This window comes from Lotus japonicus, chromosome 4 (genome assembly GCF_012489685.1).
Source record: "Lotus japonicus ecotype B-129 chromosome 4, LjGifu_v1.2".
Classification (NCBI taxonomy): Eukaryota; Viridiplantae; Streptophyta; class Magnoliopsida; order Fabales; family Fabaceae; genus Lotus; species Lotus japonicus.
In genome coordinates this window covers 27,184,810-27,256,898 of record NC_080044.1, presented here as the reverse complement: position 1 = coordinate 27,256,898, position 72,089 = coordinate 27,184,810, and the positions used below count along the sequence as shown (strand labels likewise).

Here is a 72,089-nt window from a genome sequence, read left to right as displayed (position 1 = left end):
CTTGCGGTCATGAAAGCCGTTTTTTCTTCGTTAGATGGATGCATTTTGATTTGATGATACACCGAGTATGCATCCATTAAACTCAGAAGTTCATTCCCGGAGGCTCCATCCACCAGTTTATCTATGCTAGGTAGAGGGTAGGAATCCTTCGGACATGCCTTTTTTAGGTCCGTGTAATCCACACACATTCGCCATTTCCCGTTTGCTTTTTTTACCATTACCACGTTCGCCAACCAAGTAGGGTATTTAATTTCGCGAATAAAATCCGCTGTGAGTAGCTTGTTCACCTCTTGCTGGGTCGCCTTCTCCTTTTCATCGCCCATGCGTCGCCGAGACTGGGTTACTGGCTTCGCCCCTGGATTCAGTGCTAATCTATGACAGATGAAGTTCGGGTCTATGCCAGGCATATCCTTGTGACTCCAGGCGAAAAGGTCCAGGTTCTCTCCCAACAACTTTGACAACCTCTGCTCCTGGCTTTCACTTAGCCTGGTCCCTATTTTGAGTATCTTCTCGCCAAACTTCAACTCTTTGGTTTCTTCTATCGGGGTGGGTCTATTGACTCGCCCCTCGCCCCTTGGATCCAAGCTGTCCTCCTAAGCCTCTACTTCGTTACAACGATGTCCTGTTGAGGTGTTTTTCTTACCATACCGATCCACAGCGTTACAGTAACACTCCCTCGCAACCCTTTGGTCCACCACAATCCGTCCTATTCGCCCGCTCGCCAACGGGTACTTCACTGCTAGATGAGCTGTTGATATCACAGCGCACAGTCGGTTCAAAGTGTTCCTTCCAATGATCACGTTGTATGAGCCTTCTGCCTCTAAGACAAGGTATTTTACTGTTAGTTTTTTGGCATCCTCGCCCTCACCGAATGTGCTATCAAGATCTATGACTCCTTTTACCCACACTCGTTCACCTGCGAATCCTACCATGGTCCCTTCATACGGGATAAGGTCTCCTTCTCCTATTCCGAGCTGCGTAAACGCTCCGCCATAGATGATATCTGCTGAGCTCCCCTGGTCTAGGAGCGTTTGTTGTACGTCGAAGTTGTTAACCCGAAGGGAGATCACGATCAGGTCATCCAGATGCGGTTTTAAACCGAAAAAATCAGCAGGTGAAAACGTGATGTCTGGATGCTGGAAACCGAAATGCGTTTCCGAGACCACATTTACCGTTCTAAGGTATCGCTTGCGCGCTGCACTAGTGATTCCTCCTCCGCTAAAGCCGCCGGCGATTGTGCCTACCTCGCTGATCGTAGACGGTTTGTTGCGCTGCGCCTTAATAGTCTTCCCGGTATCATGACCAGAAACTTGGTGATAAGCACACCACTCCTCCGTCATCCTATCCCTCGCCGAAGAAGACTCTAACTTCCTCACGGAACCTCGGTAGCTTTTCCTGTATAATCTGCCAGGTTTTGACGCCGCATCCACTATGGTAACTGCCTCATCTTGTTGTTTCAAACGGCCAACGACTTCGCCAATCAATTTTTGCCAACTTCCGTCAGCCTCCAATTCTGGAAACTGCGTGCTCACGCTTGCTGGCATTTGCTTGTCCTGCTCGTCTCGTTCCTGTGGGCTTACGTCTTGTTTTGGCTGATCGTGCACACGCTTTGACTGTCTCCCATCGAACCGATTCCAATCGTGGCTCCTATCAACTCAAGAAAATTCCACAAGAGATTTTGCACCTTCCTTGAAATCGTGATCCACGTTGTCCGGGAATTGAAATCTACCGATCCCCACAGACGGCGCCAATGTTCCGATCAAGAACATAGAATCAAGGCATGGTGCCTAGAGTGTGTGGTGTGTGATCGAAAATCTTAGAGAGATGAACTCCTAACTGTTTAGAGAGAAAAAATATAACTGAATTTCAATGTTGTTATTGCCAAATGAGCTGAGAGACCCTTACAATTGGTAACCGTCCCCTATTTATAGATTTGGGGTTGGGCCTTCGTGCCTTTAATCTGTCTAAATGGGCCGGTTGGGCCTTGGGGAGTGCGGCCCAAAAGACATGGGTCTATCCCGCGCTTAAGTGTGAACATCCTGGGTGAGGGACCCTGGGGGCTCGCCCACTCCAACATTATATTTTAACAGAAATACTGCTTCCACTCCATTTTTCTTACATTAAGTGAATGTTGAATAATGTGTAAATTGTGGTCTTGACGCTAATGCGAATTAGTGTTGGCTAAACCAACGTTATTAACACAAACATTAATTAATTCTTTTTGATGATATTTAAACTATACTTTAAATTGACCGTTTGAGTGGTCAAAACCAACACAATTACTAATTGGCTAGCTAAGATGACGCAAATCACGCAATTATTGCTAATGCTGAACCTAAACGTCATGCAACCTAGATATATTAGCTGACTTAGTAGCATTGGTTGTCGATGCCAAAGCGAGATTTAAATTTGTGTCAGATAAGCCACTAGTGATAAAGGAATATGATATTTGGACTCCAGCACATTGTAACTATCGTCGCTAAACGCTTTAGTGTTTTTTCCTATTCGCGTTTAGCAACGGTTTTAAAACTCTGTTAAATGATTTTGTTTGAATTTTCCATCGTGAATTTTCTTGCAAAATTTCCACCAGTTTTCCTCTGAATTTTCTTGTGAATAATAGGAAATTAAAATAAGTAAGATAATTAAAATGCGCAAGAAAATCTGCATGAAAAGTTGCATCTAAATCCGCAGGAAACCGTATGGTTTTTGTGTGTGTCACACAGGGGTCAGGGCATATGGCCATATAGCGGGACTGAATGATAAAAGAGCCCATCTTAGCTTTTGTTAGGAAAAAAAAAACGAAACAAAGAAACTCATCTGAGTAATCTTTTTTGAAGGGGAATCTGAGTAAATGAAAGAACTAGTAGAGTTCTTTTCTTGGTCAAGGAATACTCTTAGGGGACGTTTGTTTCAAGGTTTGAGATCACATTCCCGGGAATGTTATTCCCAGGAATATGATTACCGGGTATGTTATTTCTGGATAAATTTTATAAATGTGTTTGGTAAGTATTTTGTATTCCTGTGAACATTTTAAATTTTTCTTAATTTAAAAATTAAAAAAAACTTAAAAATAGAGGTAATAATGATAAATTGTGGGAGAAGTGGGAAGTTACATTAATCTTTCCCATGAGAATGTAAGATTCCCAACCTTTTTCATGAGAATCAATATGAAGGAAATCATGGGAATTGTGGAAGTTATTTTATTCCCGGGAATGATTGATACCCAGGAATCATAGTTTCTAATCTTGTAACAAACACAGGAATGTTCATTCCCAACCTTCATATTCCCGGGAATCTCTTTCCAAATCTTGAAACAAACGCCTCCTTAGATTAGATGGAATAAAAAAAAAGGCCCAGCAGGCCTCATAGAAGAGATCAAGTCCACAAAACAGTAGGCTTTTTTATATTATCCTATTTTGTATCAGTCCAACCTGCCCAATTCACCCGCAGGTGGGGATACAAACAAAGTAACAAACATAAAAACAGCTAATCCATTTCCAATTTAGCCTCTAACAGTGTCGTAAGAGTAATTGAGAGGCTTCTCCTGTTGCCATCAATGAATTTTCAATTTAGCCTTTTGTTTAGGTTATTATTTTGACAAAGTTTGTTCACAGAATTAACTTTTTATGAGAGCAAATTTTCGTTGGCACAAGAAACGTATGATTGCCAAATAAATTGAAGAGAGTTCTTCAGCATTGCGTTTGTTGTGTGTGAGTAACTAAGTTTATCATAAGAGAAAGAGAAGTGTACCGTATTTATCTTAGTGCCAATGAATATCACACACACACACTGAAGTTTGGAGCCGAAAGGAGAGTGAGTGAGACTTGCTCAAATGCCCCTCTTCCTAGATACTAAATTCTCTTTCATTTCAGTAAGGCTAAATTAAGCTTTTCGTCCCTAACATTTTCCATAAATATGGTTTTCGTCCCTCGCCGAGCAAGACGTGATATTGGTCCCTATCTTTTGCCAAAATGATTGTTTTTAGTCCCTCCGGTCGTTTAGGTCAATGTCGGAGCTCCGTTGCCAAAAGATAGGGACCAATACCACGTCTTGCTCCGACGAGGGACGAAAACCATATTTATGGAAAAGGTTAGGGACGAAAAGCTTAATTTAGCCTTTCAGTAAACATGAATCTGGATTCTTTCCCGCATCTCCCTCGGTCCATCCACCTAAAACCTTTACATATTTTAATTGATCATTGATGAGTGGTTTTTTAGTTTGACTAAATTAAGCCAATGATTTCCAAAATCACTGGTTGCAATTGAATTGGTAGGGATTTAAGAAGAATGGCGGGTGTGGTAGGGATTTGGGTTTGGTAGGTATTTGGGGAAATTTCTGGATGTGATTAACTTTCCTTTCCAGGCATTCCTTCATTATATTTATTTAGGTTTTTTCTTCTTTTTATATTAGTGCGATAACCCGTGCACTGCACGGAATTTCATGTTGGAATTTTTTAATGAATAAATTAGTTTTCATATATATATATATGTGTAATTTTTAAATTATAAATAAGTCAATCGTGTATAAGTCAACCGTGTAATAATATATGAAGAGAAAAATGAAATAAATAAATGAAAATATATTGTATGCATCAAACATTTCAAAAAACTTCATTAAACACTACATTTACAGTAATGGTATGTTGTTTGCTCGACTCACCAGTATACAAAGTTTAAGTCAATTTCTGGAACGTACTCTAGAGATAACTACATATATCTGGTCATGAGTGAGGACGGGTCTCGGAAGGAAGAGTCAAACATGAGATAGTGTTTGTCCTTGGCTTTTGTTTATGGTCATCGCAAAGCATACTACAATTGGAAACTGTCTTCTTCTGAATTATATTGAAATTTTGGAATCAAAAGGATCCAAGTCCATTCTTGAAATGTGCACTTTGTCATTAGCATTTGTTCATGTAATAACAGTTGCACCAATAAAACATTCACCAAGTTCATCCATAATTAATCTGGTTTCATTGCATAAACCTGCTTCTTGGTATATATTTCTCAAAAGCATGATTGGAATACCGACTTTCAATAATAGTTTGTTGTAAGGGATTCCTGAACTTTTAGTGTCGTTCAAAAATTTTGTAATAAACCACTCACCTCGGATTTCATAATTCTCATAAGATCGCAGAGTTGGAGTGTCACACCCCGATTTCGGTGGCGTCACTTTAGTAACCAAAATAAACTTAATGCGGAAAGACGTAAATAAATATTTTTTTTCGATAATAATAAAGACAAGACTGAAATAAATAAAACCCAAATGCGAAAGGCAACAGAACTAATGTACAATATATATAACATCCCCCGCTGTAAGTAGCGACCTCGTCATGAGTAACCTCCAGTGACGGAAAGTAGAAAAATGTAACGCCCGTAGGCAAAATGTACAATCCCAAAATGATAGGTCAAGTGTCAGCAACACAAGCCCTAAAAAATAAGAATAAGTCAGAGCTATGACACTAACACCCAACCTTAGTAGACTCTAAACACCCATCCCCCATACTTCCATCATCGACTCTCATCTGGTCATGCATGAAGTCCGGTTCCACGTCGAAGGCTCAGTAGTAGTCATTTCGCTCCGGGTCTTCCCCGAACGACGAAGAATCACGAAAGAATCCACCGACGACATCTGACAAAAAGGGCATACATAGCCCCCCAAACACAGGTAGCACGTGCAAGGGTCAACTTACGGAATACAGTATGGAGAATACAAGACATCAGGTAAAGTATAAGGGGTATATATATATATATATATGTTGTATATATACATATAAGTTCTGCATTGTCTACCCTAAGGTTTAAACATAGCATGTTATCAAATCTCTAGTACAATTCAATCATCAAAGCACATAACGATATTTATCAACATCTACTCATCAAAACACATAACGATGTTTATCAACATCAACTCCTATAAACACATAACGATGTTCATCAACATCAACTCATCCAAATCCCCAACGAATATAATTAGAGTGCATGATATGTCAATGCAACGTCAATCTCGACGATTCCGGAAGAAGTAGGCTGGGCACGATCGAGTCGGTCCTAACACTGGCATTGTGTCGACCATAACCCTCGGGTGTCACTTACAACCTTGACATAGCCAGATCAGTCCTAACCATGCGGGTCGACTTTTCCCTCTGCCATGCCCGACAATCAACAGGTCGATCCTAACCTCACGGTCGATCATATCCCCCGTCGATGTCCGAATTACCCGAAGGCATAAACTGTACCCGAAGGCATAAACTGTATCTCATGATGATCTCCAAATCACCCGACTTATCTCTATCCGATGGTCAACACTGCTCAACGAGCAAAGAGCATCAACATGCTCAGAAACTAACCGTTTCCCGGCTTATCTCTCAGATAGCCCAACAACACAACTGCTCCCAGAGCACAAGAGTATCAACATACTCAAAACCTCTCAATATCTCGACACTTGGATCCGACGACACTTCTCGTTTTCCAAAAACTAAGATTTGACTCCTAAGCTTTCCTTCGAGATTATTATCATTATTAAAAGGTTTACAGGTTGTTTAATGTCTTATGAGTTTTCCTTACCAAATAGTTTCCACTTTATCTTATCGCAAATCTTATAAGTTCTCGGGATCTCCTAATCCCAAATGACTCCAGAGAATGTCTCGATCCACTAAAACCATACAAGGCCCGAATCCTCGTTCGTCCTATCAAACTTCCTCAAAACTCAAAATAAAATCGGCATGACCTGCCCGCTATTCTCACTCCTCAGAATCCCAGATATGAGTGAAAGCATAGTTAAATCAGTACAGTCAACCAGCATGTCATATATCCACATATTATGCAATAACCACGTAGCACTTAGCATATAAAGCATGCACCACACATCCTAAATTACCCACTTAGCACTTAGCATGAAATTCAATCTCAAAAGCATTCAGTAGATGAATCATCTACATTGTCAGCCGAAGCCTCAGAAAACATTTTACCAGTCAAACACAAACAAGTGCATAAACAATAAATCAAGTCGAATTCATCGACACCTAAAGCATTAACTAGCAAGGTAAGTTGCCCTTACCTTTAGTTATTCCAGCGCTCTCCTCAAACGTTCCTTCACAATGAGCTCCTTGATATTCAGGAAATTCTTCAAAAGAACCTTTAGAGTAAAACCACAGAATTCCATCAAAATCTATCGGAAACTAAGCTATCAATACTCACTAAGGTTACACGAAGTAGTACATACTCTGAGCTACGATAACCTAGCGCGAAAGGACAAGTTTTCGAAAAAGGAATTTTCCTTCTCCTCCCTCATAGTGCTCGGCCACTATTGGTAATTGTGGGGTTCGATTTTTCTTCGATCAAACTTGGTTCCTATGCTATCATTAGCCGTAACTAAGGGTATTCTAAACTCGGAAAAATTATCGGATCAAAAACTGTCGCAGGGGTATTTTGGTCATGATTTTTAACTTAGAATTTCAAAACTGAAATCCCAAAAAGCAAATTTGACAGGGACGTCACCAACGACGTTTATGACAACTGATCCTACTAGCACTAAGCTAAGGCGATAGTTTTCAGCCCAAAGAACGAAGCTTTACTCCAAAAATGGGTATTTGAGGCATAAATTGATTCCGGCGGAATTTCGGCGACATAACGAAAAAACTAATCCGGCAGAAGTGATCTTGGGCACGTAAGGAAGATGTTTAGAATCAAAAATGAAATATTCAGGATAGTTTTGCAAAAACCTCAAAACTATCAGCTCAGAAAAGTCTACAGAAAAGCTATGGAAAAAGCGATCAGAGGTAAGGATTAGCAACTATACCTCGAAACCTTGAAGTAGCAACTGATTAATCAACGATCAAACAAGAAATGAACAAAATCTTCTCTTCTCCCTCCCTTGTGAAGCTCGCGGCCTTGATGAAGAAAATGGGTAAGATTTTTGTGTTTTTCTTCCTTTCTTGGCTATATATAGAGGTTGGCAAAACGCGGTAAAATGAAAGTTTCGCGAATCTGATTTTTCCGGCGTCATTCTCCGTGAATTCTAAGATATGTTTTGGCGAAAGAATTCCAAAACTAAAATGAGGTCTCCTTATATTTTTGGTAACTAATGCATAATCGGTATAAAACTATTTTACCCGATAAGTTGCTTTTTGCATCGAATGTCGGAATAGAAAACTTCCTTCTGAAGAAAGATTGAAATCATCAAGAGAAATGGGTGTACGCGTGTGGAATCTTCATTTGATGTTCCGAATAGAAAAAAGTCCTCATAGTCGGGTGATTCTAGGGTTTTGAAATACCAGGGTTTCGGTTTCGGCAAACTTCCGATGATTGGAATCAGACGTTCGTAGATCCTAGAGTTTCGCCTCGAAACGGTTGTTATATATGGAAAAAGAGAAGTTCTAACATTTCTCTGAAGATTTTTGGAATTAACTTCCATCGTGCCTATAAGTGAAAACTAGCTATATACTAGGGTTTCTGACCTAGGTTTAAGCGTATAACGATCATGCTATAACTTTTACTGACTTTGGTACAATCCTTTGACTTTTCCTGAACTTTCTCCTTCATAAATTTATTTCATTTGGTAAACTCTTGTTCAGGTTTCCCTTCACGATACATCAACCCTAATCGTGAATAGGATTCTATTTACTTGGCATAAGTTTAAAAACTTGGGTCTTACATGGAGCTAAGATATTCACGTTATAGTGCTGCTATCATGGTAAACATGTAAGTGTTTATCATTTCAATATCCTCCAGTGTAGGGTCCAATATTGCTCTATCTTAAAAGAATTGCGGGTCTTCCATTTTGTGCGGAAGGTCAGGATATGTATATTTAACCAATTTCATTAATGGGTCAGGACTAATTGGGATGAACAGATCTGGTAGAATTTGAACATCATACTCTCCCGCTCCGGAATCAGGATGATCGCCATTTCCAATTTTAAGAATCAATCTGCAAACTCTTTTATTTCTTTTGCTTCATCAGTCGTCTCAGCTGCGATAAGTCGCATGTTCTTAGACAATTTCATAACTTTGCAATGCTTTCACAATGATTAAGAGTTTACAATAGCTTCCACAACTTCGTGTCTGGTTCCTCTAGTTATTAGAAGTAGTATTTGTCTAAAATTACCTCCAAGTATTACTACTTTTCCTCCAAAATGTATATGTACGTTGTCTTTATTTTTCAACTTCATTAAATCTCAGAGTGTAACGTCTAGAGTTTCGAAACAAAAAATTTCAACATTGGAGTTCCATCCCATATAATAAGGCTTGTTTCAAGCAGAAGCTTTGCTCGTAGACTTCCCTGCTTTATATTACATGTTGAGGTCTCTGTAGCATCTAATAGAATGCAAAATTTAGAAGAGATATTCTGTCTTCAGGCAAGAGTAATGATGTTATGCCACTGGAAATAACATTAAGCACAATTAGTCCTCTGTGATAAAGTGACGCGAATAAAGTGTTTAGCCATATAACAAGTAGAAAAAATGGACCAATGACATACTTCTCACAGCTATGTTTATGAGAATGTACATTGAGATATAAAACAAACATTCTTGTCTTTCTTTTCTCCAATATTATTTACATAAATCAATTAATTTCATGCATAATTTATTTTGTTGATGGATAAGAAAAAATCCAAATAATTAATTTCTGGATTATTATTGCAATTTTTGGATTATTATATGATTATTATATGATTATTAATTTTTCACAAATTAATAAATCACTTTATGACAAAAAAAAAATCACTTTGAATATGTAACTCCCCTAAAAAAAGAATATGTAACTGAATGAAAGAGTAACTATGAAAAGGAGAAATTTGGGGAATGAGTGCACGGGGAATTTGGTCCTCAATTTCAGGTGAAAACGTATGGAATATTCCTAGTATGGCAGAAATTATTTTTTTAATTTCTTAATTTATTGAGTCATCATAGACCATTGAAAAGTGATTAATATAGACCAACCAAAATCAGACATTTGAAAAATCATTGTAGCAAACAATAGGTGAAAAACATGTGACATTTAAATAACAATATGACCCACCTTGGTGGATGAGCTTTATATATTATTAAGATTAAGATTCCTCTTTTAAAACGAAACAAACTTTTCAAATTTTGATACACCACAGCAAAAAGATTCCATAAAAAATTTTAAATAATATATCTTTCGTTTTCATTCATGTTCTAAAAAAAATTCCAATCATTGAAGTATTACTTAATGATGATTCTTTTTCGTTTTTTTAATTTGTAACGATTAATTAACTCAAAAAGTAACATTTATGGAAAATCTTTGAATGTCAACTTTGAATTTAACCGTTTCCACTTGAAAACAGGCTGATATTTTATTGATTTATTAATTTATTTATTTATTGACTCATTAAATTCGACCAATGAAAATTAAACAATGTGGATCAATTAGACGATGTCATTTGGAAATTCAATAGCAATAACCAATAGAATGAAAACATGTGGATATTAAGTAACAATGTGACCAACTTTGGTGGATGAGCTTGATATATGATTAAGATTGGAAAGATAAATTGCACCCTTCATGAGTTGAATACTGGACATTCCTACTCAACTCATATATCACAGCTCTTACCACTTGAGTTATCATTCGGACATTATTTATTTAGGTTTTTCTAATTAGATATTAGATTTACAAATAAAGCAATAAAACAAAAAAACAACAATTCTGATATATTTTTTTATTTTAATATTTTTTATGATTTTTTATTTATTAATTCAAAGCTTTTCTCTCTCTTAATTGTGCCCCACATTACTTTAAATTTGTCATGTAGGAAAAAACGTTAGAAAATTAATGAAAATTGAATGGATAAAAATGTTGACGGAGTGTAATGTTTGAGACTAAAAATACTATTTTTAAAGTTTAGAAACTCCAATTGCACATTCAGGTTAAGTGCGAGATCATAGATGCAATAAACCTTTTCTAATGAAATTTTAGCTCCACAAATAATAGAAAATGAAATTCAAACTTGAGTTCAAATTCGGCAAAATCTAACACATTTAGATCCCAAATTTTGTCTCTTAAATCAGTAGAATAGATATTTCAAATAAAAATGAAATGAAGTGTCATTCCATTAAACCTTGGGTGAAACTTGTATTTTACACATTGTTTTTTAAAATTATAATTAATCCCTGTTTAGTGCTCACACATTAGCTTGATGTTGGCCAAAAGTACTACCGCACTATTCATAAATCTGATCTCCTTTATAAAGTTTAGTTTGTTGATTAAGCCACACGTCATAGCTCTTCTTATTTGTCTTTATTTTACTTCTGTTTGGAAAGAAACCATTGGAAAACACCAAAGGGTACCAAATCTCCATCCTAAATCCATTCAACACTACATAGTTATATACAAGGGTTAATCATCTACTTGGTCCCTGTCTTTGTCTTGCCGTCTGAAGTAAGTTCCTCCCCGGAAAATTTGCAAATTTGAGTCCTCTAGTTTGCAATTTGTGTGGAGCAAGTCCTCGCCGGAACAAGGAGCTCCGGCGACTGGTAATTTGACTAGCTGACTGGGCTAATGTTGCTTATGTGGATTTAAAAAAAATAAAAAAATAAATAAAAACAGGTCAGAAATATTAATTTATTTAAAAAAATAAAAACAATTATTTTAATCTAAATTCAATTAAAAAAATCTAAATTCATCTTCATCAACATGAAACTTCTTCAACATCATGTTTTTCATCTAATTTTTTTACATTGATCTCATCATTTTCTTCATCATCTTCTTCAAAAAATTATAATCCTAACAATAAACAAAATAAAATCCCAAAAACACCAAATCTAATTTCCCAGGGTCTTCATCATCATAACCAAGAGTCCAGAAATAATCAAAATCCAGAAAACAAAACCTCATCCCCACCATAACCGCCCCAAACATGTACATAACAAGAAAAAGAAACCCAGGAGAACCCAGAAGTGGTGGTGGTGGCGGAGAAACCCAAAGATGGTGGTGGTTCTGTTCCTCTTCCTCACTGCACCATAAATCGTCTTTCTTTTCCTCTTATTTTCCCCACTGCTTGCAGCGTTTGGTAGTTGCAACACAGACAAAAATGGAGGTAGCAGAACATAAGTGGTAGTTGCAACTTGCAACACAGACAAGAAGGAGCACAACAAAAACTCCAACCCCACCTGCAACCAATAAGAACCAATCAATCAAAAAAAGAGCACTCATCTTCTCCTTCACCTTCTCCTTCTCCCAACCGAAACCCCCATCCCCAACTAAAACCCCAACCCCACCTGCAACCAAAACTCCATAAGCTACCACACCTTCGAAACTAAGATCCACTCTCACCCATATTCAACCAAAGCCCCCAAATACCACAAATCTTGAACCCTAACCTGCAAACCCAAGCTTTGTTGTGAATCGGCGCAAATTGACTTACCTTGGCTTTGTTGTGAATCGAGATCCCCTTGGTGTTGCGGTGAATCGAAGGCAGAGAAAGAGGTTGAGGGCTCTGTCACGGTGTGAGGAGGAAGAAATCTTTATTCACGTTGTTTATCAACAGCGTCATCTTCGTCGCCGGTGGCGGTTTGAGACGCCAGGACGCGAGCGATTCGCACTCCGTCGCGCCAAGCCATCGCACCCAGCCTCTCCCTCTCATTTTCTTCCTTCGTCCTCCGTCGCACTCAGATTCAGATCCAGATCGTTGTTGCAGTGTTTGTCCTTCTGCTAAGTTCCAGTGGTGGTGGCTGTTGGGGTTGGTGGTGGTAAATAAGAAGAGAGGATGGAGAAGAATAAGAAGAAGAAGAACACGATCTATGAATGAGGAAAGGAGAGGACATTGAAGAAGAAGAAGAAACTGTCAAATTGAACACGATCTATCAAATTTGGGTTGCATAATGTGAACCCTAATTTAATTGGAAATTTGGGTTAATTGGAATTAATTTGTGGAATTGATTTTGTTAACTAATTTAGGGATATTTTCATTAATTGGAAATTGTATTTTTTTTTAATTTTTTTCCTTGACACGTCAGCCTAATTTATCCAGTCAGCATGCCTACCTAGTGTAGCCGTGGACGTAGGTACACACATTGTGTTCCGAACCACGTTAGAAATTCTTGTGTGATATTTCTTTCTCTCTTCTCTCTTTTCTATTATTGCTCACAACAACTGGTATTAAGAGCTTCAGGTTCGTGGGAAAGATCCTCAGTTTAGAGGAAGAAGTGGGAGCAAGGGCGTTGGAAGAAGGGAAGGTGAAGATTGAGAGGTTTGATGGCAGAGACTTCAGGTTTTGGAAGATGCAGATGGAGGACTATCTGTACCAAAAGAAGTTGTATCAACCCTTGACAGAGAAGCCAGACGACATGAAGCAGGAAGACTAGAGCCTGTTAGATCGACAGGCCCTTGGTGTGATCAGATTGACGTTATCCAAAAATGTTGCGTTCAACATAGTGAATGAGAAGACTACTGCAGATTTGATGAAGGCATTATCAAATATGTACGAGAAGCCATCTGCTGCCAATAAAGTACATCTGATACGACGTCTATTCAATCTCAGAATGGGAGAAGGTAACTCTGTAACTGATCATATTAATAGCTTTAATACAATTATTTCACAGTTATCGTCTGTGAAGATTACCTTTGACGACGAATTGATGGTCTTGAGTCTGTTACAATCCTTACCGGATAGTTGGGCTGCAACTGTCACTGCGGTCAGTAACTCTGCAAGGGATAACAAGTTGAAGTTTGATGACATCAGAGACCTGATCTTAAGCAAGGATATTCGCAGGAAAGATTCAGGAGAGTCTTCAAACGCTTCCGCTTCAGCATTGAATACTGAAAGTAGAGGAAGAGGTAGCCAGAAGAGTCACAATCAAGCCCAAGGCCGAGGCAGATCAAAATCAAGAGGAAGAAGTCAGACAAGAGTCAGGAATGCCATCACTTGCTGGAATTGTGACAAGAAAGGTCACTTCACCAATCAATGCAAAGCCCGGAGAAGAAGAAGAATTACCAAAAGAGGCAAGATGATGATGAATCTGCTAATGCAGCAACTGAGGAAGTAGCAGACGCATTAATTTACAGCTTTGATAGTCCTATTGATTCATGGGGTTATAGATTCAGGTGCATCTTTTCATACTATTCCTTCAAAAGAATTATTATCTAACTATATCTCTGGAAAGTTTGGAAAGGTTTATCTTGCAGATGGAAAACCACTTGATATTGTGGGAAGAGGTGATATTGATATCAGATCCTCTAATGGAACTCACTGGACATTGCATAATGTTAGACATGTCCCTGGAATAAAGATAAATTTGATCTCCATTGGCCAGTTGGATAATGAGGGTTATCACACCACTTTTGGGGGTGGAGCTTGGAAGGTGACGAAAGGCAATCTGGTTCTAGCTCGTGGAAAGAAACGGGGCTCCCTTTATATGGTTGCAGAGGAGGACATGATAGCAGTAACTGAAGCTGTCAATAGCTCATCTATATGGCATCAAAGACTTGGACACATGAGTGAAAAAGGAATGAAGATCATGGCATCAAAGGGTAAGGTGTCAAATTTGAAGCATGTTGATCTTGGTGTTTGTGAGCATTGCATTTCGGGAAAACAGAGAAAGGTTAGCTTCTCAAAAGCAGGCAGGAAATCAAAATCAGAAAAGCTCGAACTGGTGCATACAGATGTGTGGGGTCCAGCCCCAGTGAAATCTCTTGGAGGCTCACGCTATTATGTCACCTTCATAGACGACTCAACAAGAAAGGTATGGGTTTATTTTCTCAAAAATAAATCTGATGTGTTTTCTGTGTTTAAAAGGTGGAAAATAGAAGTTGAAAATCAGATAGGCTTGAAGATTAAGAGTCTAAAATCTGATAATGGCGGGGAGTATGACAGCCAGGAGTTCAAAAAGTTTTGTTCAGAAAATGAGATCAGAATGATCAAGACAATACCAGGTACACCTGAGCAAAATGGTGTCGCGGAAAGAATGAACAGGACCTTGAACGAAAGGGCTAGATGTATGCGAATCCAGTCCGGGTTGCCTAAAATGTTTTGGGCAGATGCCATTAATACAACAGCTTACCTGATAAATCGGGGACCATCTGTTCCTTTGGATTATCAGTTGCCTGAAGAGATATGGTCTGGAAAGGAGGTAAGTCTTTCACATTTGAAAGTCTTCGGTTGTGTCTCTTATGTTCTCATAGACTCCGATAGGAGAGACAAATTGGACCCCAAGGCCATAAAATGTTTCTTTATTGGTTATGGGTCTGATATGTATGGCTACAGGTTTTGGGATGAACAAAACAGGAAAATCATTAGAAGCAGAAATGTCACTTTTAATGAAAGTGTGCTTTATAAAGACAGGTCTTCTGCAGAATCTATAAGTTCAAGTAAACAGTTGGAACTTTCTGAAAGAGTGGCATTGGAAGAAATTTCAGAAAGTGATGTAGCCAAAAGAAACCAGATTAATCTCGAGAACGAGGATGATGGGTTAGAAGTTGAGCTAGAACAAGAGCCAACAACAGTAATTGAAACTCCTATAACTCAAGTGAGGAGATCTACAAGAACGCCGAAAGCACCACAAAGGTATTCTCCTTCGTTGAATTATTTGTTGTTAACTGATGCTGGAGAGCCAGAATATTTTGGTGAAGCCATGCAGGGGAATGACTCTATGAAGTGGGAGTTAGCAATGAAAGACGAGATGACGCCCCTTCAGATGAATGGAACATGGTCTCTGACCAAGTTACCAGAAGGAAAGAATCTGATGGGTCTATAGACTGAAGGAAGAATCTGATGGCAGCAGAAGGTACAAGGCAAGGCCTGTAGTGAAAGGGTTTCAGCAGAAGCAAGGAATTGACTTCACATAGATTTTTTCTCCAGTTGTCAAAATGACCACTATAAGAGTTATCCTGAGTATTGTAGTTGCAGAGAATCTTCACTTGGAGTAGTTAGATGTTAAAACTGCATTCCTACATGGGGATTTGGAAGAAGAGATTTATATGACACAACCTGAAGGTTTTGAAGTTCCAGGCACGAAGAATCTTGTATGCAAGCTTCACAAAAGCTTGTACGGTCTGAAACAGGCATCGAGACAGTGGTACAAGAAGTTTAATGAGTTTATGAGCAACTCAGGTTTTAATAGATGTGACATGGATCATTGTTGCTATGTTAAGAAATTTGCTGATAGTTATATTATTCTTGCTTTGTATTTTGATGACATGTTGATAGCAGGATCAAATATGATTGAAATTAACAGGTTGAAGCAACAGATGTCATAAAACTTTGAGAAGAAGGATCTTGGTCCAGCCAAACAAATTCTTGGTATTAAGATTTCCAGAAATAGATCAGAAGGTATTCTGAAGTTGTCTCAAGAGAAATATGTTAAAAAATTACTTGACAGATTCAATGCTAGAGATGCCAATACCAGAAGCACCTCTTTGGAGGAACTGCTGTGAGTTGGAAGTCTAAACTTCAAAATAGAGTTGTTCTCTCAACCACTGAATCAGAATATGTCGCCATTTCAGAAGCAGCCAAGGAGATGATATGGCTGAAGAATTTTCTCAAAGAATTGGGAAAAGACATTTTCTCGAACATTTTCTTGGCAATCTCTTTGCTATTGTTTCTACTTTCTCATAGATTTTCTCGAGCTTCTTCTACTTTCACAGAGGTTTTCTCGAGCACTTTCTCGGCATTCTCTTTGCCATTTCTTCACTTCTCTTCACTGATTCTTCTGCATAAAGCTTTGAAGCTTCTTCTACCTTCAACACTTGCTCCGATTACTCGAGCAAATTTGACAGACTCGACTCACGATTACTACATTCATCCAAACGAGAATCGCTCACTTGTTCTCGTTTCTCCAGTTCTTGATGGGAGCAACTACCATGGCTGGGCTCGTGCAATGGTGATGTCATTGCAGATGAAGAATAAGTTTGGTTTCACTGATGGTTCGATTGCAAAGCTCTCAGATGATGATCCTATGCTTTCAGCTTGGAAGCGCTGCAGTAATCTTGTGCTTTCTTGGATTAATCATTCGGTTTCTCCAGAGATAGCAACTAGCATCATCTGGATTGACACAACTTCTGGAGCTTGGCAAGATCTAAAAGATCGTTTCTCGCATGGAGATTCGGTAAGAATTTCTCACCTGCATCATGAATTGTATTCTCTGAATCAAGGTGATTTGTCTATTACTGCGTATTACACCAAGATGAAGATCCTATGGGATGAACTATGCAATTATCGACCAATTCCTGTTTGTGTTTCCCCATGCGTGCTGTTGTGAGGTTGTGAAAATCTTCAAGCAATATAGGGAAAATGATTGTGTGTTGTGTTTCCTTAGAGGTTTGAATGATAATTTTGCTGCTGCTAGATCTTAGATTTTATTAATGGAACCTTTGCCAACTTTGTCTAAGATTTGCTCTATGATAATACAACAAGAAAGACACTTAGGCATTGGAGTACTTCATGAGCCAGCAGTTATGGCAGTTCATACTGGGAATACACAAGGCACACATTCTAATTCCAACAGGGGAAGGTCGAATTCTCAGTATTCTTCAAGTAAATCCAATGTGTAGAGGTTGTGCACACATTGTGGAAGGCAGAATCACACTGTTGAAACATGCTTCCTTAAGCATGGCTATCCTTCCAACTTTCCAAATGGTTATAAGCCAGAGAAGGCTTACATTCCAACTTCAGGAGGTGAGTCACATTCTTCTTCAGATCAAGATGAACCTCCTTCTTCAAGTCTTGAGCTGACAAGAGAGTACCTTCAAGGTTTACTGGCATTACTTCCTCAATCTAAGCCCACTGCAGTTGCACAAACCCCCAACCTTAAGCCTATTTCTACTTCCAACCTTGTCAGTAGTCACAATGTTATTGCAAATAACATAGGTATGGTCAATTCTCAATGGATCATGGATTCAGGTGCCACGGATCACATTGCTTCTTCCTTATCTTTCTTTTCTTCTTACTACTCAATCAAACATGTACCTGTATCTTTGCCTAATAGAGCTCATGCTATGAAAACCATTTAGGGACAATATTTCTTTCACCTACCCTGACTTTACATAATGTTCTCTATGTACCTGAATTTTCTGTCAATCTTGTTTCTATACACAAGCTTACCAAAGTACTAAATCACAGATTGATTTTCACTGATTCCTTGTGTTTGATTTTGGACAAGACCACTTTGAAGATGATTGGGAGAGCTGAGATCAAGGATGGGCTATACATCGTGGAGCTTCCACTTATCACTAGTTTCAAACCACTTCCATTCTGTAAATATGAGTACTGTTTCTTCTTCTAATAAGTTGCCAAATATATGGCATCATAGGTTAGGACATCCATCTCAGCCTTGTTATATTTCTTTGCAACAAATGTACCCTCCTATTACTACTTCTCCATGTAAGAATTGTGATACTTGTCATTTTGCTAAACAAAAAAGATTATCATTTTCTTTGAGAAATACTATTTATGGAACTGTTTTGGAATTGTTGCATGTAGATATTTGGGGACCATATAGTGTTGCATCTATTACAGGAGCCAAATATTTTCACATAATTGTATATGATAAGTCTAGGTTTACTTGGATAAAATTAATGAAAGCAAAATCAGAGGCTCGGGCTGCATTACAAACTTTTATCCTTTATTCACAAAGACAGTATGGATCTCTTGTTAAGATAGTAAGACTAGATAATGGGGTTGAATTTGCCATGACTGATTTTTATTCACAACATGGAGTTCAACATCAATTATCTTGTGTTAAAACTCCACAACAAAATGGTGTTGTGGAGAGAAAACATCAACACATCCTGAATATTGCTAGGGCTCTTATGCTGCAGTCTAATTTGACCCTTGAATTTTGGTCTTTTGCTGTGATTCATGCAGTGTGCTTAATGAATCTTTTACCAACCAAGGTTTTATCTTACTCATCTCCTTTCATCATTTTGCATAACCTGAAACCAGACATTGAACACTTAAAGGTTTTTGGTTCTTTATGTTATGCTACTTCCCTTACTGCACATAGAACAAAGTTTCCACTAAGAGCTAGGAAATGCATTGTTCTAGGACAGAAAGAAGGGGGGGTCAAGGGATATCTTATGTTTGATTTGAAAACTAGAGAAGTTTTTCTTTCAAGAAATGTCATTTTTTATGAAACTATTTTTCCTTTTCAAGCAACTGACAAAGTATCACTATCCTCTTTGTTCCCCATTAATTCCTTCACTTCCTACTGATCTTAGTTCATCCTCAGATGATTTCACTCCCCCACAGCCAGCTCAACTCGAGCCAGATACTACCATCATTCCTTCACCCTTACCATCACCCTTGTTACCACAGCCACTAGCCTTGAGACTTTCCACTAGACAAAAACAAAAACTTTCTTATCTCCAAGATTATCATTGTAACATAGCTCATACTTCTTCTCAGGCCTCTTCATCTTCAGGTGTTTCTTATCCTATTTCAGATTACGTATCCTATCACACACTCTCACCATCACATAGACGGTTTGCTTTAGTTGTTTCTCAGGAAATTGAACCTCATACATATAATTAAGCAGTGAAGCATGAGTGTTGGAGATAGTTTCTGTAGTTAGTTGTCAGTTAGAGTTAGTTTCTAACCTAGCCATAGTTAGTCAATTTGTATATAATGTACTTGCTTAATCAATGAATATTAGAAATTATTTTTCCATTTTTCATCTCTGATAACAAAACGAGTGCTTATTTCAATTTTTATATGAAACTTTGAATAGTTATTATTTTGATAAGGGTAAAAAATTGGTATTAATTGATTTTTTATTATTAAAATCATAATGTTAAAAATAAAAATAATTACAGTAAACTATAAGCTACTTTTTTTTTCTGGAGCAAAAAATAAAATATAAGCTACGCTAATTTATAAATTTTTCTTTGGAACATTCTAAAAGAAAACGTTATAAATTATTCAAATTTGAAATTCCCCACACTTCTGAGATTAATTTTCATAAATCTTGGAGACCACTTTTAAATAGTATAGTAAGTATCTTCCTACAAATTCTTCTTCATACACACACTATTTAAGGATTGAATCTTGAATTAAATGATTAAGAAACTCAATTATTTATCAATTATGCTAAGGTAAGTTGTTTTATAAATGAGGTTCTCTAAATGACACAGGAGAAAGTTTGGGTTAAATAACTCATCTCCAATCACATTGAATATAAGGGTTAGAATTTTCATATTTTATTTATTTATTTATAAAAAATCTTATTGGTCAATTGAGTTGTGGGTTAGTAATCTATGAGTAATTTAAACAACACTTAAATATGTTGGGGAAGCTTATAAAATTAATCAAATAAGTATTCTTTGAATCCAATTTAAAACATTATTCTATACGATTCAGCTAGTGCCTTGACCGATTATGGAGTTTCTATATCGAATTAATTTTGCTGATGAAATCAGAAAGCATTTATATTGTGTCTCATCAACAAAGTGGGAGACAACAAAATCAAATTGTGAAAGAACAAAATCACTTATTATGAATAAATAATCCTATAAGCCCTATATGCTAATCTTAATTCTTTTCAACTTAGGTGACAGAGGGTGTGATGATAGGAGGATTGGACAGAATTATGTTTTATTCCACCCACTTTTCCACCTCCACCTTGGAGGAATGAGAAAAGAGAAAAGAAAAATAAATGATATGTGATGTGATAGGAAATGTAGAAAAAAATAAGATGAAGAAATGTGAAAATGAGATGAGAGAAAGACTGAAGTGTGAATGAACCATAACTCAACTCGGATTAGACAGTTCATGGCTGGTTTAATTTTAAACCTACCAACTTCAACACTTTATATAAGGAGGGAGTATTTTACACTCACATTAGAAAAACACAAATTAGCATAGATCCTAAGCCAATTCTAATAAGGGAAAAGTCGACGCTGTAACCAATTTAGTATTGATGTTAGGCTGTAGTTAACTGCTCGAACTTGACAATTGGTGTCGGTTTTGATAGTTGATGCTATGTATTTTTGGCAGCTCATCCGACTTTAAGCTAACACAACACGCCTATTATCATGACCAATATGGGGACCTCCTACTCCGCCTGCCGTCGGTTTTGATAGTTGATGCTATGTTTTTTGGAGGCTCATTCAACTATAAGCTAACACAACACATTATCATGACTAATATGGAGATCTCCTACTCCGCCTCCCCATGATAAAAGAAACCAAAAACTACTAATACTACTTCGTCTTTTTCACATATTTTGAAAACTTTTGCTCAAAAGATACCATAAGATATTGCCTTTTGAAGTCTGACTTTGTTTTAATTTCAGAAATATTGTTACTGTGATAATTATAGTTTCTTTCTTTTTCTCTTTCACAAACGTTCTTCTATTTGTACAACGGAAGTTTGTTTAAAAGATAATCTTAAAACAAAATATATTTTGGGTATAAATTAGAGTAGCGAACAACAAAAAGGTCAAGGTTATGTGCCTACATGGGAGAAGTACAGAGTAAAAGTCCTGATGGAAATCATAGGTCTATGCTTAGAAATAATGTGGGGACACAATAAATGAGAGATTTGAATTATGTTTTTTAACAATAACCTTTTTAAAACAAACTTAGTTCTTAAACCCTAAATTAATGGGCTTCTTTTGCACAGTTCAAATTTGTGGGACCAAATGTGCTTTTAAAACATTTTTTTTAGAGCAATACTACATGGTACGATAGATCTAGCACGAGACTCATTTAGTGACGGTTTTGAACGCCACAAAATTACAATTGCCAAAAAAAAGAACAGGTACAGTTTCTGGCAGTTTTAAAACGCCAAAAAATGTTTCGTGTGTGGTGCACGAGATCCCATGTCGTGCCACACAACATTTTCCTTTTTTTTATCCGCACATAAGATTCAAATTTTCGTGATTAAATTTGTTTCAATTGTTCAAATTATTTTATTGTGTCCCCATAGGATAGCTCAAGTGGTAGGAGCGGGAGTGACATATGAGTTAGGTAGGGGGAGGTCTAGGGATCGATTCTTGACGGACACTATTTATCTTTTTCGCGGTACAAAAAAAACTTTATTGTAGTGACGAAAACCGCACTGATTAATTATTGTGTATCTGTTGTTGGCTCTGTGTATTTAAAGGGGGGTATTCAGATCCTATCTCAGCAAGCTGAAGATGGAAACGAAACTCTTGTGTTTTCTTTATTATTTGTACATGACCATATGTTGCTGCTGTGGCAAAATAGTGCACGCTATTGAATCCCCAAAATATACAGTGATATTTTCAGAATCAAATTTTCAGATCAGACTCTACGATGAATCTTTATGGATGTCTGCTCCTGTTTCAGGAACTTCCTTCGAACAATCCACCAAAACCGGATTTCACAGGTTTTTTTATATTTCTTGTATGATGTATGAGAACAGTACCTCTTCCTCAACTATAATGCTGAAAATCAAAATCTATCTACTTTTCCCCTCAACCATGCCATGACTTGTCACTACTAATGCATTATTCCAAAATGGTATTGATTAAAGTATGAAGTTCAGAACTCAAATTAACTACTCCCTTTATTCCAAAATTGTTGTTATTTAAAATAATACACATAATTTAAGAGCTCATTTATTAAAACACTCATTTAAATTTGAAGTATATTGATTAAGTGATTGATGAAAATTATGATAAAATAAGAAGTGGTATGTGCTATGAATCACAGACACCTATAAGGCTATAACATACGGAGTGTCCCGGTGTCGGACACCGACACGACACCGGCACTCGTACGACACCTGTCCGACATGTGTCAGACACTTCTTTGCGGTGTCCGATTAAAAAAATATTTTTTTGCGGTTAGGACATTTGAGCCGACACCTCTTCTTGGCTGGACACCTCTAGGAAACTTGTATTTTTAAAAAATCATATAATTTTTAAGAGGGAAGCATGAAAGAAAGTGTTAACTTATCACTTGAAGAATCAAAGTCAAAGACATTTTCAATGATGATAATCAATAAGGGAGTGAAAACCAGATAGATTAGCTCTTTTTATAAACAAGTTACTCCTTTTACAAAGAAAACATCAAAACAATTTCCTAAGCTTTATGACAAGAGCTTCATAAAAATATATGAGGTGTGTCTATATATATGTGTGTGTGTGTGTGTGTCCCCGTGTCTTATTTTTTAGATTTTAGCCGTGTCCCGGTACTGGTGTCATGTCGTGTCGTGTCCGAGTCCGTGCTTTATAGGGTATGAGATATATTATTAAATGAGAGTATATGTGTAAAAAGATATTACAAATAGTCTTGAACTTCTAACACAACATTCATTTTAGAAAATATGTGAAAAAGTTAAAACAACACCCACTTTTATAATGAAAGAAGTAATGTAATGTCACAAAATGTGTGAGGTTCTATCAATTGATGCATTTCATTACATTTTAGGCTTAATTGCACTTTTGGTCCCCCAATTATGGCCTTCTTGCGAAAATCGTCCTCAAACTTAAAAATTAGCAAAAAACGTCCCTGAAGTTTACACCCGGTTGCAAAATTGGTTTTCCGTCTAATTCCATCCAAAAACTAACGGAATATTCCTCAAAAAATTCATTAAAAAATTGAGTCTCTGAAACATTCATCATCTTCAGATTAAAAACCCAAAAATTCATCATCGTCATCCCATTTTTCCTTCATCTTCATCATCTTAATTAACACCCTTTTCCTTTTCACCTTTCCACCATAACCTCTGCACTTCAACTGCAAGCCACCACCACCATACCATGGATCACTCATCTCACTTCCCCAAATCACATCATCACCACCACTCGTTCGCGCTCTCCGATCTGAACCTCTACACACCGCCACGTTTTCCTGCAGTCGCTTCTCCTCAGATCTGCCCTTTCCCGATCTGAACCTCTCCTTGCTGGTTTTAGCTCCACCGTCGCTCACCCTTTCTCGATCTTCCCATCACCACCACTCGTTCATCACCTATCTCAGATCTAAACCTCTGCACACCACCACGTTTTCGCGTAGCCGCTCTGTTCACCGCCATCACCATCATCCTCTAGTTTTATATCGTCTCTGACTCTGCTGGCGGAGGAGGAGGCAGTGGTTTTTAGGTAGTGGCTGTGGTGTTGGTGGTTGGGAGATAGGGAAATGTGTTAGTTACATTGTCTGAATGTTTTATCTCAAACCATGAAATGGGTCGTTGAGAGATTTGGATTTTGTACCTTCCATTTGATCACATTGTTCATCCACTGTAAATAATTAATTTTTTTTTCCTTCTGTTTGCTGGGTTTGTCACTGTGGGATGTGTATACTTTAGGAATTTCTTTTCAGGTTTGGACATATTGAGTGGAAGAAATTGTTATTGGTGAGATGGATCAGGCAAGAAGTGTAGGTAGTGGTGAGATGTTGGATCGTGTTGATGAAGGGGTGGGTGGGAAATTGATGTAGTAACTGGTCCTAGCTTGGGTGACAGAGTTGCAATTGTTATTGGTGTGATCTGGGTTCTTTTTCTTCAACCTCTCTCTCCAACAATGAACCCAGAAAAAAAAAAAGATTTCCAGTAAAAGGATAGAAAAATGATGAATTTTAAGTTTTTGATTTATTTTCTTATTTTTTATTAATTCTTATCCCATAATTCGTTAAATAGTGGATGAAATTGGACGGAAAACCAATTTTGCAACCGGGTGTAAACGTTAGGGATGATTTTTGCTAATTTTAAAGTTTGGGGACGATTTTCGCAGGAAGGTCAAAGTTGGGGGACCAAAAGTGCAATTAAGCCTACATTTTAAATTCGTTGGGTTTTAGTAAAATGTGTAAAGTCGCTGTCATAGCTTTGAAATCCACTATTTTCCCTTTTTTTATTGAAAATTGTAAACTCCAAATGTAAGTCAGGGATCGGGGATGGTTGCTCATTTGGTGAGCTAAGATAAATGAAAGGTATTGAAGGGTTGGGTTAGGGTTAAAAATGTACTCATCAAAAATCTATTTTTGAAACCAAACCTGTAGATAAAGTGTCCTGAGATTATTTTAGCTTATTAGAGGTTTTGGGTTGCCCACACCTCATAACTTTTGACTTTTTGACCTCAAAATGTGTGTGAAGGGACTTTGAGGGGAAAGATTACATAAAAACATAGGCTTTCTTTTACGATTGGAACATGGAATTCCTCATCCCACTTTCTAATTAATTAAGGAGCGGAGCCTAAGCATGGATTGAGTGTTAAACCCAAACGCACACACTATTTTGATTCAGTGCATGTTTGGCACTGAGTTTCACACACACTTCAATACAAGTTTCAGTCAACATACTCAGTGTGTGTTTGGATCAGCATTAGCAAAATTGGATCTGACTAAAATTAAATTTGGCTAGAATTGGATCCGATAAACGTGAGTTTGAGTGACGTGATTTATGTTTGGATACATTATCAGAAATGTGATTCTTCTAAGAGAATTCCGTTTGGATAACTTTGATTAGAATTGACTTTGATTGTATAATGACCAAAATGGGTATGAATATTATAATGAATATATGAATTAATTTATTAATTTACTTTCATTAAATTAACAATAATAATATATAATATAATATTAGGATAATTGTTAATTTCATTTCACTAAATTAATGAATATTTAGTGTTAAAATTTCATTTCATTTAAACACCGTAGTGTTTAAAATTTTGTATTAATAAATTAATTTGAATCATATTTAATGAGAATATGAGAAAAAAAAATTCCTTGTACGGTTGGGCACTTGGGCCACTCAGCCCAATACCATTATCTAATTTAACACTAACCCGAAGTTTGTCCCAAGAAAAAAAACAATAACCCTAGTTAGTGAAGCACGCACAAGTCAAGAAGAAGAGATATGCAGCCGCGAGAGAAAAAAGACATAGGATAGAAAGGAAAAGAAACAGAAGTGAGATGAGAAATAGGCTATGTTTGGCATGTCATTTCAGCTAGCTTATAACTTATTTGACTAACTTAAAAGCTCTATAAAAGTGTTTGGTGAAGGAGCTTATTTCAGTAGCTTAAAGTTTTGTTATAAGCTATCTCAGGTAGCTTAAAGCTTAAAGCTTATAGCTTATTAAATATATTCTCATTTTTATCCATATTATTTTATTAAAATTCCAGATTTTTGGCCTATAGGTTTTTTTTTTTTTTTTTGATAAGCAAATGTTAGTGGTTAGTAAGTTAGAAATTCCCTTCAAAGTTCCCTTCCAGGATTCAAACCCTGGACCTTCCCCTCCCCACCCTTATGTCCCCTAGCTCTTACCACTTGGCCTATAGGTTTTTTACTAAACCTATTTACTTATCAGTTATCACACTTGTCTCATATGTAAATTGTTTCTACACACAAATAATTACTACTTTGGAATAAAATAAATAATTTTATATTACAATTTTTTTTTTCGTCATCGGAAAACTTATATTAAAAATTATTATTTTTATTCTATTTAATTTAATAAAAATATAGAAAATTAAATAAGTAAAAATTAATATTATATTTTTAAGATGATAAATAACTTGAGTAAAATTAAAATATTTAAAATAATTTTAATATTGATATCATATAGGTATTAATGTGAAAATAAAGTAATGTTAAATATAAAAAAGAATTATACAAGTATGCATTTTTATGTCATTTTACAATTTCAGCTTGTTCAATAGCTAGTTTTACCAAACACTTTTGTTCAATTACGTAGCTTTTCAGCTTTCAGCTAGCTTATCAGCTTTAAGCTAGCTTTTCAGCTATCAGCTAGCTTTTCAGCTAGGCATGTCAAACATAGTCATAGTGAAGAACGAAGTCATGTAGCTTTTCTTTTCTCCAAGTCCCTTCTCTTCTAAAATCATCCCCACATGCCTGGATGAGAAGCAGAGTCCAAGGTGCAAGAAGAAAGGGGTATAAACAAAATAAAAAATCAGATGGAACCCAGATCTGGAGAGAATCGCGTCTCTGTGACGGAGAAGCAACCCAGAGCAACATTAATGAGATCCGCGTCTGATTGCTGAAATCGATTCCAAAATAGAGCACCCAAACATTAATTTTTGCTGAAGATCCACGTTTGCTCATCCATACGTGATTTTAAAGGTGTGTGACACGCAACCAAACACAAACTCATGTGCTTTTTCTGCCATACGTTTGTGTGAGACCATTAGAACGTGATTTCAAACACACGCTTAATCTCTAAAACACAAAAATAGAAATAGCTAATGTTAAATATCTTAATATTTCAACCCCTAAAATGGTTGTTCATTTGTGGACAACTAATTTTCTTTATTTAATTGCATTCTTTTATCCTTTTTATTTTAATTATTAGTGATTGTGGTCCTTCTAGTTTTTTCGAACTAATCAACTCTATATTTTAAATTAAGCAAGTTCGTCCTGTCTCTCAATTTTCATTTGCATATAAATCATTAATTGTCATTTTTTTTTCAAATAATTTAAGGTTTATGTTAAAATTTGATATATGATACAATTTTAAAAATATATTTTTGAAAATTTGTTAAATTTTGACGGATGTAATTTTTTTTTCGGCCAACAAATATTTAAGTAAAAAATCTTGTGAACAATTCTCTCAAGTGAGTCTTTAAAAAGTCCAAACCAAGTCAATAAAAGATCAACTAACAAAAGTAGCCTACTGCAACACCAAAAAAACTCTAATGCCACCTTACAGAAAGAAAAAGATCACCTTGAGGGATATGAGATTAGGGTTTAAAGAGGTACAAATTTGGGATTTTTTTTATGAATTGATTGAAATTTAATATTTTGATAAGTGAATATTGGTGGGAATAACGTCTGCAATGATTAAATTGATTCAATTTATGAAAGTATGCAAAGTAGAATAATAATGACTAAAGTGCAATTAAGCATTTGTTGGCTTCCAAAGATCATCATTAGCATATAATTCAATTTTCTATTTAACATGTTCCTTTCGTATAATCTTTGACCATGCGCCAGGTTGTACCAATATATCCATGGTGCCAATTTGAATTCTTCCAAACTTGCATTCACTAGTCCAGTCTTAACGAGGATTCCCTCACCATCCTCTCAGGATGGCTATACAGTGAGAATCTATGTATCGCCTCACTTTCAGGGGAAACCTCCACTGCCTAATCCTGAACTGAAGTTGCAGGTAGAGAAATGGAAAACTCAATGCTTAGCAGTGTTGAAGTTCAGTGGGTATGCGAAGGACAGTGACATTAGCAGAGAATTTGAAGCTCTTGCTAGCAGCCTAAACAAGCATTTCAATAGAAGTTCAGGGACAATACAAGATGCAAGCTCCTATACTATTGCTCAGTACAATGCTCCAATTCGTAATAGCGGGCGCTTAAATGAAGTGTGGCTAAAAGTGTCGGGACTCGAAAACTGTTGAGGGTTGTGTGCTTCCTCAGCAGTTTCTTATTTGTGTTGAAGTGTCTTGATTTAGTGTTTCATTAATCCGTGTGTTCTATGCATGCTGGGTGTAATCGTTGGTTTGAAGAAGTTCCTAATGTTGGAAGCAAAATGCTCTCTAATAAAGAACTTTCTGTACAAGTTGCATGGATGAATAAAATAAGTGGAGGCTATGGACATTGATTTTGCTTGATAAAATTGATTCGGCTTAATTGCAACTTTTGTCCCTGACATTTACCAATTCCACGATTTTAGTCCCCCACTTAATTTAATTACACGGATGGTCCCTGACTTTGCTGGTCGTCTGCAACGTTGATCCTGCCGTTTATTTGTTAACGGATGAGGCTTACGTGGATGTCCAATTGGAGAGAGAAAGAAGAACTGGAGAGAGAGGGAAGCATGTGAGTTGCATGTGAGTTGCACGTGAGACCTGCAACAGTCATCTTCTACCCTATTCCTCCTTAAAAAACATAGCATCGTGAGGAAGATGTTTCGAAGCTTGAGATTGAGCGAAAAGGGAAGAGATAAAGAACGAACGAGTCCCTGGAGGCGAGGAAGAAGGTTGAATCAGTTGCTGGTCTCTTTCTCTCTCCAATTCGACTTCCATATCAGTCAAGTGACCATCCACGTAAACCTCCTCCATTAACAAATAAACGGTAGGACCAATGTTGCATACGACCAGCAAAGTCAGGGACCATCCGTGTAATTAAATTAGGTGGGGGACTAAAATCGTGGAATTGGTAAACGTCAGAGATCAAAGTTGTAATTAAGCCAATTGATTCTAATAAAAGTGAGTTAAAAGAAAGTAATTTATGTTTATCACACGATACAGAAGATTAGTATGGTAGAGCTAGTTTCAATTGGTTAATCAGGTTAGTTGCTTGTAACTTCCTTGCTCTTTCATTCTGTTATTTTGTTATTCTTATTTTGGTTAGATAGCAGTTTATGCTAGTTAGGATCCAGTACATATAAATAAGTTTTACTCTGAGTAAACTCAATTCATTTCAATTCAATAGATTTACATTCTTCTCATTCTTGTAAGATGGTATCACAGTTCTCATAGATCTCTGGTCCACCCACACTTCGGCATCCTTCTTCTTCATCATCATCTTTTCTTTTCTAAATGCCAACTTATCACATGGATCAGCTCCCTCTGCTGACAATTCAGTTTTTCCTCTTCCTGCCTATTTCCTCAGTATTTGTGATCATAATTCTCCATCCAATTCTGTTCGCATTATACCAACTCATTTTGGCTCACTTAATTCAGTATCTCCATCCAATTCTGAAATATTTCTTTACCAGCCATGCGTGTTTCTGCTCCTATTTCTGATGTTTCAACTCACAGGCTGCAAATAACAAGGGCTCATGTCCATCTACAAGATTTTCACACTGGCTTACATGTTTCTTCTGCTACTAATCCTCTTTCAGGAACTACTCCAAATCCTGTCTCTAATTACTGTGACTTTCTTCGTGACCTATTATTGTTTCTTTCTTCATTCCCAATAATATCCGAGATGAAAACACCGAACATTGAATAACAATGCAGTAAACAAACTTAAGTCTAATAGTAAGCTAGTAGATTAAATACGTAAAATACTTTCTTACTCTTTTCCAAGTTGTTGTCTTAGAACACTATTATACAATCAGACATTAGAGGAGACCAAACTTAGATTACAGCGTTGATCCAAAGTTACTCTAAAGTCTAAATAAACAAAAATATTGAAATAATGAATTCAATCACATATTACGCAACCTAAACATTGTCCATAGACCTCAAATAAAAAATATAAACTTGATCAGGAAGAGGAAATTTCAGATAAATTTAATCACATTTGAATCTTTCTTTATTTACATTATTCTGTGGTTGCTAACATAAATTATTCCTTATTTTTATATATCACTCTCATTAAACCTAGAAGCCAAATTTTGCAATCAGCAGGTATACTCTCAAATTCAAAAGCTACCTCACGTTCAAAGTGGCATGTGGATGAACATACTTGAGTTATGCAGCTCCAGAGAGATGGATCCAGAGGCCTACATTTGTGGTCTGGTCTGCACAACATAGACTTTTCCATCCCTGATGACACCTTCAATGTCCTGAGGAGAGCCATACAACTCTTCAATTGCATTTCCTGCTCGGGCAATGCTTGACAAGATTGACTTGCGAAAACTACCATCAACAATCAGCGGATCTGATGAGTAATCAAGTACAACTTTCTCCTCTTCATCCATAGGCACACTGTCCAGAAAACCAAAATCAGTTAACCAATGTCAGAAAGCGTGAAATAGAATTGCAAATTAACTGATTCAAAGTGCTCACAGAACAACTTAATATCTGAATGCACCCATTACAAACACACTAAGAAACTTTATACAGCAACTGACAACTGCTAGGATAAAAAAGATGACTTTGAGTTTTATCCCTCCCAAGACAAATTCACTGATATGATAAATGAAAAATTAGTTGTCAACTTTCATACTATTGATATCATATATCTTTACATAGATTTTGTTATATTATCATCTAAATATATTAATTTATTCATCTATTAAATTGAAATCAATGACGCCTATGTATAAAATATATTTTTATTAATAATTTTAAATAAATATTATTAGACATGTCACTATTTTACCAAAAGAATGAGACATGTCACTATTTTTCATTTGCAGAATACTAATATATATTTTCATTTAATGTAGAATTATATTAAAATTCAAATATGTTTCCTCACAAAAGAAAATTGAAAATATTTATCATGATATCCACAAATCACACGAGTTTATATCTAGTTTTGTCACTAAAAAGGAAAAGACTAGAAATGTCATTTTTCAATTAGCCATGCCAGCAAACATATTTGAGCTCTTCACTCAAGCACAATAGAAAATAACAACATGGATTTGCAAATTTTACTACGAAAAAACATCTCTCTTAAACTCATGTAGCACTTCACTGAAGCTAGGCGTACAAATAAGTTCAGAACCAGGAATAGAAAAAGAAAGAAAATCAGATATTTATCAAACATACCATGCCTTCCTCTGTTCGTCCATGATCCATCACTATTTCACTCTTTATCATCTCCCACTTTTGCTCTCGTTGAGATATCTTTTAGAATTTAGTTTGGTGAGATGATTTAGTTATGAATAATTTTGTTGTGATTAGATTTTATTCTATATTTTTTCCTAGTTACCTTTTCATCATAGTTTGTTAGTATTTAGTTTGACTAGAACTAGGAAAATTTGTGTATCGATATCGTACTTTTGATCATGTTAATATAAATTCATTATCCAGACTACTTCTAGTTTTAGGATGGTATCAGATAGGTATCATCCTCCGTAATTGAGTCCCCAAAAGTTTGAAATTAAGTTATAATAATGTCATTCTTTCCCCCGAAAAGCAACTCGATCAACCTTTGTTAAGTTGTTTTTGTTTGTCTTTTGGGTTTCAGCCGCTATTAGTTAGCACTGACCCCACTATACATCATCACCGGGGCTATCTAATTTTAGGGCTTCAGCTGCTGTCAACGTTGGCCCACTCTTTATAGTTGCCAGGAATACTGTTAGGACCCAGATCAATGGACAATGGAAATAACAGTAATGAATTGAGAGAAATATAACTGAGAGCTTTATTGAACTTGTAAACTGGACTACAGAAGGAATGGAGAAATCTCCTTTAATTCCCTTACTCAGAGCAGAGCTCCGTTTAGGAAGTTAGCACTTCCTAATCATTCTCAATATCTGAAATATCTAAAGGTATCCTCAACATTCCCTCTCCTATTCCTTATATTCTGATACTGACTTGCCAGCTCTCATTCCCCACCTGTCACCTCTCCTAACTAACTTAGCCACTATTTCCCTTCTTACCCCTTCTAGAATACACCTGAAAGATTCTAGGCCTATTTGTCCTATTATGGATCAGCTCCTCATGTGGCAATGATGTAGAAATAGGAATCCTATCAACACCCCCTCCTTCAGCAGCAACCTTGTCCTTAAGGTTGAATGTTGGAAATTGACTTTGTATCATAATGGTCTCCTCCCATGTAGCCTCCTCAGCAGGCTTCCCCTTCCACTGAATCAGAACTTGTTTGGTGTCTTCATTTTGCTGTTTGACTGTTCGAGTTGCGAGCACAGCCACAGGTTCATATTCCCCCATTTGATCATCCCCTATAAGTTCAGGAAGAACCTCATCCTCTTGATAGTTTCCTACTGCCTTCTTAAGTAAAGAAGCATGGAATACTGGGTGTACTCTGGACCCTGGGGGAAGTTTTAGTTTGTAAGCAACAGCTCCAATGCGTTCCAAGATAGGATAAGGGCCATAATACCTAGCTGCTAACTTAGCATTGATTCGTGTTACCACTGATTGTTGCCTATGAGCTCTTAATTTGACAAAAACCCACTCTCCTACATTAAAGCACTGATCCCTCCTTTTCTTGTTAGCATGTGTCTTCATTTTCTCCTGCGCCCGAAGCAATTGACTCCGCAATTGTCGCAAAGCCTCATCTCTGTCAATCAAATCCCTCTGAACTGCTTCTACCCTTGTCTCCCCCTGTAGCCAACGCGTGAGTGTGGGTGGGGATCTGCCATAGACCACTTCAAAAGGAGTTGTTCCTGTAGACACATGGTAATTGGTGTTGAACCAATATTCAGCCCAATGCACCCAGAGCACCCAAGTCTTGGGCTGGTCAGAAATAAAACACCTTAAATAGGTTTCAAGACACCTATTTACTACTTCTGTCTGTCCATCCGACTCCGGATGATATGCTGAGCTCATCCTAAGTTGTGTGCCCTGTATCCTGAATATTTCTTTCCAAAAGCTGCTCATGAAAATAGGATCGCGGTCACTGACTATGGATGTTGGAATCCCATGAAGCCTGACTATCTCCTTGCAAAATACCTTTGCGATACTTCTTGCTGTATAAGGGTGTTTGAGAGGAACGAAGTGAGAATATTTGGACAATCGATCAACTACGACCAATATGGCCTCAAACCCCCTGGACTTAGGTAGTCCTGTGATGAAATCCATAGAAATTTCATCCCATACCTGTTCTGGAATCGGTAAAGGCTGAAGTAATCCTCCGGGAGAAGTTGCTAAGTACTTTTGACGCTGACAAATATCACAGTTCCTCACATAGTCTTGTATGGTACCCTTCATGCCAACCCAGTAGACATTAGCAGCGATCCTACGGTATGTTTTGTTGAAACCGGAATGACCTCCTAAGGGAGAAGCATGGAACTCATTCAAGAGTGTGGGAATGAGTTGAGAAGTAGAAGGAATTACCAACCTGCCCGCATACAATAGGACCCCTTGTTTGTATTCATACCCTGGTTTTGCATTAGGATCATGGAGCAACTGTCTGATGATGTCTTGAAGCTTTTCATCTTTACTAACCTCAGACTGTACTTGTTGACCCTGTTCCCACCAAGGGAAAGATGTGATTTTGCTCAACTCTGCTCCTTCATGTATCCTGGAAAGGGCATCAGCTCCTTTATTCATTTTCCCTTGATTATAGACTATTTCAAAATCATATCCCAGCAGCTTTGCAGCCCAGTTTTGTTGCTCCGCTGTAGCTATTCTCTGCTGCATCAGTTGTTTCAAGCTTTTTTGGTCAGTGGACACAGTAAACCTTCTACCTAACAGGTAAGGTCTCCAATGTTGTATGGAAAGGACCACAGCCATTAACTCTTTTTCATACGCAGACTTGGACAAGTTTCTTACTCCCAAGGCCTTGCTATAGTAAGCAATGGGACGCTTCTCCTGCATTAGAATAGCTCCTATGCCAACACCCGACGCATCACACTCAATTACAAAGTCTTTTGAGAAGTCTGGAAGAGACAATACAGGAGCAGTAGTTAGTTTCTCTTTTAATTCTTCAAAAGCTTGTTGTGCACTAGAACTCCAGTTAAAGTTGTCTTTCTTGGTCAACTCTGTCAAGGGTTTGGCTATCTTCCCATAATCCCTTATGAACTTCCTATAGTACCCGGTAAGGCCCAGGAACCCTCTCACTCCCTTCACATTTCTTGGAGTAGGCCACATCAAAACACTCTGGACCTTGCTTGGATCCACCGCCACTCCTTTTTCATTGATCAAGTGACCCAAATACTCCATGGTGCTCTGGCCAAAGGCGCATTTCTTTTTATTAGCCACCAGTTGATGCTGGGCCAGCAACTTTAATACCTTCTCCAAATGTTCCATGTGAGTCTTCCAGCCTTTACTATATATCAAGATATCGTCAAAGAACACTAGCACACATTTCCTCAATAAATGGCGAAAGACATCATTCATGAGACTTTGGAACATTGAGGGGCATTCATGAGCCCAAAGGGCATTACCAAGTACTCATAGTGACCCTCATGCGTTCGGAAGGCTGTTTTCTCAATATCTGAGTCCCTCACACGTACTTGGTGATACCCGGACTTCAAGTCAAGCTTGCTGTAAAAATCTGCTCCGTGCAATTCATCTAGTAACTCCTCAATCACCGGAATAGGAAACTTGTCTGGAATGGTGGCCTTATTAAGCGCTCTGTAGTCCACACACATCCTCCAAGTGTTGTCCTTCTTTTTAACCAAGATCACAGGGCTGGAGAAAGAACTAGTACTGTGTCTGATTACTCCTGTAGCTAACAGGTCTTGGACTTGCTTCTCAATTTCGTTTTTGTGATGGTGAGAATACCTATAAGGTCGTACATTCACTGCTCCCTGATTCTCCTTTAGGTTGATGGTATGCTCCTTATTCCGCCTTGGAGGTAGCCCTGCAGGTTCCTTAAACACATTTTCATAATTCCGTAAAAGTTCTACCAATTCTTGTTGTTGTTGCTGTGATAGACCAGGTTCTCCTTCTACCTTTCCCTTTTCCATTCCCCATAACTCGTGGGGAATTCGATGGCGTATTTTTGACAACACACACTGCAACGCTACTAACTCTTTTTCTCCTCCATCGATTCCTTGTAGCGTGACCCATTTCTTGTTGTACCAGAAGCTCGGAATCTGTCGCTGCCAGTTCACAATCATGTCTCCCAGGGTTTTCAGCCACTCCATTCCTAGAACAACATCAATTCCCCCAAGCTCAAATAGGTGCCACGCCGGAGATACTTTGACTTCTCCAATCACGAGCTCCAGCTCCTTGACTACCCCTATGGACTGCTCACGTGTTCCATTCCCTAGCTTGATGCTCATGGGGGAAGTCTCCTCTACTGGTCGCGCCACTGTCAACCAGGATTAGTACTGGAATCCCCTTGATTTGCCCTTGCAAGCGTACTGTCTTGTGGTTCTCTTTGGAAATGTGATCCAAACTCAGAACGCACATCTCTGCGTTGTCTTCTTCCCCGGAGTCTTCTACTTCTACCGCTAGCTCCTTTGCCTCTGCGTCTTCACTATCTTCGTCCTCCATGACCAAGATCTTCAGATGCTTGTCTGGGCACTGATGCATGGGATGAAAAGGTCCACCACACTTGAAACAGAGTCGTTTTTGCCTTCTTTCCATCATCTCTTTGTAAGAAAGGTGGGTGAAGCCTCTGTCTCTATATCCAGATCTTTTCTTCTCCACCGGATTTATTTTCTCATTCTTTGACCCGATTCCTCCTGGGTTAGGTAACCCTAACGTTTCTTTCTCTCGTCCTTTTACCATTACCCATTCGGATCCGGTTTTACCCGGTCCATGGGAACTGGGCCTGTTTGACCCTGAGGACCCAGTTCCTGCTCTTGGCCCATGAGCCCAACCCGTTCCTCTGGTTTCCTTCTCCACCGCTCTGGTTACTTGGAGGAGTTTTGTTCGACTCATTTCCCCCATTGTTGCCAAACTTCTAACCTTCCCTCGGATCTCCGATCGTAACCCATGGAGAAAATAACCCAAGAACTGTTTATCGGGCAACCTGGGAATCTGAGCTATGAGATACTCAAATTCGGTGATGTACTCATCCACCGTTCCCCCTTGCTTTAGTTCCGTCAGCTGCTCGTAGATATCTCCATCTCCGTGACCTCCATATCTTCCGAGCAAGGCCTCGTTCAGACTCTCCCATGTCAATCCTTCATCTTCTCCGATGAGCGAGTTGAAAAAAATGGATCGTAGGACCCTCCATGCTCAGCTGAGCTAGCCTCACCTTGATTTCAGGTGCAGACTCATGTACCTGGAAATAGATCTCAGCCCGCGAGATCCATCCCGCTGGGTCTTCGCCGGAGAACGATGGCAGTTCCACCTTCTTCACCGCATGGCGATACTCAGAGAGCATCACTTCGCTGAGCGATTCGGGTCTCGGGTTCACAGAACCCGTTTTCCCGATTGATGGTTCTCTCGCCGGCGTTTCCTTCGGCGCTCCTCCTGAGCTGACTTCATCGGCCAAAGTTTTCGCTAAGACTCGTTCAAGCATCGCCAACAAACTCGCATGATTCTCCTTCACAGTAGCTTGCACATCAGCGAGGGTGGTGCGAACCTCAGAAATGTCATTTTCCAGAGCGTCAACCTTAGCATCCATTTGTTTCTTCTTCCTCGGTGGCATTCACTGGCTCTTTCTCGACGATCCGGTAGGTCGGACCAATTTGTTAGGACCCAGATCAATGGACAATGGAAATAACAGTAATGAATTGAGAGAAATATAACTGAGAGCTTTATTGAACTTGTAAACTGGACTACAGAAGGAATGGAGAAATCTCCTTTAATTCCCTTACTCAGAGCAGAGCTCCGTTTAGGAAGTTAGCACTTCCTAATCATTCTCAATATCTGAAATATCTAAAGGTATCCTCAACATTCTCTCTCCTATTCCTTATATTCTGATACTGACTTGCCAGCTCTCATTCCCCACCTGTCAGCTCTCCTAACTAACTTAGCCACTATTTCCCTTCTTACCCCTTCTAGAATACACCTGAAAGATTCTAGGCCTATTTGTCCTATTATGGATCAGCTCCTCATGTGGCAATGATGTAGAAATAGGAATCCTATCAAATACAATGTGACATACTCGCTGTCGCCTGACTGAAAAGGAACTAATCTGGCAATCCTTGATGCGTAGTTGCTTCCGTTATTTCTTTTGAGCTTCAATTGTTGCAATTGTTGGTCCACTTTTTGCAGGTGAATGTGACACCCTTGTCTATCCTGGTGCTTGTTGCTTCCATCCTCTTTTTTGGAATTTCAGGCTGTCCTAGTTTCTGCAGTACCAGGTGTTCAAGTTAAACCATTGTCCATTTCAGAAGTCATCGATCGATTGATCCCAAGCCATTGTATGTTATAAGACAGACACTGTCACTTTCGACTCATTCACATTGGCACCTTGTTCAGTTTTAAGTGTTCTGACTGCACTAACTTGTTTAACCCCAATTAGAATACTAGAGTGTTTGGGTGCTGTCTTCTATGTGTAATGGTTTTGTTTTGCACCAACTACTTTATCTCTGTTTCAATTTTTCTGTTTGGTTGCTACGGACTTGTTGTATTTTCAACTTTGCTTTGTTTATAAGCTTATTGTTATTTACTTTTCATCCTAGTTCATTGACCACTTTTGTTCATTGCATCAGCTAACCCCACGACAAACGGGGGGAAACATAACTGACTTGCAACAATCTCAATTTGATCAAGTATGGAAGTTGTGTACCAGGAAAGGAATCACACAACTAGCAAGCTCCTATGGTTGACACATTTAATTTAGAAGATGCAGTTATGTGATGTTGGTCATACGGAGATAATGTGTGATGAGCCTAGAGAGAACCAAGCATATAAAAGTTGATTATTTTATCAAAGAGAATTTTGTCTAGCAGTCTAGCACTATCAAAACTTCTTTTGCTTGTTCCAAGTATTACAAATATATATGTTCCAAGCGGGATGCATCTAATCTAGACCCTCCAGCTAGAGGGGAACTGTTGAATGTTGATATATCTGTGATGATAGTTTTTATTGAGATTAGGTTTGTTAGATATCTTGTAAATAAGTAGGATATCTTCTATTAACTGTAAATAGGTAGCATAATCATGTAACTATGATTGGGAGCGGGATCCAATGTTTTCCAAAGATGGAATAATGGGCCCAATTAAAATTTTAAGTCGAAATGGGAAACATGAGAGCTTGGTGTTTGGGGAAAGCTCAGCGGCAGTACCCATGCAGGAAACTTCAGAGCTGAGAATACAGAAGGAGGAACTAATCAAACAGCTAGACTCAGGAGACTCACGCATGCAGGGGGAGGCTATTGGGACATCTGGAGAGGTTCCTTCCCTGTTATAGCCTCCTTTCTTCTTGCTTCTTCCCCAATTTGTTGTTAATGATTGGTTTTGAAGATGTAAAAATAATATCCTGGAATGTGCAAGGTGCCATGAATGAAAATGGAAAACTTTTCATTAAGGACCTTGTGAGAAACAAAAGACCAGATGTGGTGATTTTGATGGAACCTAAATGTCAATCTCTGCGAGTCCGACGCTTCTGGACCTCTCTTGGCTTCTCTTTTGCCTTTGTTATGGAAGCAGTAGGATTCAGTGGTGGGATTTGGGTGCTTACTAACAATAGCTCTAATCTGTCCTTTCGCTTGGTGGACCTTCATGCTCAGGTGGTTACTTTTGAGATGTGGAGGGACAGTCTCTCTTGGGTTTGCAGTGCAGTCTACACCTCTCCAATCCCAGCGCAGAGGGAATCTATGTGGAGGTATCTGATCCGTGTCCGGGAGGATGTTAGTGCTCTTGGCTCTTGCTGGGGGACTTTAACGAAATCTTACAACCTTATGAGGTCCGAGGAGGAGCTTTCTTACCAAGCAGAGCAGCAAAATTTGCAAAGGTTCTTGATGCTTGTCGCTTGATGGATCTTGGAGTGGTGGATAGCCGGTTTACTTGGCAAAGGAAAGTGAACAATAGGATCATTATGTCAAAGCGGCTAGACAGAGCACTAGGGGACATTGATTGGAGAGTGGAATTCCCGAAGGCTTTTGTAGAAGTACTCAATAGAGTACACTCCGATCACAATCCTATTATGATCCAGTGTGGGGACAGGCACCCGTTCAGGTTTGTGCCGGCCTGGACAGAGCACCCTCAGTTTGAAACCCTTGTGAAGAATGCTTGGAGGGGAGATGATGCCGATATACTTCCCAAACTTGGCAGGGTGAGAGTTGATGCTTGTGCTTTCAATCAACAAGTCTTTGGCAATATTTTCCGGCGGAAAAGGCATGTGGAAGCAAGGCTGAGGGGGGTTCAACGTGAGCTTGATCACAGACTCACGTCTGACATTGTGATGTTTGAGGCTGATTTACAACTGGAGTACAAGGAAATTCTGAAACAGGAGGAATAGTTATGGTACCAGAAAGCTAGAGAGAACAGGGTCCGACTGGGGGACATTAACAAATACACAAGCAGTCATTATACGGAAAAGGAATTCAGTTCACCGTCTTAAGCTTAGTGACGGATCTTGGTGCTCGGATACGTCCAAGCTGCAGGAAGAGGCCCTAGGCTACTTTCAGGCTTTATTCGCAGGAAATCAGGAGGCTTCCCAAACACCCTTTCCTGGTGATAATGTTCCAAAACTAAAGGAGGTGGTTCGTTTCTTATTGGTCCAACCGGTTTCAAAGGAGGAGGTGAGGCAAGCTCTCATGTCTATGAAGTCATTCACAGCTCCAGGTCCAGATGGCTTCCAACCCTTCTTCTTCAAACAGTATTGGGAGCAGGTAGGGGACACGGTGTGGAAGGTGGTCTCTGAAGCTTTTGAATCAGGGAAAGTGGATGAGAGGCTCCTTGAGATCCTGGTGGTGCTTATCCCCAAAGTTAATCATCCAACCTCCATCAAGGAATTTCGCCCTATTAGCTTGTGTAACGTGACCTACAAGCTCATTACGAAGTTGTTGGTCAATAGAATTAGGCCTTTTCTTAATGACATAGTCGGGCCTATGCAAAACAGTTTTCTCCCAGGGCGGGGAACCATGGACAATGCTTTTCTGGCATAGGAGATCATCCACCAAATGCATCGTTCCATGGCAAGAAAAGGAAATCTAGCATTTAAAATAGACTTGGAGAAAGCTTATGACAGCATCTCTTGGTCCTTCCTCCGGGAGACTTTGGAACTTTATGAGTTTCCCCTTGTCATCATTGATCTGATTATGTGCTATGTGTCCTCATCCCAAATCTCCTTATTATGGAATGGAGCGCCACTGCCTTCGTTCAAGCCGGGAAGAGGTCTCCGGCAGGGAGACCCTAAGTCTCCATATTTTTTTGTGCTTTGTATGGAAAGACTATCCATTCACATTCAAAATCTGGTTGAGCCAGGTAGGTGGAAGCCTCTCCATCGCACAGCAGGAGGCACAGGTATTTCTCATCTTTTCTTTGCAGGTGATGTTCTATTATTCTGCAAAGCTTCAGTGGCTCAAGTGACGGTCTTGGTGGATGCATTACAATTTTTGTGTGAAGGGTCAGTCCTTCGTATCAATGTCCAAAAATCAAAAGCAATCACCTCTATAGGAGTGGCGCCGGAGGTTAGAACAGAAATTGGGTTGAGAGCTCTGATTCCTTTTGTGAATGATCTGGGAAAGTATCTTGGATTCCCGTTACAAGGTAGAAGATTGAACAGTGAAAGATGCGAATACAACTTTACTGGGTAAAGCAATCTGGAGTATTTTGCATAGCCCCCAAAAATTATGGGTGCAGGTCATGAGACAAAAGTACTTGTCCATGAATTCTCTGATGGGGGTGGTGCCTAGAAGGCAGGATTCTCAGGTCTGGCGGGGATTGCTAAAGGCTAGAGACAGGCTGCGTGAAGGTTTTGAATTCCGTTTGGGACAAGGAAGATCTTCGCTGTGGTTTGACGACTGGAGTGGAGTGACATTCTTCAGCATGGTGCGTGGTCCTTGAATGGTCTCTACACGGTCTGCGATTTTGACATAGCGTCAAGATTGAACCGGGTGACACCAACTCTGAGCACGGCGCAAGAGGATCAATGGATTTGGGGACCTGGTAGTCGAGGTACATACTTGGTGAAAGAGGCTTATTCATGGCTTCATGAGAGAAACAGAGTAAGTGCGGGTGCGGGAAACTGGAGGTGGCTCTGGAGAGGGAGCGATTGCAGAGAAAATCCCGTTTGTCCACATAACTGACAAAGAGTTGCGTCTCTGTGACATTCTTCAGCATGGTGCGTGGTCCTTGAATGGTCTCTACACGGTCTGCGATTTTGACATAGCGTCTAGATTGAACCGGGTGACACCAACTTTGAGCACGGCGCAAGAGGATCAATGGATTTGGGGACCTGGTAGTCGAGGTACATACTTGGTGAAAGAGGCTTATTCATGGCTTCATGAGAGAAACAGAGTAAGTGTGGGTGCGGGAAATTGGAGGTGGCTCTGGAAGTGTCGTATTCCGGAGAAGATTCACTTGTTATTGTGGGTAGCGAGGCACCGTTCGCTGCAGGTTAATGATTATCGGTTTCGCTGCAATTTGACAGGGTCGCCGGCGTGCGCTCGGTGTTCGGCGCCGGTAGAGGACTCGATGCATTGTTTACGCGACTGCCCTCATTCAATGGAGGTGTGGATGCGGATTGGGGCTCTCTCATGGAGGAATTTCAGGCATCAAAACTTTGAGGCATGGTTGGAGATGCAAGCCAAGAGCAGCAATGGACCGCTATTTATTGCAGGCCTGTGGGTGTTGTGGAAATGGCGCAACAATATGATTTTTGAGAGCACTCGCTGGTCCGTTGAGGAGGTTTGTAAGCGGATCAATCATGAGTATGATGATTTCGTGCGCACACTGCAACCAGAGGTGTGGGAAGGTGGTGCAGGGCGCCGCAGTGAGCACTGGTCTCCCCCGTCACCAGGGACTCTCAAGTTGAATACGGACGGAAGCTTTCGCCATGAGTTGAAGGAGATGGGGGGTGGAGGTGTGGTGCGTGATGCGTCTGGTCAGTGGCAGCAAGGTTTCTATCTCAAGGCAGCAGGTGGTAACCCTTTCATTGCAGAAGCGAGGGCTTTAGGCGCAGGCCTCGAAATGGCTTGGAGTAAAGGATTTATGAAGTGGACAGTTTGGACCTGGTCAGCGCTTTAACCGAGAACCACAGCCTCAGATTTTGCCCAGAAATTCAGTAGATTGCTCAGTGGTGCAGCAAAGATTGACGGTGCAGGTTGAATGGATTCCTAGAGCCTGTCATGCGGTGGCTGATTACCTTGCCAGCATGGGAGTGAACCAGAACTCGCCAGGGATCATGCTTCTTGAGAGACCTCAACCAGAGCTTGAATTGCTTCTTATGAGGGACTCGTTTATTTTATAGCTTAGAGTGTGTTGTTTTCTGTAGTTTTCCGATGGAGAAAAAAAAAAAAAGAGAAATAAGATATTTTATATTTATTGTACCTTTATGGTACCTATTATATATAATGAACTCCGCTTTGTAGTTCAAACACACAGATTCACCAAATTCCTCATGTCTTTCTTGTCATTCAACAAGGTTTTATTCTATTATTACTTCTTGTTAACTCTCAGTTTCAAGAGCTCTCATCAAATATTCAAGTCAAAACCGTGCTTCAGAAATGTGGACTTAATTAAAAAGAAAAGAAAAGAAATTCAAAACCAGACACTCCAATGAAGAAACCCTTTAGTTTGCACCAAGGGTTGATTACAATTTACAAAGTTACGAAAAAAGAAAGTCCAAAAAGTAAGATAGCCTTTTCTCATGTAACATGCGCATAGATACAATAATAAACCCAGTCATATCCGTAGTTCCTTACAGATACGATTGTTAAGTTATACTAGACAGATTCCGTTTTCAATTTGTTTGGAATATGACTTCTGCGTTTTTTTATATGATTTTTGCCTCAATTTCATTTTGATTTGAATGGGAAAACAGTAATAGCCACTACAAGAAGATAAAATAAAACATGATGACAAAATTGGCTCCCCAAATTCTTTTAGTTCTTGAAAGATGCTCATTCAAAATTGAGGAGTGCTACGGACACTCTTTTCAACACTCTTTAAATGGTTAAAATTCATACCAGTCCTACTAAATTGGAAGTGGGGCTCATATAATTTAGTGGACCCTACATGAAATTTGACCAATAAGAGAATGTTGAAAGAGAGTATCAAAGTGAGTGTTGGTAACATTTCTCTTGCAAATTTGATATCAAAGCTTACCTGTCATAGAGGCCAGCACCAGCATAACCTTCTAGATCTTCACCGTTGGAATCCGACCGAAAAATAATTGACCTTCTAATATACAGACCGATAGGTTTGCTAGGATAACCCAAGACCTAAAGTAGCCCAAAACCATTAGCAAAATAATAAAAAAATTCAAAGAACAGATGCAACACTGCTGTAAGGTATTTACACATCCCCACTATTATGTTCTTATATTTAACATTAACATAAAATAAAATAAAAAGATATCTCTAAGCATACATACTAATATGAAAATAATAAAAAATTGATATAACAAATTTACCTGAGGGGAGTCCAAATCATGTTTTTTGCAGATAAAACTCAAAGCACGACCAGGATAAGCTCCAACTAGTGTTTCTCCAAGTCCCTTTACCACCTATATTAAAAGAGTATCACATATGTCTTTGCTTCTTTCCACTGTCTCTTCAAATGGTGAATATGTTCCCAAATAGCGGTATCATAGGCAAAAGAACATAACGTCATTAATTATACCTCCGTATATATTTCTGAGGAGTCTCCGGAAGATGGATTAGTTGTGTGGATTACAAAAGCATAGTCAGCATTTACCACTTCTTGCACAAGGACAGCCATGGAAAGATAATCATGATCAAGCTTAACTTTTCTCGTGCTGAAGTATGCTCTTTCATTCCACTTTGAGCCCCATACCTTTTTGTGAATCAAGAAAATCAATGACATTGATTCATGAGCACTAAAATAAGATTACACAAAACTACAATGTAGTACAAAGATTTTCTTTAACTGAAATATGAAATAAGAAAAATATAAACAACATTAAAATGGGGGCAGCCAGCCGCGGCAATGCGTACAATGGTCAGAAAATGCATTTGTAGCTGCTGGAAAGGTGTACATAGTAATGAGGCTGAATTACGGAATGAAACATAGTTTTCAACTGTGTATCAATGGATAGTGGATCTATTGGTATTCATGGATTGTGGCCGTCTCTTTAAATTCTAGATAATATCATAAAATTTAGACTCGGCCTAATTTAACCCCAAAAGTTAGGTCATGAGGTGAGGGTTTATCCATCCTTTATAAGCTCTATTTTGGTCATATATCTATTTGATACGGGATCTCAACAATCAATATCCATTCACCAGCTTGAGGGGAAGTAATTCTTCTCTTGTTCGCCAGGATATTATGTACTCAATAGGACAGATTTTATTTCCTTTTTCCATTATCATTTTCTAGGACTAAAGCTTGTGATTTGTAGTTCATAGTTTAATTAAATTAAAATCGCAAGTCATTCAAGTACGTATTTGTTTTGATCGTACATTGTTCGCATGTCCTAGTGCGACACCTGAGGAATGTTTAAGAAAATTAACTAGAAACAAGGAATCAATGGCAAGAGAATCATTGCTACGAACTTATATTATTTTTCAAGTTGCTACATTGATAAACGGGCCAGCATATTCATAATTGAATAAAAACACCTCATGAAATTTTTACAAAGCCATGTTGAAAATGTAAGGACAGTCTTTCTTTTGGGAGCAAAATATAAAATTTAATGAAACAAGCATAAAACCTACTTCATGCAATAAATTTTAAATAGAGAGAAGTCTTACCTTTTTTATAGCTTTCCATGCTTGTTCCCAGCGTTGTTCGCCTTCATCACCCGGCCAAGGCATTCCAGAACTCTTCATCTTAGTTTTCAACTCCTCTACCTGAAAACAATTAATCCATTAGTTTCATCTCTATGACTCAAAATCATATATATTATGTTGAGTTCTACTTTTTATACTCAAGCAAACATTAAATAGGGCGGGGTTATATATGTAATTAAACTTATGGTCATATTCTAATGAACTTGTTTTGTTCTGGAGTTGCCCAACATAGTACACAGAACATTATTGTTTATTTGTTTTATTCCATTCTCTTAGAATTTGGGTTAGACCTAACTCTACCCAAAAAACTAGCTTAAAGGTGAGTGTTGTTCTACCCTTTATGAACACTTATTTGACTCTATCTCTAGTCAATGTGAGACTTCTCAACAAACACCTTCACACTAAGGGCTGGGCATCTAGAGCTTTCAATTTGCAGGAATGATCGTCTGAGGGTGGCCATATAAGGAAGCCCTCAAATAAATGGATTTAGCATAAACTTTGATATCATCTGAGAATTTGGGTAAGGCGTCTACCCCAAAAGCTAGCTTAGAGGTGAGGGTTGTCCTAACTTTTATAAACACTTGTTTGGCCATATCTCTAGTCAATGTGGACTTCTCAACACATTTGTTATGTTCAGTTACCAAACTCTTCCAAATACTTGGAACAGAAGAATCTTCTGATTCTGTTCTCAAGGTACTGCAAGGAGTATGTATTAGTTGCTATTTTTGGGAAATTCCTGTAATTTTTCGGACTCCATTTAAGAGGAGATTGTCTGCAGAGTATTGTACAGCTTCTACCCTGTTTCCCTATACATACTACCATCTTGTAACAAAGCAAATAAAGGACAATACAATATTTTCTGCAATTCCAGAGCTGTAATAATCAAAGGAAAGAATATGCTTTCCTATCAAGTCAATGATCAGCCTAAAACTAAGACAACATACCAGCTGGGGTGGCGCATTCAACTGTAAAACTGTTTCACGAATATCCTTGAGGGCACTGAAGTCTCCCTCAGTTAACTTCCGTTTCAAAACATTAACCTTCTCAGCCACTACCTGTTTGTTAATATGTAGTCCAAGATTTTATTAATCAACAGGAAAGATGAACATAAAGTAAATGAAAAATAGATAAAGTAAAAGATGTCACAATTTTTTTTGACAGCAAAATGAGATCTTATAATAAAAACTGGGCTTGAGAACACAACCTCTCAAAGTGGTTTTGGAAAAGAACATCCCAACAGAATAGACACCCCAAAACACTTGGAACCAAAAACACCCACCACAAAGCAAGGCTACAGAAACTAGTAGCCAACCTAGTAAAAACAACAACTCAAGACAAATTCCAGGCACCACATACCCCAAGGATGATAACAACCCTACCAAAAAACCACCTACATCATACACTCCCACCAAAAAAGATCAACGCAATCCCCCCCATGGCTACATTCCTAGCAGACAAAACAGCACCACAGCACACTGAGATAAACCCACCATAGATGAAAAATCATACCAGCCAGAAATTTTTGCCATGCTATCAAGTATATTCACACCAACACGATACATCCAATGAAAAGAAAACATGAGCTGAAAGCCATCACACACTATCTGAGATTGAATCCTATGGGCTAAAAGCAACTTACAGAACAATAGGGGGGCCCATTTTACAGTAGGTTATTATTAAAAGAGGGTCACTACACTTATCCCGAAATTTACGATAATTGGATTTAGCAACTTAAAGTTCAAATTCAACTTTAGAATCCAATGAAGAGCTACTACTTTTTTCTACAAATTGAAAACTTCCCTGGATCAAATACAATAAATTAGCAATTCAAGTGTCAGAACTGGAATCCAATCTTTCTGTGACAGCGTGTATTAATAAATCACTATTTTCATCAATGAAAGAAGTCTAACTAGTGGGCAGAAATCTAACTAGAATAAACAACTAAACAAGAGATAACATGCAGAACCTGATTTGATTTGTCAGAAAGGACATGCTCAAAAACTCCAAATGGTAGGGCAACTGAGGTAGGAATTCCAATCCAAGAAGGTACTTTTCCTTTTAAATAAGAGATATTACGAGATTTAGCACCAACCTGGGAAAACACAGCCTTACGCAAGTTATGCTGAAGGAATACAGTATGAGAACAATGTACTAACACATTTGGTGTTTGGCCAAACGATGGGTAGAAAGACATAAAGCAACTATAACTGCTTAAATTATGTATTCTAAGAATCTAACCATTTCCCCAGTGAATTCTTCAGATGAGACAGCATATCTTCCACTAAACTGCTTTTTGACCAAAGATATGGATGGCACAGAACCAACTTCGTTCAGGTGACTTGATTTTTCATCAATAAGCTCACCCTCGTTGACCTCACTGTAAGAAACTCCACAGAATAAAGAACAACATTGTAAGGTAATAATGTTGTGCAGAAGGGGTGAAGTGATTGTCTAAGGAAAAGTGCATTTAATATTCATATAATGGGATCTGGGTAAATAAAATTGTATTACAGGATTAAATCCATTATTTCATGATATAGGCATTTTTATTTTCTGTATTTCTTCTTAATTGTACAGAAGTTTTTGCTATTTTCAGTTTTTTTTTTTGTGACAATGTGGGGCAAGCCCCATTTGCTATTTTCAGTTGAGTTAAGAGAGATTTGGTTTCCCATAATTCTACAATGGAAGCTAATAAAATTTTAGTCTTGTTTTTATGGATGTGTACATTAGTCTATAACATGTAATTTATACTATTGTACTACTGAATTAATTATTAAGATATTGTTCCTCTCTTTCAGGGCCGTGGAGCTCCTTAGGCAAAAAAGGCAGCTGCCTACGGTCCCCCAAAAGAAAAAGAGGCCCAATTTATTTTTGTTTGTTAAAAATGACCCAAACAGAATAGCATAAGCCATAAAGAATCCAACATGTAGCATAAGGATTGGAAAAAAAAAACAGATAGCATAAGGAATTACAAATTGAAACTCCTTAACATTTTTGTCTTGGGCCCAAAAATGTTTGTACACGGCCATGCTCTCTTGTCAAGTATAAAATAATAGAACAACTTTAAGAATTGAAGCTAAAGAAGAAACATTACCTATAAACTACTTCTGCAGATGTAGGCTTCAAGCTCAAGAGCTTTCCCTTCTTTGATTCAAGGTCAGCAAGGATACTGGGGTCAAAGCATGTGGCAAAACACACCTGAAAAACTTGAAACTTTAGTATTTGACAGTAAATGTATATGGAAATCTTATAAGCAATAAATATCTTATCAATTATCATGCTCATTAAACTTATATTAATAAAAATCTGATTTGCACTTTTGAGCTCCAATCAGACATAAAATTTCTTCATTAACTTCATAAAGTATCTACTATTTTCTACTATTTTCTTATAAAAATTTATCCAACTTCTCTAAAGTAAGCATGCAAGACCAATATGATATTTATTTTAAAATAGATTTGTTTATTAATGAATATTGAATTCTATAACAGATCATCGGATGGTGCAAGCACGTCAAGTATTACAATATTGTTATTGGTCAGGTGAAATTTTGAATATTATCTCTCTTTTCCTAGAATTTCACTCGTTGGCTGTTGAATTTAATCACAATCAAGTTCAAAATCAACTAAAAATTAAAGTATGAAACCAAATTTGTATTAACTGCATAACTTCAACATATAGTGGGTAATTTTTTCAAGTTATAAAATCATATTCCCAGGCGTAATATTACTGGGAACGTTATATTCAGGGATCTCATTACTGGGTAAAGTCATAAACTTGTTTGGTAAGTATAAGGGAACCTTTTTTAAAATTTAATCATTTCAAAAATAAAAATACAAAAAAAGAAGTGGCAGAGTAGAAGTGAAAATGGTAAGTTATAGGTAAAATAATTTCCATTCCCAGGGAATATAAGATACTTATTCATCATGATGGGAAAGGAAGATAGTAAGTGCTTGGTAAACTTGCTTTCCAAAAAAGTGCTTGGTAAACTTTCCAGGCCTGGGAATGAATAATACAAAGGAATATTTCTTTAAAGATTACACTAAACATGGGAATGCTATATTCTCATGCTCATTTTCCTGGGAAGCAAACACATATAATTGTTGACGAAGTGTGTTAATTTACAGTTTGGCCCATATACTAAAATGTCATTACAATTAAGTATAAAGAGCACGTTGTTGACACATTACTGATCAAGCACCTAAGTGAACATGAAATATTCTGGTCCATCATTATACATTAAGTATGATAGCTTTCTATTTCTTGATCGAACAGAAACATGAGCCATCATGTAAATTAAGTATGATACCTTGCTATTTCTTGCTCGAACAGAAACATGAGATAGGACATCTGGCATATCTGGTGTCAGGACAGCAACTGCACCATCTGGAATTTCTTCCTCTCCTCTCACACTCTTGGCTATCAAAATTGTAGGCCTCTCATATGATTTGTTTTGAACAGAAAGCAACTCATCCACAACCACAACATATCCAATCGTTTCAACAGGGCTAATAACCTGCCAGCTGTTCCAGACAATTAGAATTGCATTAGAAGGCCGTCACTATCAATCAACTGACTAATGAAAAATATGACGCTCCAACCCAAAAAAAAGATGATTCAGGGACTCTAGTCCAAAAAGCATGATCAATTTAACCTTCCAAGATTAGCTGTCTTTCGGAGTACAGGATCAAGTCGATTTAGAAGTGCAGACAAAGAAGCAGCAGATCCAGCACGGATAATTTCTTCCGTAAATATTTCCACCTGCAATGAGATTTTCAGCAGAGAAACAATGGGAACAGATAGAAGATAGAAAACCAAAAAAACTGAAGAAGACATACAGCCCATGTTTCCACACCAAGTAGTGATCCAAGGTATTCTGCTGATGGTTGCAGAATATTATGGTATTCCTCTGACTTGGTTGCGAGTGCAAGGCGTGTTCTGTCAAGGACTGATTTTGCATACAATGCCCAATGAGTGTCTTTACTCTTGCACATGCTTAAGGCAATTTCCCATCCCTTCAAAAGAACAAAGAGAATTATTAAATTATGGTGGACGTTTTCCTTTGCCTACACAAATAGAACATCTGTATAAAACACCTTAGAGGATTAGACATCACTTCCAATTAGCACTCATGTTGTAACAGCATTTGTAATCAGTTTTAAGGTGCTCAATTTTGCATAAAGTGATCTCAAATTAATGTCTAATAAGTCTTTATAGATTCTTGGTCAAGGTGAAAGAACGATCTACTTTGTTAATACATTATAAAATAAATCACCATACACAGTGTAACTGACCCAGAAGCAGTAAATAATAACAAAAGCCATAACAGTGTTCACAAACTACCTTGCTACATATCATGGATTAAAATCTTTAAACTAATAACCTGAATACTAATTCACCACTGCCAATTAAAATTTAAGTTAGTCTGTTTTTCAGTTGACAGACCACAAGATAGGCCTGTATAAGCCTGACTCTGCATCTTAAAATAATAACATGGCTAATGAGTATGAAATAAAATGGGCATATCACAGTACCTTCAAACAGTAGATAAGATCTTCATTATTGTCCGATGAAAGTGCAAGATTTTCAAGAACCAAGAAGATAAAGTACATTATTTTCTGCATAATCCATACATCAACGTATCAGACTTGATATCTTTCCACATTTTAAGTTCTATTAAAAACTGATTTAAAATAATAAATATATATGTATAAACAAAATATATTCACTAAACAACATATGAGAACAATTAGTCCCTCAAAAACAGGGAATCACCTCAGGCCCTGCATTGTTTAATTCTTCATATCCCCTTTCCACTGCTGTTCTAACTGTGGAATCCAGAGCAACATCCAAAAATAAAAGATCTTTCAGACGACTTTGAGACTTATTGAGTGATGGTCGGAGTTCCTGACGAGCCTCTAGCAAACCCTATAGCAAAGAAATATACATATGTATCAGTATGGAAAAGTCCAGGGCATGAAAACTGATATGAAAACGTCTCATAATATCTTTACCATGCCCCGTTTGCATACTTCAAAATATCTCATCTCTCAAGAGAAATATCCATATTTTATCGTATTATATGATTCATTTCTTTATTTGATCAGGATTAGGTAATATAAATAGGTGCTAGAAGGTAGGATTTCTATCAGATCAAATAAATATCAATTTTAAATTACTCCCTCCGTTCATATTTATAAGAAAGTGGTTGGTAGTATTAAATTTGTTCAAATTTATCTCAACTTTCCAAAACTACCCTAACTTATTTTTTTTTAATTTATATTTATCATTAATGAGTTGCATAGTGGAAAGAAAGAGAAACCTCTATTAAATGAGGGTATTGTTGCCAAAAAATAATTAATGCATCTTGAAATTTGAATTGGTTCTTATAAAAAGGACCAAGCTACACCCTTCATTTGGTTCTTATAAATGGGTACGGAGGGAGCATTCATTATCCTATTCTTTCTTTCCCTTCTTCCCCCTATATTTACACAATGGTATTAGATTGGTACTATTGTTTGGGACTTATCATGTCACGCTTCCACTTAAAAGTTCCTGAAAAATCGATGCAGATCAGGGGGGTGACATATAAGACAGTTCCATTTTCCAAACAAATTGGGGCCTTCACTTTGGCAATTTGAGGTGTTAGGTTCGAATGATTAGACGGGTTGTTTGTTTTCTTTTATTCCCCTAAGGGTGGACAGCGGCGAAACCACGAACAGGCTAGGCTTTTCCCCCTTCAAGCCTACAAAACGTGGGTTTCTGATACCAACTTGAAGATTGACCTTGAGATATTAGCTCCAATTATTGTTCTTTTTGTCCAAGACCATCAGTATCAAGAAACCACATAGTACCCCTACTAATCCGAGTCAAGCTGACCAGAGACTAGACTCATTTAAAAGAGCAAAGCTTCCAACAGCTGATTTTCAATTTACAAGATTTAAACCCGAGAGCCGAGACCTTGGCTTAAAAAATCAAGCTCTTCGTCGCTTGGACCAACAAGAATTAGTCTCTAAATTTATATTTACATCATAATAGTTGAATCCCCATTTTACAGAATAAACGAACTATTTACAGCAAGTATCATGTATTTCCTAATGTAACTATTTATAAGCAATTTGATCATATTGTTTGCCTTACTTAACTAAGATAATTATGAGTCTAGTATTAGTTTAAATAAATTGGTCTTAAAATTTGGACTCAGCCTACCCTAACCCCAAAAGCTAGTTCGTAAGCTAAGGATCGCAAAAACATTTTCTGAGGACTGTTTTCACACCAGCTAAGGTCCCCGTATTGAAGGTGGAATTTCAAGTTGAATATCAAATGTAGGGATAGGCTCGGATACTTAAAATTTGGACTCCTCGTAACTCCACCCTAAAAGCTAACTCGTAAGGTGAGAATTGCTAAAACCTTTATAGGAGCTATTTTGGTCATGTGTTTAGTCAATGTGGGATTTTAAAAATAGGAGTTCGCACTATGTATTTCATATCACATCACATCAGTAATTAGTGTACTCTATCTTCTCCCCCTGCCTAAATTCGATAGTATCAATGCAAACAAAAATTATTATTGGTTATATTAAAGCAGTGTATACCTCAAGAAGTGGTTCAACATATTTAACTTCAACGTGTTCCATCACAAACTGAACTAATTGCTGCTTGAGACAGACAGATCAAACAAATGATTGTTATCACGCAGGAGGTATAACAGTATCAGTGCATCATAAATAAATTAATAAAAAGTTAGATAACATTACAGGAAAACCAGATGGCAAACCAGACACTGGATTTATCTGCACCCCCACCATGAAGCCCTGACCCTGGATAACAAAGTATAGATTCATACCATGAAGATCTCTCAAAATATAAGAACAATATGGTGCCCTGGGCAATACAAGTCTTATATTATTACCTCAGATTTGTAGCCTAAACAATTTGTAATTGCAGATTCAAGATCTGCACCTGAATGAACTGCCTGCATTTGATAAAATCAAACCAAACTCGTCACAAAGTATAATCAACAAGGTGGCCAAATATGTCAATGGCACTAGGATGGGAAACACCGGTTGAACAATTTTTTCTTATAAGACCACCAAAAGAGGGTCTGGAAGATGAAAACTCATCAAATAATCCATGGCAGTAATGGGTTTCTATAGAATGCAAGATAGGAAACCCTAGAAACCTTGCCCCTTCCACCTTGCGGGTTATCACTGGCAACAACAAACCATATCTGAAACAAACTAAGCTACAATTTGTTGACCTTTATGCCGTCCGGTGTACACTTAAACATTTCTAAAATTATCATATTCCAATGTATATGCACCCATATTAGAACGATAATAAGAACCATATTGACAACAACCACCAACACCCGCAAGACATTTCCCACTAACAAGTATCATATCAAAAACAGCAAAATTTTAAATAGAAAACAAGAGCATTTTCATAAAATGTGCAATCACTAGCTGAAAAAGAAGACAAATGAATAAGAAAGAAAACAGATAAGGCCACATATATGAATCCAACCTTCAGTGTCCTCATGTAGTTTCCCAGATCTCGCAAAAGACCTTCCTTCTGATCCCTCCTAAAATTTGGTTCAGAGTGGATGGCACGGTCATAGCTCAAAAGACGTTCTTTTGTTATTCCATTGTCATTCAATGTTTTCCAGTAAACTCCAATATCAAAGTCATTATTTATATAATCAATCAGTGCCTGGAGAGATTTTTACAAAAATATCACATGTGAAGATGATGAGGGAAACCATTAGGAATTACAAAAGGATAAAAAACTACATTACCTGACAAATTACAACATCATCAGGACTAGTATTATTGTGTAACTTCTGGTGCCATTCCTCCATCATTCCTCCCTTGCATTCATTCTTTCTCTGCAAGTCAAGCAAATATTTTCCATGTAATTTAATATTAATGCATGTTGGATTCCGTAGGAAAACCCCAAGAATCAAGGGTTTAGACTAATCCTAAAATAAATGGGGTTATTAGCAAATGCTTAAGAGTTTATTCCTTTTTCAATCTTGATTGCAGGACCTTTCTGATATTGTAACCTCTTATGATGAATAAAACAGATCAGTGTTATTTTTAAAAACCTTTATTTCAATGCAAGCAGACAAGAAGAAATTTTGCAGACACTAAGGAAAAGCACAAAAAAATCATATCAACCTGGATAACAAGGATTTCATCTCGAATCCGCTGTCCCACATCACCTTCACCTCCACGACCAACAGTAGAAAGGATCATCCTCACAAGCTCTCTATACTGTGGATAACTCGTATAGGCATCCTGGAGCAAGTCTGTAAGCCTATCCTGTGCTTGACTTATCTCACTGTTCGAATTGGTAACCAATAAAAAATAAAAGAGGATCAAGCACAGACGGAAAGACATATTCATGAAATATATAACAAATGAATTATCTTGTTCACAAAAGAAAGACAATAAATTAGCCAAATCTAAATCAGAAAGTTAGATGTTGTGATTAATCATTTATATTTTCAATCTTTAATGTCCAGAAGTGTATAAACCAAGTCATAGTAAACATATCATAGGAAGTTTACCGTGGCTTCACATTATAATTTTTGTTCCATATAAGCTGCCTTGTAGCCATAAATCTCATCCAAACCAAAATGCCCGCAAGACCCAATTGACCAGCATTTTTGGCTTGATCCATCAATTCCGATGCAATGTTAAATCTGAAAAAACAATGTACAAATGAAACTCGAATTGAACTGAAAAAAGTAATGTATTGGCTAGCTGGTTAGTGTGCTACCAAAGATCCAAGAGAATATGTTCATGAACACACAGCAAGCAGGCAATGAATAAAAGGTGCCAGTAAATAGAACATAAAATTTAATTTAAACAAGCAGGAGACATGTTGTCTTATGTATCTATGTCCCCAAGAAAATAGCACTTATGGACCAGATTGTTGCCATGCCTCTCATATATCAACAATAATAGGTGGTTACCCTTTAACCAATTCATCCCTTTGTATTGGCCAGCTGATCTTTTACAACACACATACACACACACAGTCTTTAAGCCACATGCTTTGCCACAAAATTACAGGACTACTCACCGATGCATAAAGGACTTTTGTGCCTCACTTTCCATTTCAGCTATTCTATCCAACAAGAACTTGGCTGTACCTTTGCCATCACCAGAAGCCTTTAAATGGACAATGACTCTTGTCAATTAAATAACATGATGACATAGATCATGTATAATTCAAAGAATCATCAATACAAATTTAAGTAGAGTAACCTTTTGTATCTTCTTCTTCTCACTAAATTCAACATAAAAATCTGATCCATTGTTCTTTATCCATTTTCCATCTGACAGAGTGACAAAAGTTATTCCTTTAAAAGTATCGCCATCGACCTCTATATCTAAGGACTGGACCTGAAAATTATATTGAGACCATTAGATTTTTTAAAATCAGATCTCAAAGGACTAAGAGAATAAAAAATACTACTTCAGGTTGATATTGCAGAAACCTCAAAGGAAGGATGAGACGGGGAACCAGGATTAAAAGGTGTTTCAGCAGCCTTATCCATAATAACAGATCCAGGGGGCAGAGCACTTGCAGGTGGCACCTAATATTTTCATTGTGTTCCATATAAATAAAAACCAGACAGAGAAATGCACGAAACAGAAACATCAATTTTAATGTCCAAACTTTCCTGACACTTCTAGGGTTAACAATATACACTCACCAACCACTCTCCAGGTGTTGATCTTGATAAGGCCCAGTGAAGTGTAACAGGTGATTTGGAGTCTGTAGCCAGGTGAACCTTAATGTTACCAGCATCTTTGGTAACGAGGACCTTAAAGATATGAAAAACTATTAAGTTAGAATCATCACCAAAAGAAGACCTGCTATCAAAAAGAGATGTAAGGGAAGAAAAGATCAAGTTGATGAAACCATCTCACCAGAAGATCATTATCAGCAAGCTTGTAAATTGCCCTATTCAAAATAAGACCTTTATCATATTCTTCCTTTTCCTTGGCATAGCGTTGAATCACTGTCATTGTCTTTGGAACATCTACAAATTGTTCAACTATATTTTCCCCAACATTTCTGTTGATAAGCTCCGTCCAATCTCTCTTTTTCCTTTGTATTCTTTCAACATGGAAGTATTTTTTGGTTTTCAACTGCTTGGCAACTTTAGTTTGTACCTCCCCTTTGACAATTTTCTTCCGTATTTCATCTAGAGAAGCACCTTTCTCAAGCTCACCTAGCAATTCTTTTCTTGCTTCTTCAAATTCGATCTAAGTCAAATAAGCAAAAAGTGCAAAAAAGTCTCATGAGATAAAATGGGCATTACCATTTCAAGAATATAAGTAACAATCATCAACATAAGAAAAGGAAATTAGAAAGGATTTTATAAAGTTACAAGTTGTTGTTCCGGAGAGTAGTTAGGCTTCCCAGCTTTTTCCCAGCGTATATAAGCTTGAACCTGTGCAAGTTCATCAGGGATGTTCTTGGTTCCAGAAACCGAAGGCTGCTTTACTTCAGCAGTGTTGGCTTTGTTAGTCAACCTTGCGCGGAGGTCTTGCACAGAAATACCTCTAGCTACTTCTTTCAATAGGTCTTGTCGAGCTGCTTCATATTCCTCCTAAAAAAAGAAAACTTATACGCATATCATTTATGGGAAGACAAAATGCACTTATTCTGACTTAAACATTGAAGTATATCTAGTTCACACTTCTGTTGAATTCTAACAACTACAAGAGAATAGCGTCGATCTCATAAAGACTGTTTCTCAGATTATGCTGGAATATCTACATCTCTGCACATGAACAAAACAGTACTGATTGTAATCATAAAACAAAGGAAGAAATTGTTTATTTGTGATTATCAAATTCTTATGATAAATTTTAGCGTGTATTTCCCTGTCACAAGGATGCAAATACAGTACAGATTTTCTCCACTGCCCCACTCGCACCCCTTCCTCTTAACTTTTTTTAATTTAATCAACTTCATGTGACAAGTTATTTTGGAATCTCAGATGGAAATGGAAAGAGAAGGTAAAGCAGTAATGTGATTTTAAATAAACAGTCAACATAGACCTTTGCATTATTATTTTCCAAATCAACTTGCCCTCACACCTTGTGTTAAAATCACATCGGCTAACAGTAACACAATGGTTATCATGTCCTAAACACTTTTTACAAAATCGAAGGCAGAAGAAATATATATTTAACCACCAATATTTTTAACAAATATATCAATCTATTAAAACGGTTGCTATGTTATATAGTATAAATATTAAAATGGCAATTTAAAAATAAAAGTTACTCTTGTAAGAAACAGTGTCCATGCAAACGGCACTCAAGGGAACATGCCTACCCAACAGGCACGTGAAAAAAAATATCTTATTTCCATATCATGTTAAAGAAAAGAAGAAAGAGATGCTGCTTTTGGTAATTTATTCTCACTGACAAGTGGAAGCACTGCTTTTTCTTCTGAATAAGATTTCAAGGAAACTAAAGATAAAAAACCAGAAAGTGGGTCTTAGAACTTATTGTGAAGGATCCTAGAACCAACATAAATAGGATCAGAACTGATATTTACAATATAAACACATAAGCTTACAATACATAAGCATAGAATTAATAGAAAATTGCAACAGACTAATCTTTTTCAGAGTTATTATGGTATACAATCCAAAGGAACAAATTTCATATATTCTTTTTTTTTTTTATGAATGGAACAAATTTCATATATTCTCCACTACAGAGAGTAAAACAAACTAAATAGAAAACCAGGGAAACTACAGAAAGAAGTGCAGCCTTCAAATTTTGCAGCTAAATGCATGACACGAATATCAGATCACTGACCTTCTCTTTCTCTGGAGTGTACATCTGCTTACCATTTCGCTCCCACCTAAGATATGCTTGAACTTGTACAAGGTCTTCAGGAACTGAGCCTTGTTGAACTCCCTCATCTTTTCCTGGTAACTTGATGTGAAAGTTCTCACCATTGTTTTTAAACCTTTACTTAGAAGCAAGAAAATGACTATGTTCAAATGTACCATAAATAGTTGATTCAATATAGGAGAAAAAGAAACAGAATTATGAATAGCCCACCACTTATTCTGAGATTCATCAAGTATAAGGAACTCTATGGCTTGTGCAGCAGGATCATCAATTTCTATTTTAAGGAAGGATCCAGAGCCAGACTAATAAGAGAAAAGTAAAAGAAAACATGGTCAAATAGCAACAACATCTATATTGAAATCAGTCCAGTCAATTCAGGAGACCTTTTTACTTTTGCAGTTATTATTGGAAACTTACTTTCACAAAAGGAGTTCTAAGAGCTCTGTTCTTATAAACTTGAGTTCCATCTGGGTGGCGAGAAGGAAGTACCCACTTCCTGGAAACAGGAAATCAGAGAGGGAAAAAGAAATCTCCTTAAAGTTACAGGATAGATAACAGGCAATTATTAACTAGTTCAAACATGTAAAACACCTGAGGAATATCAAAATAACTAATCACAAACATACCCTTGACTTTCATGTAAAACTCCCCAATGTAAAATCAAAGAACCACTTTTATTTGAAACTTGAATATCTACTTGTGTTGCACCTCCTGGTCCTGAAGAACTAACACCAACCTGCTCCATTGAGCAACAGCATCCATTAACTAATACATTACTACAATCTCATTTATTTCTGATAAATACGAGCCAGAAGAATACCTGTAATTCAATGTTTCCATCAAGGTTGAACTTCCCTGAAAGCTGTTTTGGGGCAAAAAAATGCAGTCAATACAACATTCCAAGTTCCAAGTTAGAAAAACAAAACAAAAAAAAAAAGAAACACTTCGATAATCATCGAATGAAATTCTCCATGCTTAGTACACACACATGTATCTATGTATCTTATCTTAAGTTGTGATTTGAGAAGCCATTGAAAAAACCATCGTCACAAGTTAACATGTGTCCAAATTAACTGCTAGACTTACAAGCAACTGTCTCAATAAGTATAGTAAATGCCTCAACTGGGGTATTGTTATTTTTAAAATTCAACCATTGTTACCTTTAAATGTCAAATGTCAAGCTTGAAACATTGCCAAGATCAAACAATTGAAAATGCTTCATCATTTACATTCCAATTTTAGGAGATATAAAAAATTAAAAATTTAAAAAAAAAAAAAAATTCCACTGTTTCTTATGACATTGTTGCAAAGTGCTCATTCAAAGTTAGCTCAAAAAAAAGAGAAAAAAAGGAAAGATTCCATTCCAAGAAACCCAACAACTTGATTGGATTCCAAAAATAGTAAGTATTTAATAAAGCAAGTACTTTTTCAAAAACTTGAAGTTTTCAATACTAAACACTGAGCTTTCTAACAAATAATTAAGAAATTATAATACTAATAATTTTATTAACATTTGATCAATCATTAGACTGAAATTAAGAACAAACAGAATCCAATCAAAAAAAGAATAGTAATGATGCAATCACAATCAAAATATTTCACAGGCACACACCTCAGAAGCAGCATTCGAGGTTAACACAGCACGCGGAATAGCCACAGTGTTGCGGTTTCTTCCCATGGCGAATCTCCGTTTCCTCAAGCACAACCTGTTCCCGCGGAGATTTGTAGAGAGTACAAGCTTCTTGCCTTTGCTGACACTCAGCGCTGGGAATAAAGTGCTTCCGCGAGAACTCACCTTGCTTTGGTGCTCCGCAACCGTCTGCGTTTGACAAAGCAGAGTCTGGTGGAAGATGCTGTGACTCATCTTCGTGGATCCACCACCACTTCTTGCTCTGCAAGATTCAGAAAAGCTTGGAATCGTTAACAATCGTAAGATTCACTGCATCTTGAAATTCAAACAGTGAATGTGTTGAATCGAATTCACGATTTGCAAAATTGATGAATGAAATTCGATTGAAAACGAGGGAATGAAATGAACCTTCGTGAATCGTTGCGAGGATGGGAATGGAAAATGGAAAAATGGAAAAATGGAAAAATCTACGTTGATGATGAAGGAGAGAGCGAGGTTCTTCGAAGTGTGTGTCTGATAGCGGGTGTTTCACTCGTCACTCATCATAATATCAACGGTGAAGGACACGTGGCGCGTTGGGATTGGAGTGGGATCGTGTGTAAGAGGTTATCACGTGCGTTATGGCATGGAAACAAACAAGGCTAGGTGAGAGTGTGAGACGAGCCGTGGGGTCCGTGAGAGACGATGCTTTCTTTCTTCTTCACTCATGACTCGACCCTGCTTCTGCACTTAATTTCAACTATACCCTATCTAATGATATTTTTTAAGCTTAAATATATTTTTGGTCTTTAGTTATCATTGTTTATGGTATTTTTGTGATTTCATTCGTTTGACTAGACATTTTGGTAAAGTCAGCTGACCGCTTTTCTAGATTCTAAGTTGGAGGATCCAAGATACCCTTGGTAATAGATATCTCACAATGTATGGTTTATATATTTAGTTTCTTTATGAATTATGTCATTTATACATGTAAGATTAAGTTTTGATCGAGTAGTACAACTCTATGTTTTGATGATTATAAGTTAACATTTTAGTATGAACAATTATGGTACTCTAACGTGTTTTCTGAGTGTGCTCTTAAGAGGCTCTGACCTTATCTTTATCTCACACAAATCAGAAGCATTGTGCTTAAAGAGTGACCCAAGCAACGCTTTCGCAATCTCTATGTTCAAGCTGAACAGTAGAAAAGCTTCAGAAGATCTGAAGTTAATCAAGCTCTGATATGGACTCAACTCACTTGAAGTTCTGAAGATCCAGACGTTCTGACAACCCAGACACTCTGAAGGTTCAGATGCTCTGATGGTGTAGAAGACTCTGAAGTCCAGAAGCAAAATGGCTCTGAAGACCAAGTACCTCTCCTCTGAGTTCAGAATCAGAAGATACAGCGGTCAGAGGATCCATGCTTCCCTCTGACTCTGATCAACAAGCTTCACAAGTTCCAACACGAAGCATTCCTCTGATCAGAAGTCTACTAGGTTAAATGTCAAGTCACTATCCAAAGTACAAAAGCAAATGTACTATCCTGACGACCTAACCTAACATTCTCAGCCACAGCAGAAGTTGGAAATTCCTGATCTGCCCTCCAACGGTAGCATTCTCATGCAATGTTCAAACCCTAATCCTTGGAGTATAAATAGAGGCTGAAGATTGAAAGATGCGGTTGGAAGAATCTCATACGCGCAAGCTATACTCAAATCTTCTAAGCATTCTTTCTTCATTGAATTCATTGTGTTTACTACAAGCTTTTAAGAAGCAATTTCTTTGTAAACAATATTTCCTAAACAGTTGTTTAGTTACCTTTAGGAGATCAAGGTTGATCGGATCCTAGAGAAGACTAAGAGAGTGAATCTTAGTGTGAGCTAAGTCAGTGTATTGTTAGTCACTTGTAGGTTTCAAGTGCAGTTGTAACAATTCTCTGATTAGTGGATTGCCTTCATTCTAAGAAGGAAGAAATCACCTTCACAGGTGGACTGGACTAGCTTGAGTGATTCATCAAGTGAACCAGGATAAAATCCTTGTGTGCTTTTCTAATCTCTTATTTTAATCACTTTACTTGTGTCTCGAAAGATTTGCTAAAATCTTAAGGTGGAAGTTTTATTCTGAAAACCTTCAATTGGTATCAGAGCGCAAGTTCTGATTACCACACCTAACAGTGTTCAGTGATCCGGGTCGGTGTGAAAAACAAATGGCTACCACCAGTGAAATGCAAAAAGATGGTTACAATGCAAAGCCTCCCATGTTCGATGGTCAAAGGTTCGAATATTGGAAAGACAGAATTGAAAGTTTCTTTCCGGGCTTCGATGCAGATCTCTGTGATATCATTGTGGATGGCTATGAGCGTCCAGTTGATGCAGATGGCAAGAAGATCTCCAGATCAGAGATGACTGCTGAGCAAAAGAAGCTCTACTCACAACATCACAAAGCTAGAGCTATTCTTCTTAGTGCTATTTCCTATGAAGAGTACCAGAAGATTACAGATCGTGAGTTTGCCAAGGGCATCTTTGAATCCTTGAAGATGTCTCATGAAGGAAACAAGAAAGTGAAAGAATCAAAGGCGCTGTCCTTGATTCAGAAGTATGAATCCTTCATCATGGAACCTAACGAGTCCATTGAGGAAATGTTTTCCAGATTTCAGTTGCTTGTAGCTGGAATAAGACCTCTCAACAAAAGCTACACTACAAAAGATCATGTCATAAGGGTCATCAGAAGTCTTCCTGAAAGCTGGATACCTTTAGTGACTTCAATAGAGCTTACAAGAGATGTTGAGCATATGAGTTTAGAAGAACTCATCAGCATACTGAAATGTCATGAGCTGAAGCGCTCAGAGATGCAATATCTGAGGAAGAAATCTATAGCCTTGAAATCCAAATCTGAGTAGGCTAAATCTGAGAAGTCAAAAGCTCTCCAAGCTGAAGCAGAAGAATCTGAAGAAGCATCAGAAGATTCTGATGAAGATGAGCTGACTCTGATCTCAAAAAGGCTCAACCGCATCTGGAAGCACTGGTAGAGCAAGTACAGAGGCTCTGGAAAGGCCAAAGGAAAGTCTGAATCCTCATCAGGCCAGAAGAAGTCCTCAATCAAGGAAGTCACATGCTTCGAGTGCAAAGAATCAGGGCACTACAAGAGTGACTGTCCAAAGTTGAAAAAGGACAAAAAGCCAAAGAAGCACTTCAAGACAAAGAAAAGTCTGATGGTGACTTTTGACGAATCAGAATCAGAGGATGTTGACTCTGATGGTGAAGTTCAAGGACTCATGACTATTGTCAAAGACAAAGAAGCAGAGTCAAAAGATGCAACTGACTCTGACTCAGCATCAGAAGAAGATCCTAACTCAGACGATGAAAATGAGGTATTCGCCTCTTTCTCAACCTCTGAACTAAAACATGCTTTGTCTGACATTATGGATAAGTATAACTCTTTCTCGACCAAGCATAAAAAGTTGAAAAAGAATTTCTCTACTGCTTCTAAGACTCCTTCTGAACATGAGAAAATTATTTCTGAGTTGAAAAATGATAATCATGCTTTAGTGAATTCTAACTCTGTGCTTAAGAACCAGATTGCTAAGTTAGAAGAAATAGTTGTTTGTGATGCCTCTGATAGTAAGAATGAATCTAAATATGAAAAATCATTTCAAAGATTCCTGGCTAAAAGCGTAGACAGAAGCTTAATGGCTTCAATGATATATGGCATAAGCAGAAATGGAATGCATGACATTGGCTATTCTAGACCTAATAGAAATGAGCATCCTATGCCTAAGGCTAAATCTTTATATGAATGTTTTGTTCCCTCTGGTACTATATTGCCTAAACCATTACCTGTTAAAGTTGCTAACCCCCCTCTCAAAAAGGGAACCTTCTCCATGTCTAAATATCATGCTAAAATTCCTTTACACTATCATGTTGAGAAACTCAAGGTGATCAGAACCTCTGAGGTAACTAACAAGAGAGGACACAGAAAGTGGGTACCTAAGGATAAGATTATCTATGTTGCAGATATCCTTGATAGCTCAACTGAAACACCAATCATGGTATCTGGACAGTGGATGCTCGCGTCACATGACGGGAGAAAGGCGTATGTTCCAAGAGCTAAAACTTAAGCCTAGAGGCGAAGTTGGCTTTGGTGGCAACGAGAAAGGTAAAATTGTTGGTACTGGTACTATTTGTGTTGATAGTAGTCCATGCATTGATAATGTTTTATTGGTAGACGGCTTAACTCATAACTTATTGTCTATAAGTCAATTAGCTGACAAGGGTTATGATGTTATTTTCAATCAAAAGTCCTGCCGGGATGTAAGTCAGATCGATGGCTCTGTTCTGTTTAACAGCAAGAGGAAGAACAACATTTATAAGATCAGATTATCTGAGTTGGAATCTCAGAATGTGAAGTGCCTTCTTTCTGTTAATTAGGAGCAATGGGTATGACATAGACGGTTAGGGCATGCCAGTATGAGAAAGATTTCTCAGCTGAGTAAGCTCAACCTTGTCAGGGGCTTACCCACTCTGAAGTTCTCTTCAGATGCTCTTTGTGAAGCATGTCAGAAAGGCAAATTCACAAAAGTCTCTTTCAAGGCAAAGAATGTTGTCTCTACCTCAAGGCCGTTGGAACTTCTGCATATCGACCTGTTTGGACCAGTGAGAACTGAGTCTATAGGTGGCAAGAGATATGGGATGGTCATTGTTGACGACTATAGCCGCTGGACATGGGTAAAATTTCTATCCCGCAAGGATGAGTCTCATTCTGTGTTCTCTACCTTCATAGCCCAAGTGCAAAACGAGAAGGCTTGTAGGATTGTGCGTGTCAGAAGTGACCATGGTGGAGAGTTTGAGAATGAAAAGTTTGAGAGTCTGTTTGATTCCTATGAAATTGCACATGATTTCTCTTGTCCCAGAACTCCCCAACAAAATGGGGTCGTTGAGAGGAATAACAGAACTCTTTAGGAGATGGCTAGAACCATGCTCCAAGAAACTGGCATGGCTAAGCACTTTTGGGCAGAGGCAGTAAACACAGCATGTTACATTCAGAACAGAATCTCTGTGAGACCAATTCTGAATAAGACTCCTTATGAATTGTGGAAGAAAATAAAACCCAACATTTCTTATTTTCATCCTTTTGGTTGTGTTTGTTATGTTCTTAACACTAAGGATAGATTGCATAAGTTTGATGCTAAGTCTTATAAATATCTATTACTTGATTACTCTGATCGATCTAAAGGTTTCAGATTTTATAATACTGATGCTAAAACAATTGAAGAATCTATTCATGTTAGATTTGATGATAAGCTTGACTCTGATCAGTCAAAGCTAGTTGAGAAGTTTGCAGATTTAAGTATAAATGTTCCTGACAAAGGCAAAGCTCCAGAGGAAGCTGAGCCAGAGGAAGATGAACCAGAAGAATCTGGTCCCTCTGATTCACAATCTCAGAAGAAGAGCAGAATCACTGCGGCTCATCCTAAGGAATTGATTCTGGGTAACAAAGATGAACCAGTCAGAACCAGATCAGCCTTCAGACCCTCTGAAGGGACCTTGCTCAGTCGGAAAGGATTGGTGCTTTAATTGAACCCAAGTCAATTGATGAAGCTCTTCAAGACAAGGACTGGATTCTGGTTTTGGAAGAAGAACTGAATCAATTTTCCAAGAATGATGTTTGGAGCCTAGTGAAGAAACCTCAAAGCGTTCATGTAATTGGAACCAAATGGGTGTTCAGAAACAAGCTGAATGAGAAAGGAAATGTAGTCAGAAACAAGGCAAGACTAGTTGCTCAAGGCTACAGTCAGCAGGAAGGAATAGACTATACTGAAACATTTGCTCCAGTAGCAAGACTAGAAGCAATCAGACTGCTGATTTCATTCTCAGTGAATCACAACATAATTCTTCATCAGATGGATGTTAAGAGTGCATTCCTGAATGGATACATCTCAGAGGAAGTATATGTGCACCAACCTCCTGGTTTTGAAGATGAGAAGAACCCTGACCATGTTTTCAAATTGAAGAAATCTCTCTATGGTCTGAAGCAAGCTCCCAGAGCATGGTATGAGAGACTCAGCTCATTCCTTCTGGAAAATGAGTTTGTAAGGGGTAAAGTAGATACAACTCTCTTTTGCAAAACTTACAAAGATGATATCTTAATTGTGCAAATTTATGTTGATGATATTATATTTGGATCAGCTAATCCATCTCTTTGCAAAGAAGTTTCTGAGATGATGCAGACTGAATTTGAAATGAGCATGATGGGAAAACTCAAGTACTTTCTGGGTATACAAGTTGATCAGACACCAGAAGGAACGTACATCCATCAGAGGAAGTACACTAAAGAACTTCTGAAGAAGTTCAACATGACAGAATCTACAATTCTTAAGACTTCAATGCATCCTACATGCATCCTGGAGAAAGAAGATGCAAGTGGTAAAGTTTGTCAGAAGCTCTATCATGGTATGATAGGATCACTTCTATACTTAACTGCATCTAGGCCAGATATTCTGTTTAGTGTTCATCTATGTGCTCGTTTCCAATCAGATCCGAGGGAAACCCACTTAACTGCTGTTAAGAGGATCCTGAGATATCTGAAAGGCACCACTAACTTGGCTTGATGTATAAGAAAACATCAGAGTATAAGCTTTCAGGTTACTGTGATGCTGATTATGCTGGAGATAGAACAGAGAGAAAAAGCACTTCTGGAAATTGTCAATTTCTGGGAAGCAACTTAGTCTCATGGGCAAGCAAGAGGCAATCAACCATTGCACTATCCACTGCAGAGGCAGAATATATCTCAGCAGCAATTTGCAGCACTCAGATGCTCTGGATGAAACATCAGCTGGAGGATTATCATATCCTTGAGAGCAACATCCCAATCTATTGTGATAACACTGCTACAATCTCACTGAGTAAGAATCCTATCTTACACTCAAGGGCAAAACACAGTAAGGTAAAGTATCATTTTATTAGAGATTATGTTCAGAAGGGCGTACTTCTTCTGAAGTTTGTTGATACTGACCATCAATGGGCAGATATCTTTACAAAACCCTTAGCAGAGGATAAATTTAATTTCATTCTAAAAAATCTGAATATGGACTTTTGTCCAGCATGAAGATGGATCAGAACCTCTGACTATGATGCTTCTTTATCAGAAGATGTCTAGTTCAGAAGGTAACTCCATCAGAGTTTAAGTACCCATTGGTGCTCATTCTGAAGCTGAGATAGTAAACGTGTGTCGGTAGCTATGATACATCGTTCCTTGTGCCCGTGCTGACAGTCTGTCGTAATGAGTGTTGATGTGCTTCTCTCCATCGTGTGATATGTGTATTAACTGTTGCTATGATGTCTTTAAATTTTTAACCGTTGATTTTACTTTGCTTTTTTAATCAACAACAGTTATTTTCAAAAACCCACTATACACACACGTTCTCCATCACTTACTGCTCTACTCTCTCTCTCTCTTCGGTTTGCAAAATCCCTTAATCCCCACAATCTCTCTCTTTCTTCATTAATCCTCCTTCTTTCTACCCAAACCTTCAACCGCTTCAAAGATGGTGAAATCTAACAGAGGTGAAACTGTCGAAGGAAGGAGATTCTCTGTCATGGAAGTAGGTCAGATTACCGGCCAATCGAGCTCTGCAACACAACAAAATCAACCAGAAGCTCAAGCTACAGGGCAATGATTCCTCTCGCACAAAGGGGTTGTGTCGTTACGTGTGTCTACTCACCTGATGAACTCCAGGTTCTTGCTGAATGGAGATTCGACCTTGACAACATTGCTGCAAATGGGTTTGATCTTCGTCCTGAAGTTCAAGCTCAAGGCTGGGAAGAATATTTCAACAGGCTTCGTGGTCCAGTCTACATCAAGTTGGTAAAGGAATTCTGGAAACATGCCGACTGTGATGATAACCAAGTGGTTTCCTATATTGCTGGCAGAAGAATCATCATCACGGAGAAATCGATTGTTGATCTTTTGGGTGAGCACACTGGCACAGGCTACAGATTCCAACTGACGGAATCAAATGTGAAACCCAAGACCAAAGAAGGAACCAACAAAGCTCTCTACACAAACTATAAGCCAGGCAAGAGTGACTACAAAGTAGTAGAACTTCATCCTAAGCTGAGGATTTGGCACAAGATTCTGCTTCATTGCATCAATCAGAGACCAAAGGGAAGCTCTCCAGACTACATAAATTTCTGTCAGAAAGTGATGCTCTTCTTCATTCAGGATCGCAAGAAGATCTTCCTTCCCTTCTTCCTGTTCTCTTACCTCAAAGAATGCATCAGGAAGTCCAGAACAACTGCTTCTCTAAAGTCTGCTATCAGATACATTCCTTTTGGAAAATTGCTCTCAGACCTCTTCATTGAAAGCAAGTTGATAGAAGATCTGACTAAGGCAGGCTGCACAGAGGATCTGACAACTGTTGTTGGTGATGTCTTCACCTCCACATCCATGAAGAAGATGGGCTTGATCAAGACAAAGGTTGCACCTGATCATGAAGATACCTCTAATGAAGTCAGACAGAGAAGAGTCCCTCTGATCAATTACCCTCTGTGGTCCCAAGCTGATGATCCAGTTGCTATCTTGCACTATCTAGATGACTTGAGGCAACAAGGTTATGAAATAAATGTGGACGAGTTCTTCAGAACCTTGCCACCAGCTCTAGAGTTTGATTCTCCTCCCAAGAAGAAGAAGAAGAGAAAAATCATAATAGAGGAATCCTCTGAAGAGTCTGATCCCTTTGACAGTGTTGATCAGAAGAAGAAGAAGAATGACAAGCTTAAGAGGAAGCATGAGGAACCCACCAAGCCAGATGCTCCATCTGATGGTGATGATGATGATGCTCCTCCACCAAAGAAGAAAAAGAAGCAAGTGAGAATAGTGGAGAAGCCAACCTGTGTGGAACCAGCTGTTGAAGTAACCAGAACTGAGGCTCCTGCCAGGGTTACTCGGTCTGCAGTGAAATCTTCAAGTAAGTTTGCTATTGCATTTAATGATGATGATTTAAATTCATTTGATGCACTCCCAATCTCTGCACTTCTTAACCGCACTGCTACCCCACTCTCTCCCATTCAAGAGTCTCAACCAGCTGAACAAAACACCTCTCCACCCACTTCACCTAGATCTTCATTTTTTTCAACCTTCTCATGAAGAAGCACCTCTTTGGAACATGCTGCAGACTCCAAGACCCTCTGAACCTACCTCACCCATAACCATTCAATACAACCCACAAGCCTCTGAACCCATCATTTCAGATCAATCTCACCATGAACCCAGAACCTCTGATCACTCTGTCCTCAGAGCATCAGATCATCCTGTTCGCAAAACAGCTGATACAGAAAACACAACTCCTTGTCCCTCTGTATCTTTTCCCACAAATGTTGCTGATTCCTCACCCTCCAATAACTCTGAATCCATTCGCAAATTTGATCAAATTGCGAAAGAAAAAGAGTCTGCAATTCCTGAGTACTACCACACCGTTCCAAGCCCAAGGAGATATCCTGGACCTAGACCAGAACGTCTAGTTGATCCAGATCATCCCATCATTTCAGATCAATCTCACCATGAACCCAGAACCTCTGATCACTCTGTCCTCAAAGCATCAGATCATCCTGTTCGCAAAACAACTGATGCAGAAAACACAACTCCTTGTCCCTCTGTATCTTTACCCACAAATGTTGCTGATTCCTCACCCTCCAATAACTCTGAATCCATTCGCAAATTTGATCAAATTGCGAAAGAAAAAGAGTCTGCAATTCCTGAGTACTACCATACCGTTCCAAGCCCAAGGAGATATCCTGGACCTAGACTAGAACGTCTAGTTGATCCAGATCATCTCATTCAAGTAGTCCCTCTGAATGCAGCATCTCCTTCATCTCAACCCATCCAACCAGCACTTCCCTTACAACCAGAACCTGTTCAACCAGAGCCTGTTCAACAAGAGAACTCAGTCTCTAACCATTCCTCGGTTAGATCTCCAAACCCTGAGGTTGAAACCTCTCAGCCTAACCTTGAGATCAACACTTCAAATGTCCAAACTCTAGATGTTGGTTCTCCTCAAGGTGTTTCTGAAGCCAATAGCAGTAACCATCCCACTTCTCCTGAAACCAATCTCTTCATTGTTCCCTATACATATCTCAAACCAAACTCCCTTCTTGAGTGAATCAGTGTGTTTAATTATGAAGCATCATTAATGATTCGCAATGTGCAAGGTCACATTGACCTTAATGAGAATCCTGACTCTGTTGCTGAAGAATGGGATCATTTGAGTAATCCAGCTGTCCAAGGAGAGGCTAGGGATACTACCATCTTAAGAGACTTCCTTCGGCTTGAGCCACCAACATTTTCTGGTTCAAATGTGTCAGAGGATCCTAACCAATTTATTGATGATATAGATAGATGTTGCATAGCTTTGGGATGTTCAAGTCAGAAAACAGTGGAGTTGGCTTCTTTCCGACTGAAGGACATGGCAAGGATATGGTTTGACAACATGGTTAGAGGAAGAGATGTTGAGTTACCTCCTATGTCATGGGAGGATTTCAGATTGGCATTTTTGGATCGTTTCCTACCTGAGAGTACTAGAGAGGCGAGGGCCAGGGAGTTTGAAAGCTTGAGACAGACTTCCGATATGTCAGTAACAGAGTATGATATCAGATTTACACAGTTGTCTAGATATGCTCCTTATTTGGTTCCAGATGAGATGGCTCGTACTAGGAGATTTGTGGATGGATTAGAGAGATCTTTGTTTGAGTTGGTGTCATCTCAAAGAAACCAGTTTCCTTCCTATGCTGCAGCTGTTGATTGTGCCAGAAGAATTGAAGCTAGAAGGTTGGAGGAGGGAGTTATATCAGATAAGCCTAAGAGGACCAAATATGATGGATCATTTCAAGGTCAGAACAGTGGCAGTACTTTTAGGAAACCTGGCCCATCTGGTCAGCAAAGGTCCTTTCAGCGCTTTCAGCAACCTACAAAACTATCATCTCCAGTAGGTGTTTCACAATATAGACCTGTTGGGGGTGGTAGTATTCAGCAGAATTCTAGGAACTATGGTGGGAATCGTTCTATGTGTCAGAGTTGTGGGAAACTTCATTCTGGAACTTGCTTTAAGCAAGTTGGTTGCTTTCAATGTGGGCAGGCTGGTCATTTGAAGAAGGATTGTCCTCAGTTGAACCATGGAATGAGCCAAGGGTCAGTGTTTCATACAGGATCGTCCCCCACTATTCAGCAAGGTACTGGTAGTAAAGGCCAAGGAGGTAGAGGATTTGGTGGTAAAAGACAATCCCAATCAACAGGGGGACAAGCTAGTGTATTTGCTCTAACAAAACAGGATGCTCAGGCATCTAATGCAGTTGTATCAGGTATAATCCTAGTATGTTCACTAAATGCACATGTATTATTTGATCCGGGGTCTACACATTCATATGTGTCTCCGAGTTTCGCTACTCATTTCGGTAGGGATCCTAGTCTACTAGATCATTCTTTTCTAGTGGCTACTCCAGTTGGGGATTCCGTCTTGGTGAAGTTTGTTTTTAAAGATTGTGAGATTTCTATTGAAAGCAAGGAGTTTATGGCAAATTTGATTGTATTAGACATACTAGAGTTTGATGTCATTCTAGGAATGGACTGGCTAGCTTCGTGCCATGCTACGGTTGATTGTCATCACAAAAAAGTTTTGTTTAATATCCCAGGAGTTGAACCATTTGAATTTCAAGGTGATTACAATATAACCCCCATACCATTGGTTCCAGCATTATGTGCATTGCAGATGTTACAAAAAGGTTGTCAGGGTTTCTTGGCATTGGTTAAAGATATTGAGAAGCCAATAAGAAGTATTGACCAAATTGTGGTTGCAAGGGAATTTCCAGATGTGTTCCCTGAGGAGTTACCTGGGTTACCCCCACATCGAGAAATTGAATTTTGCATTGATCTGGTGGCTGGTGTTGAACCAATATCTATCCCTCCTTATCGCATGGCTCCTGTTGAGCTAAGAGAATTGAAATTCCAATTGCAAGATTTGTTGGATAAAGGTCTTATTCGACCGAGCACTTCGCCATGGGGAGCTCCAGTTCTCTTTGTTAAGAAAAAGGATGGAACCATGCGACTATGTGTGGATTATAGACAGCTAAATAAAGTGACTGTACGCAATAAGTACCCTCTTCCCCGTATTGCTGACTTGTTTGATCAGCTTGAGGGCGCACAAGTTTTCTCAAAGATTGACTTGCGGTCGGGGTACCATCAATTAAGAATTAGAGAGGGAGATATACCTAAGACCTCTTTTCGAACCCGTTATGGACATTATGAATTTTTAGTGATGTCCTTTGGTTTGACAAATGCTCCTGCGGCCTTTATGGATTTAATGAATCGGGTCTTTAAACCTTTATTGGATCAATGTGTAATAGTATTCATCGACGATATCTTAGTATATTCTAAGAGTAAAGAAGAGCATGAGAAACATCTGCGAATTGTGTTGCAGACCTTAAGGGAGCATCGACTTTATGCCAAGTTTTCCAAATGTGAGTTTTGACTAGAAAGTGTAACGTTTCTTGGTCATGTGGTGTCAAGTGGTGGAATTCAGGTAGACCCGAAA

At 38.2% G+C, this 72,089-nt stretch overlaps 2 protein-coding genes across 3 annotated transcripts; one reads left to right on the top strand and one right to left on the bottom strand.

Moving 5' to 3' along the window:
- Window positions 1-22,090: 22,090 nt before the first annotated feature.
- On the top strand, window positions 22,091-28,497 carry LOC130710732 (uncharacterized). Its single transcript, XM_057560083.1, has 2 exons — window positions 22,091-22,302; window positions 27,865-28,497. Exons 1-2 carry the CDS (start codon window positions 22,091-22,093, stop codon window positions 28,277-28,279), a joined length of 627 nt encoding a protein of 208 aa, XP_057416066.1. The 3' UTR covers window positions 28,280-28,497.
- Window positions 28,498-30,091: 1,594 nt separating this feature from the next.
- Window positions 30,092-60,094, bottom strand: LOC130710731 (alpha-glucan water dikinase, chloroplastic). 2 transcript variants are annotated; one of them, XM_057560081.1, is made up of 34 exons: window positions 59,939-60,094; window positions 59,513-59,792; window positions 58,721-58,762; window positions 58,527-58,636; window positions 58,318-58,396; window positions 58,111-58,202; window positions 57,862-58,015; window positions 56,415-56,636; window positions 55,951-56,289; window positions 55,734-55,844; window positions 55,515-55,613; window positions 55,282-55,419; window positions 55,097-55,185; window positions 54,579-54,713; window positions 54,187-54,349; window positions 53,805-53,894; window positions 53,534-53,719; window positions 52,920-52,982; window positions 52,765-52,827; window positions 52,603-52,662; window positions 50,784-50,936; window positions 50,543-50,626; window positions 49,847-50,023; window positions 49,663-49,769; window positions 49,318-49,531; window positions 48,103-48,206; window positions 47,247-47,385; window positions 46,975-47,100; window positions 45,953-46,063; window positions 44,970-45,068; window positions 43,879-44,052; window positions 43,670-43,762; window positions 43,363-43,478; window positions 30,092-30,538 (listed from the first exon to the last, which is right to left on the bottom strand). In XM_057560081.1, the coding sequence occupies exons 2-34, from the start codon at window positions 59,762-59,764 to the stop codon at window positions 30,334-30,336; spliced, it is 4,389 nt and encodes a 1,462-aa protein (XP_057416064.1). In that variant the 5' UTR covers window positions 59,765-59,792; window positions 59,939-60,094; the 3' UTR covers window positions 30,092-30,333. The 2 variants fall into 2 exon arrangements, with proteins under 2 accessions (XP_057416064.1, XP_057416065.1); XM_057560082.1 differs by lacking the exon at window positions 30,092-30,538 and adding an exon at window positions 36,877-37,437.
- Between the last annotated feature and the right edge of the window lie 11,995 nt (window positions 60,095-72,089).

Coding starts and splice junctions, on each gene's coding strand:
- LOC130710731 (XM_057560081.1), bottom strand. CDS start 59,764: ATGAGTCACAGCATCTTCCACCAGACTCTGCTTTGTCAAACGCAGACG. Junction 54,350..54,578: donor AATTATAATGTGAAGCCACG/GTAAACTTCCTA, acceptor CAATTCGAACAG/TGAGATAAGTCAAGCACAGG. Junction 52,828..52,919: donor GTTTAGGCTACAAATCTGAG/GTAATAATATAA, acceptor TTTGTTATCCAG/GGTCAGGGCTTCATGGTGGG.
- LOC130710732 (XM_057560083.1), top strand. CDS start 22,091: ATGGAAACGAAACTCTTGTGTTTTCTTTATTATTTGTACATGACCATA. Junction 22,303..27,864: donor ACCAAAACCGGATTTCACAG/GTTTTTTTATAT, acceptor ACCATGCGCCAG/GTTGTACCAATATATCCATG.